Genomic DNA, 72,089 nt, shown 5'->3' with positions numbered 1-72,089 from the left:
CAAGGCTTCTCTTGGCTTTGGCTTTCACTCTTCCTGGGAAGGGTTTCTCATTGGTGGAGGCAGAGCAGACAGTGAGTGGTCCAAAGTGGCTTGATGGCCCCAAATGAACCAACAGAACACCCAGGAGTCCTACCCAGACCAGGACCCCAGAGACAAAAGGCAAGAGCTGTTGCCAGCCACATGGGTCTTCATCAAAGCACAGTGGCACAGTTTTTAAGATGGAGTAGTTGAACCTGGATAACCCACAGGTGGAAAATTGCAAGATATGTATTAAAAACAAAAGTAGAACTATAACTGTAACATATTTAATGGTGAAATATTAAGCTTTTAAAATCAAGAACGAGAACAATAATGTCTGCTTCATATTGGTACAAGTAGAATGTTGGGTCTAAGGATTAGAAAGACTCAAAACTGTCATTATCCACAAATTATGTCATCATAATAGAAAATCGAAATGTCTTTATAGCCAAATCATTAGAACTAAAAAAAACTTAGGAAGTTTTCCAAATTCAAAAATTATTTCACTTTTGTTTAATAGTAGCAAATTAAAAATACTCAGGAATAAATGAAACAAAATATTCAATATTGGTATGGTTTGGATTTGTGTCCCCACCTAAACATCACACCGAATTGTAATTGCCAGTGTTGGAGGTGGGGCAGGATGGGCAGGGATTCGAACATGGGGGTGGATTCTTCATGAATAGTTTAGCACCATTCATGAACATGTAGTGGTGTACTCACGAGATCTGGTTGTTTAGACGTGTGTAGCACTGACTGGGCATGGTGGTTCACGCCTGTAATCCCAGCACTTTGGGAGGCCGAGGCAGGTGGATCGCTTGAGGCCAGGAGTTCGAGACCAGCCTGGCCAACATGGTGAAACACTGTCTCTTCTAAAAATACAAAAATTAGCCAGGTGTGGTGGTGCACACTTGTAATCCCAGCTACTCAGGTGGCTGAGGCAGGAGAATCACTTGAACCCGGGAGGCAGAAGTTGCAGTGAGCCAAGATAGCGCCACCGCACTCCAGCCTGAGTGACAGAGTGCAACTCCGTCTCAAAAAAAAAGTGTGTAGCACCTCCCCTCTCACTCTCTCTTGCTCCTGCTCTGGCCATGTAACATGCCTGCTCCCCCTTTCTACCATGAATGGAAGCTTCCTGAGGCCTCTCTGAAGGAGAAGCCACTATGCTTTCTGTATGGCCTATAGAACCATGAGCCAAATAAATTTCTTTATAAATTACTCAGTCTTGAGAAGGTATTTCTTTATAACACTGCAAGAATGAACTAATACAAATATCTTCATGGAAAAAATTGTAAAACCTGACTAGATGCCTAAATAAATGAAAAGAAACAGAATGTTGATGAATTGGAAGACACAATGTTGTAAAAACAATGACCCTCTTCCAATTGATTTGTAGAGCTAATATTATCCAAATAAAAATGTCAAGAGTATGTTGTGAACTTGCCAAAAATATATGTAAAAGTACAAAGAGTTAGGAATAACTAAGATGTTTTGCAAAAGAAAAACAAGATGTATTAGTATCTGCTATTTCAGATATCAAAATTTTAAATGAAGCTATGTATTTAAGGCAGTGTTATTAAAATAGGAATAAATAAAACAGACTGAAAGAAAAAATAGAGATCTATAATTTGACATGTGAACACACAGATTAGTGCTGTATGCTGGAGGAGGCATTGTAGAATACTGTAAAAATATTCTTTATTCAATAAATTATTTTACAGCAGATGAGTATTCATATAGATAATTTGGAAATTTACATTTCCTTCGCACTATACACAAAAATAAAATTTTGGGTTTCACCAAGTCCTGTGAAAAAATAACTACAAATATTTTAGAAGATAACATAGAAGACTATCCTCAAGACCTCGGGATAGGAAAGAATTTACTGCATAACACACAAAAAGCATTAACTATAAAGGAAAAGACTGACATATTCAATTACATTAATTTTAAGTACATACTTCATTAAAAGACATATTTAAGAAAAAGGTAAGTTGTGAAATGATAAAATATATTTGTAACACATATCTCTTGTTCAAGGATTAACAAGGCCCAACCCTGCTTAGCTTTCTAGGTCAGACAAGGTCAGGTGTGTTCAGGGTGGTATAAATGTAAACTGCAACGCGTATCTGACAAATGACACTGACATAGAATTTCTACAAATCAATTTTAAATATACAGACTACTCAATAGGAAGAAACAGAAAAAATAAACATTTTATACAATAGGAATTTAAACGGCCAAAAATGCATTAAAAGTGCTCATCCTCATTAGTAATCAGAGATTTGAAAGTTAAAACCATAATGAGATATTATTACACATCAATGGATTAAAAAATTATACGTCTGACAATATCAGAGTTGGTAATGTGGAATAACAGGAACTCTTTCACTGCTGACACAGTAGAAATTGGTATAATAACTTTGAAAAATTGTTTGACATTATTTAGTAAAGCTGAACATATGTATATTTTAAACCTGAGCAATTTTATTCCTAGCTGTATATGTAGAGAAACTCATGTACATGTGCAGCAGGATATATGTGTGTAGGAATGCTCACAGTAAAACAACAAAAAATTTTAAACCATCCAATACTACCAATAATTTGCACAATGGAATTTTTTATATAGAAATGAAAACAAATTACAGCTACATGGAACCACAAGGGTGAACCTAACAAAGTAATTTTGAGTTAAACAAGCAAGAGATAATATAGTTGTATGATTCAATTTGTGCGAAGTTTTTCCTCTAACGGCTAAACTAGGGAAAGAGTACCAAGGAGTTTCTATTCTAGCCACATCTTTTTAAAGTTTTATTTTATTTTTAATTGATAATAATTGTACATATTTATGGAATAAAGTGTGATGTTTTGATACATGCATACATTGTGTAACGATAAAATCAGATTAATTGCATATTTCCTCACCTGAAACATTTGCCATTTCTTTGTGGTGAAATATTTAAAAATCATCGGCCAGTCGCAGTGGCTCACACCTGTATTCCCAGCACTTCGGGAGGCCGAGGCGGGCGGATCACCTGAGGTCAGGAGTTTCAGATCAGCCTAATCAACATGGAGAAATCCCGTCTTTACCAAAAACCCAAAATTAGCCGGGTATGGTTGTGCATGCCTGTAATCCCAGCTACTCTGGAGGCTGAGTAGGAAAATCCCTTATTTCCGGGAGGCAAAGGTTGCGGTGAGCCAAGATCGCGCCACTGCACTCCAGCCTGGGCAACAAGAGGGAGACTCCGTCTCCAAAAAAAAAAAAAAAAAAAAAAAATCATCTCTTCTAGCAATTTTTAATATACAGTATGTTGTTGTTAACTATATTCACCCTACCGTTCAATGGGACTCTAGAACTTATTCCGCCTAACTGCAACTTTCTACGCATTTACCAACCCCTTCTTATCCTCCTCTCTCACACCCCCAAGACCGGAGTAGCTACTATTCTACTCTCTACTCGTACAATATCAACTTTTTTCAATTCCACATATGAGTGAGAACATGTGGTATTTGTCCTTCTATGCGTGGCTTATTTCATTTAATATAATGGCTTCAGGTTCATCCATGTTGTTGCAAATAACATTTTATTTTTTTTATGGCCAAATAGTATTTATCTGTGTATAACTACCACATTTTTTGTACCCATTTATTCACTGATGGACACTTAGGTTTATTACATATCTTGGCTATTGAGAATAATGCTACAGTAAACAAGGGATTACAGTTTTGTTTTGTTTGTTTTTTTATTTTTTTGACATACTGATTTCATTTCCGCTGGATGTGATGCAGAAGGGGGATTGCTGGATCATATGGTAGTTTGATTTGTGGTTTTTAGGAACTTCCATACTGTGGTTCATAATGGCTGTACTAATTTATGTTTCCACCAACGGTGCGTCCTTTCTCCACATCCTTGCCAGCATTTGGTGGGTTTTTTTGGTTAGCCATTTTAGTGGGGTGAGGTGACACTCACTGTGATTTTTGATTTTGTTTTGCATTTCTCTGATGATAGTGATGTTGAACACATAAAGAATAAACCTATTAGCAATTTGTGTGCTTCTTTTGAGAAATATTTGTTCATATCTTTTGCCCATATGTAACAAGATTTTTTGTTTTTTAGTTACTAGCTTGCTTTGCAAATATTTTCTCTCATTCTATAGGTTGTCTCTTCACTCTGTTGATTTTTTTCTTTGCTGTGCAGAAGCTTTTTAGTATATGATCCCATTTGTCTATTTTTGCTTTTGCCAGTGATTTTGAGTTCTTATCCAAAAAAAATTATTGCCCAGACCAATGTCATGAAGCAATTCCCTTATGTTTTCTTCTAGTATTTTCATAGTTTTTGGTTTTACATTTGAGTTCTTTTTTCATATGTAGAGATAGGCATCTAGTTTCATTTTTCTGCACATAGATCTTCAGTTTTCTTAGCACCATTTATTAAAGAGGCTGTCCCTCTCCCCATTGTGTGTTATTGGTGCCTTTGTCAAAAATTATTTGACTGTGAATGCATGGATTTATTTCTGGGTTCTCTATTCTGTCCCAGTGGTCATGTGTCTGTTTATATGCTGGTATCATGCTGTTTTAATTACTATAGTTTTGTAGAATATTTTGAGATTTTGCCCCCGACTTTGTATTTTTGGTTTAAGATCATTTTGACAATTTGTGGTCTTTTATAGTTTCATATACATTTTACATTTTTAAAATTTCTGTGAAGAATGTAATTGGTATTTTTATACACATTGCATTAAATCTGTAGATCACTTTGGATAGTATGGATATTTTAAAAATATTTTTTCAACCATGAACATGGTATATCTTTCCATTTATTTGTATCCTTCTTAATGCCTTTCATCAATGTTTTATCTTTTTCATTGTAGATATCTTAACCTCCTTGGTTAAATTTATTACTAGGTATTTTGGGGTAACTATTAAAAGTGGGATTGTTTTCATAATTTCTTTTTCAGATAGTGCACTATTAGCATATAGAAATACTACTAATTTTTGTATGTTGATTGTGTACCCTTCAACTTTACCGAATTTGTTTGTTAGCCTTAATAGAGTTCCCCCCTCCCCACCCCGTGGAATCTTTAACTTAATGCGTTCAGAGTTTTTATCATGAAAGATGTTGAATTTCATCAAGTGCTTTTTCTGAGTCTTTTGAAATAATGATATAGTTTTTGCCCTTGATTTCATTTATGAGATGCATCAAGTTTATTGATTTATGTATGTTGAGCCATCCTTACATGTCTGGGATGAATCCCATTTGATTAAGGTGAATGATCTTTTTAGTATAATGTTGAAATAGGTTTCCTAGTAGTTCTTAAAATTTTTCAACTTTTATTTTAGATATAGGAGATACGTGTGCAGATTTGTTACATAAAAATATTGTGTGATAATGAGGTTCAGAGTGTGGATATTGATCTTGACCTTCTGGCAATGAACATAGTACTTGATACCTAGTTTTTAGCCCACCTCCCACCCTTCACCCTTTGGTAGTCCACAGTGCTCCTATATTTATGTCCATGTGTGCGCAATGCTTAGTTCCCACTTATAAGTGAGAGAATGTAGTATTTGGTTTTCTCGTTCTGCATTACTTTGCTTAGGATAATGGCCTCCAGCTGCATCCATGTTGTTGCAAAAGACACGATTTCATACTATTTATGTCTGCATAGTATTCCATGGTGTATATGTACCACATTTTCTTTGTATGTGTGCTTAACTTTTTAAGTTTACTTTTATTTATAATTTTTGTGGGTACATAGTAGATGTAGACATTTGTATGTTACTTGAAATATTTTTATATAGGCATGAAATGTATACTAATCACATCAGGGTAAATGCAGTACCTTTGTGTTACAAATAATCCAATTCTATATACTCTACATTATTTTTAAATGTAGAATTAAATTATTATTATTATTTATTACTTTTTTGAGATGGAGTCTCACTCTTGTTGCCCAGGCTGGAGTGCAGTGGCATGATCTTAGCTCACTGCAATCTCCGTCTCCCCATTTCAAGTGATTCTCCTGCCTCAGCCTCCCGAGTAGCTGGGATTACAGGTGCCTGCCACCATGCCTGGCTCATTTTTGTATTTTTAGTAGAGACAGGATTTCACCATGTTGGCCAGGCTGGTCTCGAACTCCTGACCTTGTGATCTGCCCGCCTCGGCCTCCCAAAGTGCTGGGATTACAGGCATGAGCCACCGTGCCCAACCTAAATTATTTTTGACAATAATCACACTGTTGTGCTAGCAAATACTAGGTATTATTTATTGTTTCTAACTAATTTTGTGTTCATTAGTCATTACACCTCCACCCTTACCTCCCCTACTCTTCCCAGCCTCTGGTAACTATTCTTCTACTCTCTACCTCTGTGAGCTCAATTGCTTTAATTTTTAGCTTCCACACTTAAGTGAGAACATGAAGTTTGTCTTTCTGTGCCTAGCTTATTTCACCTAACAAAATGACCTTCAGTTTCATTCTTTTGTGATAAATGACAGATCTCATTATTTTTTATGGCTGAATAGCACTCCATTGTGCATATGTACACTTTCTTTCTTTTTTTTTTTTCTTCAACTTTTATTTTAAGTTCAGCGGTATAGGTGCAGGATGTGAAGGTTTGTTACACAGGTAAATGTGTGCCATGGTGGTTTGCTGCACAGATCATCCCATCACCTAGGTATTAAGTCGAGCATCCATTAGCTATTCTTCCTGATGTTCTTCCTTCCCCAACCCTCCCCACCCAGACAGACCCCAGTGTGAGTTGTTCCCCTCTATGTGTCCATGTGTTCTCATCATTCAGTTCCCCCTTATAGGTGAGAACATGCAGTGTTTGGTTTTCTATTCCTGCATTAGTTTGCTGAGGATAATGGTTTTCAACTCCATCCATGTTCCTGCAAAGGACATAAACTCATTCGTTTTTATGACTGCATAGTATTTCATGGTATATATGTACCACATTTTCTTTATTCAGTCTATTATTAATGGACATTTGGGTAGATACCATGTCTTTGCTATTGCAAATAGTGCCACAATGAACATACAAGTGCATGTATTTTTATAATCAAATGATTTATATTCCTTTGGGTATATGCCCAGTAATGGGATTGCTCGGTCATATGGTATTTCTGCCTCTATTTCTCTGAGGAATCACCACACTGTCTTTCACAATGGTTAAACTAATGTACACTCCCACCAACAGCATTAAAGCTTCCTTTTTCTGCATAACCTCACCAGCATCTGTTGCTTTTGACTTTTCAATAATCACCATTCTGACTGGCATGAGATGGTATCTCATTGTGATTTTGGTTTGCAAATAATGATCAATGATGTTGGACTTTCTTTTCATATGATTGTTGGCTGCATGTATATCTTCTTTTGAGAAATGTCTGTTCTAGTCATTTGCCCACTTCTTAATGGGTTTTTTTTTTTTTTCTTGTATATTTGTTTAATTTCCTTTTAGGCTCTGGATATTAGACCTTGGTCAGATGAACAGATTGCAAAAATTTTCTCCCATGCTGTAGGTTGTCTGTTCACTGTGATAGTTTCTTTTGCTGTGCAGGAGCTTTTAAATTTAATTAGATCCCATTTGTCAGTTTTTACTTGTGTTACAATTGCTTTTGGCATTTTTTGTCATGAAATCTTTGCTCATGCCTATGTCCTGAATTGTATTGCCCACATTTTCTCCTAAGGCTTTTATAATTTTGGGTTTTACATTTAAGTCTTTAATCCATCTTGTGTTAATTTTTGTATATGGTGTAAGAAGGGGATCCAGTTTCAATTTTCTGCATATGGCTAGCCAGTTCTCCCAGCACCATTTATTAAATACAGCACCCTTTCCCCGTTGCTTATTTTTGTCAGGTTTGTCCAAGATCAGATGGCTGTAAGTGTTTGGTCTTATTTCTGAATTCTCTATTTTGTTCTATTGGTCAGTGTGTCTGTTCTTGTACCAGTCCCATGCTGTTCTGGCTACCGTAGCCTTGTAGTATAGTTTGAAGTTGAATAGCATGATGCCTCCGGCTTTGTTCTTTTTGGCTTAAGATTGTTTTGGCTATTTGGGCTATTTGTTTGTTCCACGTGCATTTTTAAATACTTTTTCTCTAATTCTGTGAAGAATGCAATCGGTAATTTGATAGGAATAGCATTGAATCTATAAATTACTTTAAGCATTATGGCCATTTTCACAATATTAATTCTTCCTATCCATGAGCCTGGAATGTGTTTCCATTTGTTCATGTCCTCTCTGATTTCTTTGAGCAATGATTTGTAGTTCTCCTTGAAGAGGTCCTTCACTTCCCTTGTTAACTGTATTCCTAGGTATTTTATTCTTTTTGTAGCAATTGTGAATGGAAGTTCATTCATGATTTTGTTCCCTGCTTGCCTGTTGTTGGTATATAGGAATGCTGGCAATTTTTGTACATTGACTTTGTATCCTGAGATTGCTGAAGTTGCTTATCAGCTTAAGAAGCTTTTGGGCTGAGACTATAAGGTTTTCTAGATATAGTGTATTAGTCTGTTTTCATGCTGCTGATAAAGACATACCCAAGACTGGGCAATTTACAAAAGAAAGAGGTTTAATTGGACTTGCAATTCCACACGGCTGGGGAGGCCTCACAATCATGGCAGAAGGCAAGGAAAAGTGAGTCACGTATTACATGGATGGCAGCAGGCAAAGAGAAAGCTTGTGCAGGGCAACTCTCATTTTTTAAAACCACCAGACCTCATGAGACCCATTTACTATCATGAGAACAACACGGGAAAGACCTGCCCCCATAATTCAGTCATCTCCCACTAGGTCCCTCCCACAACATGTGGGAATTATGGGAGCTACAAGATGAGATTTGGGTGGGAACACAGAGCCAAACCATATCATTCCACCCGGCCCCTCCCAAATCTCATATCTTCACATTCCAAAACCAATCATGCCTTCTCAATAGTCCCCTAAAGTCATTAACTCAAAAGCCCACAGTCCAAAGTCTCATCCAAGACAAGGCAAGTCCCTTCCACCTATAAGCCTGTAAAATCAAAAGCAAGTTACTTGCGTTTTAGTTACAGTGGGGGTGCAGGTATTGGGTACATACAGGCATTCCAAATGGGAGAAACTGGTCAAAACAAAGGGACTACAGGCCCCATGCAAGTTTGAAATCCAGCAGGGCAGTCAAATCTTAAAGCTCCAAAATGATCTCCTTTGACTCCATGTCTCACATCCAGGTCATGCTGATGCAAGAAGTAGGCTCCCATAGTCTTGGGCAGCTCCAGCCCTGGTTTTGCAGGGTACAGCCTCCCTCCCTGCTGCCTTCATGGGCTGGTGTTGAGTGTCTGTGTCTTTTCCAGGGACACAGTGCAAGCTGTCAGTGGATCTAACATTCTGGGGTCTGGAGGATGGTGGCCCTCTTCTCACAGCTCCACTAGGTGGTCCCCCAGTAGGGACTCTGTGTGGGATTTCCCACCCCACATTTCCCTTCTGCACTGCCCTAGCAGAGGTTCTCCATGAGGACCCCACTGCTAGAGCAAACTTCTGCCTGGCCATCCAGGCATTCCCATACATCTTCTGAAACCTAGGCAGAGGTTCCCAAACCTCAATTTTTGACTTCTGTGCACAGGCTCAACACCACATGGAAGGTGCCAAGGCTTGAGGCTTGCACCCTGTGAAGCCATGACCCAAGCTCTGCATCAGCCTTATTCAGCCATAGCTGGAGTAGTTGTGATACAGGGCACCAAATCCCCAGGCTGCACACAGCACAGGGACCTTGGGCTCAGTCTATGAAACCACTTTTTTCCTGTTAAACCAATGGACCTGTGATGGAGGGGTCTGCCGGGGCAAAGGTCTCTGACATGGCCTGGAGACATTTTTCCCATTGTCTTAGTGATTAACATTTGGCTCCTTGTTACTTATGCACATTTTTGCAGCAGACTTGAATTTCTCCTCAGAAAATGGGATTTTCTTTTCTATTGCATTGTCAGGCTGCTAATTTTTCAAACTTTAATGCTCTGTTTCCCTTTTAAATCTGAACGGCTTTAACAGCACCCAAGTCATCTCTGAAATGCTTTGCTGCTTAGAAATTTCTTCTGCCAGATAACCTAAATCATCTCTCTCAAATTCAAAGTTCTACAGATCTCTAGGGGAGGGGCAAAATTCTGTCAATCTCTTTGCTAAAATATAACAAGAGTCACCTTTGCTCCAGTTTCCAACAAGTTTCTCATCTCCACCTGAGACCACCTCAGCCTGGACCTTATTGTTCATATCACTGTCAGGATTTTTGTCAAAGCCATTCAACAAGTCTCTAGAAAGTTCCAAACTTTCCCATATTTTTCTATCTTCTTCTGAGCCCTCCAAACTGTTCCAACCTCTGCCTGTTACCCAGTTCCAAAGTCACTTCCACATTTTCGGGTATCTTTTCAGCAACACCCCACTCTACTGGTGCTGGTTTACTTACTAGTCCATTTTCACACTGCTGATAAAGACATACCTCAGACCGGGCCATTTACAAAAGAAAGCTGTGCAATTGTGATATGGCTCTGATGACTGGAGGAACACCCAGGTTCTTGGTCTTGCGCTGATTTAGATAAAATGACACAGACACACGTGGAGTGGTTTTAAGCAGTGGAGAGTGTTTAATAGGCAAGATAGAATAAAGCAGCTCCCTTGTACAGAGACAGAAGGAGGGGAGCTCCAAGCTAAGAGAGGGAACCCTGTGTGTGTTGGAAAATTGTCGGTTCTATTGGAGGCGTGAGGAGGCAGTGCCTGATTTGCATAGGGCCCAGGGGATTGGTTTGACTAGGTGTGTCATTTACATAGCCCGTGAAAAACCCGGCCCTCCCACCTCAGCCTTTTAATATGCAAATGCAGGGAGCCATGATGTTTTGAACACATAGTGTTATCTGGAGGTGGCCATGACACTTGGCACACCTGGTGACAAGAAGAAGAAGGCAGGAATGGCCATATTGGGTGAGTTTTTAATGGTTAGCATTTGCATATCAAAGCTTGCCAGCCTAGCTCTTTAAGCCACCTTTCTGTTAGAAAAGAAATCGTTCGGAGGTCGCTTCTTATTACAGGAGAATTTCCACCCAGAATCTTTGCCTTTTCTACCTGCCTAAAAATTATTTCTTAATTACTCCTGTCTTATTCCCTCCCTCAAGAGAAGCAAACCTAACTGCTTTTAGGGGGTGTTGGGTGATGATTCTTTCTGGCTACGTCCTGCTGAAAAGGGGTGTCATGTGGGGGAACAGCAGTCGGGCCTTCTCCTAGGTTGATTTAAGAGTTTTTGGAAGAATGGCATGTCCATGTATGGCTCTGCTTGCAGCACTGTTTGAACTTTTATTGCTTCTAGGCAAAAAGAGATAAATTTTACAAGAAGGTTTAAAATATAGGGTTAGAATATGAGCATTAAGATGACCACTGCTAGTGGGTGTCCCATAGGCCATAACTGACAGTAGAGTTTGACACCTGTATAGTTGCACCAATGAATTGCAATACCGGTTTGCCTCCACTAGATGTCCCTGTACATTACCAGAAACGTTAACATAAAAGTAACATTTTCCTTGAGAAAAGCATACATTTCTCCTTGGCTTACCATTAGAGAATAACTTTAGTCTTAGCCATTTTTATAACTTGCAATATGCTTGGGAGAGATACATTATTGGGTCGCTAAAATACCTTTAGCGTTAATCTTGACAATTCCTTTCCTTTAATTATTAAAATCTTTTATGACTTTCACAGACCCTCTAACAACGCACTTAAACTTTTTGACTTGTCCTAAACATCCATCCTTTAAACTACCGGTTATTTACTTTTAGGACAAGTGTTTACCATACAAAATCATTTCCTATATAAAATCTTTTTCTTTATAACCTTCTTTCCATAATTTAGAGCGCATTATATTATTAATTTTCAATAAAAAGTCTTATTAAACTTAATGATAGTAAAACTTTTATGCTTGCTTATTATCCATAACGATTACTCCTGCTATAAGCAAAACAATCTTTACTAAATTTTTCTTGCAATTATTAATCCTACTATACCACAAAAGTGGCATAGTAAATAATTTCTGTTGAAAACTTTACTTGCCAAGATATAACATTTCCCTTTGGGGATCTACAAAGTTACAAATGCAATTCCCTGTATAATTAAATCTCCCTGCAAATATGAATTAAAAAGAAGTCTTACTATTTAGTGGCAAATTTTGAGAGGAAAGGGTAGAAATAATAAAAGGTATCTGGTGAGGTAGGAGTGGAACTGAATAAGATGAGTAGACCTCACTCAGTTACTTACCTTTTATAATTTTCAACTTAAGATCTTCTATTTCTTAACATTGATATTCAGGACATTCCTCTGGGCTGTCAGGGGTTGTTGCCTTAGCTCTTCGGGCTTTGACTTGAGTGTGATGTATCCAGTTGATTCCTGTAACTTTTACTGCCTAGGGAGTTGAAAGAAGAACAGTGTAGGGCCCTTCCCAGCTTGGCTTAGGGAAGGAGATGGAGATGAGAATTTTTCTTAATACCAAATTTCCTGGGTTAAATAAAGATTGTTCTACTTCCTGGGGTTGGACTTCTGCCAGTTGTGCTAATTCCTGTTGGAAGTGAGGTAGAGAGGTTACATGCTTAACCAATTTGGAGATTTCCTGCCTGAAAACAACCTTTGAACACATTGATAAGTTTTGTCCTTTCCCAAGTGAAAAGCTTGGGAAAAGATAATTTGACTTCTTCTCTTTCTATTTGAACACTTTTATTTATTCCTCTTGCCTGATTGTCCTGGGCAGAACTTCCAATACTATGTTGAATAGCAGTGGTAAGAAAGGGCATCCCTATCTTGTGACAGTTTTCAAGGGGAATGCTTCCAGCTTTTGCCCATTCAGTATGATATTGGCTGTGGGTTTGGCATACATGACTTTTGTCATTTTGGGGTATGTTTCTTCAATACCTAGTTTATTGAGAGTTTTAACATGAAGGGATGTTGAATGTTACCGAAGGCCTTTTCTGCATCTGTTGAAACAGTCATGTGTTTTTTTTTTTTCTTTAGCTCTGTTAATGTGATGAATCACATTAATTAATTTGCGTATACTGAACCAACCTTACCTCCCAGGGATGAAGCCAATTTGATCATGGTAGATAACCCTTTTGATGTACTGCTGGATTAGGTTTGCCAGTATTTTACTAAGGATTTTTGCATAAATGTTCATCAGGGATATTGGCCTGAAGTTTTCTTCTGTTGTTGTATCTTTACCAGGTTTTGGCATCAGGATGATGCTCACCGCACAGAATGAGTTAGGGAGGAATCACTCCTTTTCAATTTTTTGGAATAGTTTCAGAAGAAATACTACCAGCTCTTCTTTGTACCCCTGGTAGAATTCTGCTGTGAATCTGTCTGGTCTTGGGCTTTTTTGGTTGGCAGGTTATTTATTACTGCCTCAACTTCAGAACTCATTATCGGTCTATACAGGGATTAAATTTCTTCCTGGTTCAGTCTTGGGAGAGTTTATGTGTTCAGGAATTCATCCATTTCTCCTAGATTTTCTAGTTTATGTGCATAGAGGTGTTTATTTCATTCTCTGATGGTTGTTTGTATTTCTGTGGGGTCAGTGGTTCTATCCCCTTTATCATTTCTGATTGTGTTTATTTGATCATTCTCTCTTGTCTTCTTTATTAGTCTAGCTAGCAGTCTATTTTATTAATTTTTAAAATTATTAAACAGCTCCTCGATTTGTTGATTTTTTTGAAGGGCTTTTTGTGTCTCCATCTCGTTCAGTTTAACTCTAATCTTGGTTATTTCTTGACTTCTGCTGGCTTTGGGTTTGTTTGCTCTTTGTTCTCTAGTTCTTTTGGTTGTGATGTTGGGTTGTTAACTTGAGATCTTTTTAGCTTTGTGATGGGCATTTAGTGCTATAAATTTTCTCCTTAACACTGCTTTAGCTGTGTCCCAGTGATTCTGATATGTTGTTTATTTGTTCTCATTAGTATCAAAGAACTTGATTTCTACCTTAATTTCATTGTTTACCCAATAGTCATTCAGGAGCAGATTGCTCAATTTCCATGTAGTTGTGTGGTTTTGAGTGAATTTCTTAATTTTGAGTTCTAATTTGATTGTGCTGTGGTCTGAGGGACTATTTGTTATGATTTCAGTGCTTTTGCATTTGCTGAGGAGTGTTTTACTTCTGATTATGTGATCAGTTTTAGAGTAAGTGCCATGTGGTGATGAGAAGAATGTATATTTTGTCATTTTTGGGTGAAGAGTTCTGTAGATATCTATCAGGTTCACTTGATCCAGAGCTGAGTTCGGGCCTTGATATCTTTGTTAAGTTTCTGTCTCAATTACCTGTCTAATATTGACAGTGGGGTGTTAAAATCCCCCACTATTATTGTGTAGGAGTCTAAGTCTCTTTGTAGGTATCTAAGAATTTGCTCTATGAATCTGAGTGCTCCTGTATTGAGTACATATATATTTAGGATAGTTAGCTTTTCTTGTTGAATTGGACCCTTCTCTTTGGAGCCATGAGCTGTGCTGCCTGGGTTGTGGGGATGAGTAGTGAAAGCACTCCTTTAGCTGTTCTCTCTGGTGTCTCAGTAAATCGTATGCCCCAGAAGTCCACTGGCTTTGAGTTTTTCTCTGCAGTAGGACTTGCCCAGGAATTGCAATTTTTGTGCCATAGACTGCCCTTTAAGTTTATTTACAGCCCCAGAGCACTTCAGCCCATGGTGGTGAGGCCTGCCAGAATTTAAGTTCTGACTCCTGGGATGGGTGATTTCCCCCTGGCTAGAGCTGGTTTAAGTTCTTTCTCCATGGGTAGGTATCAGCTTAGGTCAGCATGGTTTTGCTTTCCCCTGTGACAGGGCAGCACTAAGTTGAATGCAAAGTCTCGATTACTGCACTCTCTATCTCCCCCATGCACAGCTTTCCCCATGACATGTGACCTCTGCAGGAGCAGTGGGGGAGGGGTGGAATGGACAATTCAAGACTACCTTGTTTACCATCTTCAGTGCCTTTAATGACGTGAAGTTAAAATCAAGTACTGTGAGTACTCAACTGATTTTTTGTTCTTATGAAGGGTACTTTTTTTGTGTAGATGGTTGTTTAACTTGGTGTTCCTACAGGGTGATGGTCAGTGGAAGCTTCTATTTCACCATCTCGTCCCACCCTATGTCTTTTACCACATTTTCTTTATCCAATCTACCACTGATGAGCATCTGGGTCAATTCCATGTCTTTGCTATTATGAATGTTGCAGCAATTAACATATAGGGGCATGTATCTTTATGGTAGAACAATTTATGTATACCTTTGGGTATATGCCCAATAATGTGATTGCTGCATTGAATGGCAATTCTGTTTTATGTTCTGTGAAAAATCACCACACTGCTTTCCACAATGGTTGAACCAATATACATTCCTAACAGCAGTGTATAAGTATTCCCTTTTCCCTGCAACCTTAACAAGATCTGTTATTTTTTGTCTTTTTAATAATAGTTATTCTACTGGTGTGAGATGGTATCTCTTGTGGTTTTGATTTGCATTTTTTTTCTGGTGGCTAATGATGCTGAGCATTGTTTCATGTTTCTTGGGCACTTTTGAGGTGTCTGTTATTGTCCTTTGCCCACTTTCTAATGGGGTTAATTTGTTTTTCTCAGTTGTTAAGTTCCTTACAGATTCTACATATTAAATCTTAGTTGGATGCGTAGCTTGCAAGTATTTTCTTTCATTCTGCAGATTGTCTTTTTACTCTGCTTATAGTTTCTTTCTATGTGAAAAGACTCTTTAGTTTAATTAGGTCCCACTTGTCTTTTTTGTTTTATTTTGTTGTAATAGCTTTTGGGGACTTAGCCAGAAATTCTTTCCCAATGCTGATGTTGAAAAGAGTATTTCCTAGATTTGCTTCTAGGATTTTTATGGTTTGAGGTCTTACATTTAAATTCTTAATCTACTTTTAATTAGTTTTTGTATCTGGTGAAAGGGAAAAGATATGGATCCATTTTCAATCTTCTGCTAGCCAGTTATCCAAGAACTATTTATTGACTTGGAGTCCCTTCCTCTTTGCTTGTTTTTGTTGGCCTTATTGAAGGTCAGATAGCTGTAGGTGTGCAGCATTATTTGTCATTTTCTATTTTGTTCCATTATGTCTGTTTTTGTACTAGTACCAAGCAGTTTTGGTAACTGTGGCTTTATAGTATAGTTAAAATCAGGTAATGTTATATCTCTGGCTTTGCTCTTTTTGCTTAGGATTGCTTTATCTATTTAGGCTCTTGTGGATCCATATAAATTTTAGAATAGTTCTTTCTAATTTTGTTAAGAATCATATTGGTAGTTTAATAAGAATATCATTGAACCTGTAAATTGCTTTGGGCAGTATGGCCATTTTAATGATATTGATTCTTCCAATCTATGAGCATGAAATGTTATTCCATTTATTTGCATTATCTCTGATTTCTTTCATGAGTGTTTTATAGTTCTCCTTTTAGAGATCTTTCACCCGCTTTGTTAGCTGTATTTCTAGGTATTTCTTTTTTGTGTGGCTATTGCAAGTGAAATTTTGTTCTTGATTTGGCTGTCAGTCTGGGTGTTGTTGGTATATAGGAATGCTACTAATTTTTGTACATTGATTTTGTACCCTGAAACCTTAGTAAAGTTGTTTATCAATTCTAGAAGCTTTTTGGTAGAGTCTTTAGAATTTTCTAGGTATATAATAATATCAGTGAAGAGAGATAGTTCGACTTTTTCTTTTCCTAATTGGATGCTTTTTCTTTCTTTCTTTTGTCTGATTGCTCTGACTAGGACTTTCAGTAATATGTTAAATAGGAGTGGTGAGATTGGACATCATTGTCTTGTTCCAGTTCTCTAGGAGAATGATTTGAGCTTTTGCTCATTCAGGATAATGTTGGCTGTGGGTTTGTTATAGACTGCTCTTAGTGTTTTGATGTATGTTCTGTCAATGTCTAGTTTATTGAGGGTTTTTATCATAAAGAGATGTTGGATATTATCAAGAGCTTTCTCTGCTTCTATCAAGACGATCATGTAGCTTTTGTTTTTGATTCTGTTTATGTGGTAAATGACATTTATTGATTTGTATATATTAAACTAGCTTGCATCCCAGGAATAAAGCCATTTTATTGTGCTGGGTTAACTTTTTAATGTGCTACTGAATTTGACTGGCTAGTATTTTAATGAGGATTTTTGTGTCTATGTTCCTGAAGGATGTTGGCCTAGAGTTTTATTTTTTCATTGCATCTTTGCCAGATTTTGGTATCAGAATGATGCTGGCTTCATAGAACAAATTAGGGAGGAGGACCTCCTCCTCAATCTTTTGAAATAGTTTTAGTATAACAGGTATCAGTTCTTCTTTGTACATCTGGTGGAATTTGGTTGTGGATCCATCCAGTATGGGGCTTTTTGTTGTTGTTGTCATGTTCTTTGTTACTGATTCAATTTCAAAAGTTGACTTTGGTCTAATGAGGGTTTCAATCTCTTCCAGATTCAATCTTCGGAGATTGTATGCCTCAAGGAATTTATTTATTTTCTCTAGATTTTCTAATTAGTCTGCATAGAGTGGTTCATTGTTTCTCTGAGGATCTTTTGTATTTTTGTGGGATAAATTATAATATCACATTTGTCACTTCTGATTGTGCTTATTTGGATTTTCTTTTTCTTTGTTGGTCTAGTTAGGGGTTTATCGATATTATTTAGTTTTTCAAGACCCAACAGTTGGTTTCATTGATCTTTTGTATGGATTTTTGCATCTTAATTTCATTACATTATTCTCTAATTTTAGTTATTTCTTTTTTTCTGCTAGCTTTGGGATTGGTTTGTTCTTTTTTTTTTTTTTAATATTTCCTTTAGGTGCAAAGTTAGATTGCTAATTTGAGACCTTTCTAACTTCTTGATGAAGGCATTTAGGTCTATAAACTTTCCTGTTACCACAGCTTTGGCTGCATTCCGCAGATTTTTGTATTGTTGTGTCCTTATTTTCATTGATTTAAAATAATTTTTTATTTCTTTCTTAATTTTAATGTTTCCCCAGGAGTTATTCATTAGTAAGTTGTTTAATTTCCATGTATTTGTGTAGTTTTGAGAAATATTCTTGGTATTGATTTCTATTTTTATTGCACTGTGGTCTCAGAGTGTGCTTTGTATGATTTCAATTTTTTTGAATTTATTGAGGCTTGCTTTATGACCAAGCATGTGGTCAATCTTAAGACATCTTCAATGTGCAGATGAGAAGACTGTATATTCTGTGTTTTTTGGGTGGAGTGTTCTGTATATGTCTATTAGATCCAATTGGGCAAGTGTTGAGTTTAAGTCCAAAGTTTCTTATTTATTTATTTAATTTATTTATATATTTATTTTTGAGCTGGGGTATCACTCTTCTGCCCAGGCGGGAGTACAGTGGCCTGATCACAGTTTACTGAAGCCTTGACCTCCCAGGCTCAATTGATCCTCCTGCCTCAGCCTCCTGAACAGCTGGGATTACAGGTGCATGCCACCATGCCCTGCTAATTTTTGTATTTTTTGTAGAGACAGGGTTTGTTATGTTGTCCAGGTTGGTCTCAAACTCCTGGGCTCCAATGATCCACCCACCTCAGCCTTCTGAAGGGCTGAGATTACAGGTGTGAACCACTGTGCCCAACCTCAGAGTTTCTTTTTTAGATTTTTGTTTTGATGTGATCCATCTAATGCTGACAGTGGGGTGTTGAAGTCTCCCACTATTGTTGTGTAGTTGTGTAAGTATTTTTGTAGGTCTAAAAGAACTTGCTTTATGAATCTGGGTGCTCCAATATTGGATGTGTGTATATTTAGGATAGTTAAACTTTTTGTTGGAGTGTATCCTTTGTCATTATGTAAGCCCTTTATTGTCTGTAATTTTTATTAAAGTCTGTTTCATCTGATATAAAAATAGTGACTCCTATTTTTGTTTGTTTGTTTTCTATTTGCATGGTAGATCTTACTCCTTACATCCTTTTACTTTGTGCTGGTGGGTATTGCCACATGTGACATGGATCTTTTGAAAACAACAGATGGTTGGGTCTTGTCTTTTAATCCAGATTGCCAGTCTGTATCTTTTAAGTGAGACATTTAACCCATTCACATTCAAGATTAGTATTGATATGTGTGATTTTGATCCTATCATGGTGTTGTTAGCTGATGGTTATATAGACTTGATTGCATAGTTACCTTATAGTGCTTGTGGGCTATGGGCTTAGGTGTGCTTCTGTGATAGCAGGTGTCATTCTTTTGAATCCATATTTAGTATTCCCTTAAGGGCCTCTTATACAGCTGGTCTGGTTGAAATGTATTCCCTCAGCATGTGTTTGTTACAGAAAGATTTTACTTCTCTTTAACTTATGAAGTTTAGTTTGGCAGGACATGAAATTCTTGGTTGGAATTTCTTTACTTTAAGGACACTAAAAGTAGACCTCTAATCTTATCTGGCTTGTAAGATTTCTGCTGAGAAATCTGCTGCTAGCCTGATGGGATTTTTTTCTGTAGGTGACCTGCCCCATTCTCTCTAGTTGTTTTTAAAGTTTTTTGTTTTGTATTGACCTTGGTGAATCTAATGACTATAAGCCTTGGGAATGGTCATCTTGTATCTGGCTCAGGTTCTCTGTATTTCTTAGATTTGCATATTGACTTCTCTAGTGAGATCGGGGAAATTTTTATGAACTGTGTCCTCAAATATATTTTCCATGTAGCTTATTCTCTCTCCTTCCATCTCAGAAATGATGCCAAGTCATTTGGTCTCTTTACATAATCCCATATTTATCAGATAATTTTTTCATTTTTCTTATTTATTTTTCTTTATTTTTGTCTGACTGTGCTGGTTCGAATAACTCATACTTTAGCACTGAGATTCTTTTCTCAGCTTGGTCTATTATGCTGTCAATACTTCCAATTGTATTATGAAAATCTTGTAGCCAATATTTCAGCTTATGCTCAGTTTGGGTTAGTCTTAAAATGGGAATTTTATCTTTCAGCCTTGAATTGGTTTACTGGATTGCTTGGCTTCCTTAGATTGAGTTTGAATTTTCTCCTCAATCTCAATGAACTTCCTTGCCATCCAGATTCAGAATTCCTTGTCTGTCATTTCAGACAATTCAAACTGGTTAAGAACCATTGCTGGGGTGCCAGTGGGCTTATTTGGAGGTAAGGGAACACTCTGGCTTTTTAAATTGCCAGAGTTCTTGTGCTGATTCTTGCTCATCTGGGAGGGCTGATACTCTTTTAATTGAGGTATAAATTGAGTTTCATCTGTTGACTTCATTTCTGGAAGTTTTCAGGGGACTAAGGCTCTGTACAGGGTCTTTCTTTGTTGTAGAATTCTTGCTCTTGGTTTCATAGAGGGTAAATTTAGTAAAGTGATTTTTGACTTTGTAATTTGGGCTGCATTTTAGTAGATGGCAGTTGACAGCAATGAGCAGTAGATAAGCTCTTACTCAGTCACATGGTTCCTTTGTGTATCTGTGCATTTGCAGTTGTGTGCTGTGGATTAAGGATAAGAGGGGTAACTCCCTCACCACGTCTGCTGATGGGCTTTGGGGGAGCCCTCTCTGATGCTACACCCTTATTGGACCAACCCTGTGGAAGGAGACACAGCTAGGTCTCACACTAGCCTATTTACCTGTGCAGTTAAGCCCTCTCAATATTTTTTGAGTATGGGCTCCTCCATCCCAGACCTGAGAAACAGCCCTGAGGGCCAACTCCAGCAGACACACCCAGGCCTGCCAAAAAGGCATGTGGCCATGTCCCAGGGCTGCAAAATTGCCCCATGGGCCACCTTCAGCAGATATTTCCCTAGGCCACCAAGCAGTTATGTGCCCATGTTCTGGGCCTGAGAAACAGCCCTGAGGGCCATCCCTGGCAGACATGTCCCCAGGCCAGATGAAGAATCACACATGGTGCCCCTGACTAGAGTAATAGCCACATGGTTCCAACCCCAGTGAGCCAGACATCAAGTTGGCCAATCTGCTGTGTACATGCATGCACCCCTAACCTGAGAAACAGACCAATGAGTCCACCCCTAGCAAAGCCACACCACCATTGCCACACTCATTTCAGCATGGGCTGCTGAGACACTTGTAAATGTCACTAACATGGGTTACAGCTAAAGAAACCACACAGAGACCACACTACTACATCCACCTAGAACCAAAGCCAATGCACCTTACAGAATCAACACCCCAAGACCCACCTAAACAAATAAATGTTTCTCTATAAAACCTATTTCATAAAATTGGAAGTGGTGACTGTTTCATCAGATGCATAGTTATCAACATAGGAATAGGTAAAATGTGAAAAAAGGAAACATGACACTTCCAAAGTAACGTAACAATTCTCCAATAACAGACCCCAATCATAAGGAAATATATAAAATGCCAGAAAAAGAATTTGAAATAGCAATCTTCAGGAAACTCAGTGAGGTACAAGGGCCCAATTAAAAAAAGGAAACTGCAGGCCAATGCCCCAATGAACATAGATGCAAAAATCCTTGAGAAAGTACTAACAAACTGAATCCAACAATACATCAAAAAAGATAATGCACTATGATCAAGTGGGATTTATCCCATGGATGCAAAGATGGTTCAACATATGAAAATCAATAAACAGGATACATCATATCAACAAAATGAATGACCAACCCATATGATCCCTTTCAAAATACCAAAGGCATTTGTCACAGAAATAGAAGAATGAAAAAAAGCATTTGATAAAATTCAATACCCCTTCATGATAAAAACTCTCAAAAAATTGTGTATAGAGGGAAAGTAACTCAACACAATAAAGGCCATGTGACAAACCCACAGCTAACATCATAGTAAATGGGGAAAAGTTGAGAGCTTTTGCTGTAAGCACTGGAATAAGACAAAGGTGCCAACTGTCACTACTTTTATTCAACATAGTCCTGGGAGTCCTAGCCAGAGCAATTAGGCAAGAGAGAAATAAAAGGCATCCAAATTGGAAAGGAAGATATCAATATGTCCTTGTTTTCAGAGAGCATGATTTTATATATAGAAAAACCTACAGACTTTATCAAAAAACTCTTATAAGTAATAAATGAATTCAGTAACCTTGCAGAATACACAATAAATATACAAAACTCAGTAATGTTTCAATACATGAACAACAAACTACTTGAAAAAGAAATCAAGAAGGAAATCTCACATATAATAGTTACAAAAGAAAAATACCTAGAAATAAATGTAACCAAGCAGTTACAAGACCTCTACAAGGAAAACTACAAAACACTTATTCCATGCTCATGGATCAAAGTAATTAATCCTATTAAAATGACCATGCTACCCAAAGCAATCTATAGATTCAATGCAATCCATAGCAAAATACTAATGACATTCTTCACATAATTAGAAAATTTTTAAAAAAATTGTATGGAATCACAAAAGACCTCAAATAGCTAAAGGAATACTGAGCAAAAAGAACAAAGCTGTAGATGCCACACTACCAGACTTCAAAATGTACTACAAAGCTGTAGTAACAAGAACAACAAAAAAGAGCATAGTATCAACATATAAACAGATACGTAGGCTAATGGAACAGAATGGAGAATTCAGAAAGTAATCCCTTTATCTCCAGCCAATTGATTTTTGAATTTTGAATTAAAGGCACCAAGAACACTCATTGGAGAAAGGATAGTCTCTTTAATATATGGTGCTGGGAAAACTGGATATCTGTGTGCAGAAGAATGAAACTAAACTCCCACTTCTCACCCTATTCAACAATGAGCTCCAAATGGGACAAATAACTAAATCTAAGACCTCAAACTATAAGAGCACTAAAAAAAACAATAGTAGAAACACTTCAGGACACTGGTCTGGGAAAAGATTTTATGGATAAGACTTCAAACACACAGGCAACAAAAGCAAAAACAAATGGGGCTATATAAAACTGAAAAGCTCTGTATCACAAAGAAAATAATCAACATGAAGAAAAAACAGCCTACAAAATGGGAGAAAATGTTTTCAAACTATTCACCCAATAGGGGATTAACATCCAGAATACACAAGAAACTCAAATATCTCAACAGCAAAAGAACAAACAATTCAATAAAAAGGGGGCAAATAATATGAACAGACATTTCTCAAAGGAAGACATACAGATGGCTAATAAATCTGTATACAAAAATACTCAACATCACTAAGCATCAGAGAAATGCAATTCAAAACCACAGTGAGGGCTGGGTGCGGTGGCTCCCGCCCGCAACCCCAGCACTTTGGGAGGTCAAGGAAGGTGGATCCACTGAGGTCAGGAGTTCATGATCAGCCTGGCCAACATGGTGAAACCTCATCTCTACTAAAAATACAAAAAATTAACTGGGCCTGGTAGTGCATGCCTATAGTCCCAGCTACTTGGAAACTGAGACAGGAGAATCACTTGAACCCAAGAGGCGGAGGCTACAGTGAGCTCAGATCGTGCCAAACTGCATTCCAGCCTGGGTGACAGAGCGAGACTCCATCTCAGGGAAAGAAAAACAAAAATACACTGAGGTATCGGCTCACCCTAGTTAGGATGGCTGTTACCAAAAAGACAAAAAATAGCAAATGCTGGTGAAGATGCAGAAAAAAATAGAACTCTTATACACTATTGGTGGGGATGTGAACTACTACAGCTTCCATAAAGAACAGTATGGAGGTTTCTCAAACAACTACAAATAGAACTACCACATGATCTAGCAATCTCACTACTGGGCATTTATCCAAAGGAAGGGAAATCAGAACATTGAAGAGACATTTGCACCCTCATGTTTATTGTGGCACTATTCACAATAACCAATATATGAAATCAACCTAGATTTCCAACAAAAGATTAATGGATAAAGCAAATGTGGTATATATACACACAATGAAATATTATTCAGTCATAAAAGAATAAAATTCTGTCATTTGCCATGACATGGATGGAACTAGAAGACATTATATTAAGTGAAGTAATCCAGGAATAGAAAGTAAAATACTGCATATTCTTACTCATATAATCGAAGCTAAAAATGCTGATCTCATAGAAGTGAAAAGTACAGCAGAAGATACTAGAAGTTGGCAAAGGTAAGGGAAAGAGGAGAATAGGGAAAATTTCTTAAAAGATATGCAATTGTAGTTAGATAGGAGGAATAAATTCTAGAGTTCTATAGCCCTGTAGAATTACTATAGAGTTAACAATAATATACTATATAGTTTCAAATAACTAGAATGAAAAAAGTGAATGTTCAAGATGTTCAAGAACTGAATGTTCAAGAAATAATAAATGTTCAAGATGATGAATATGCTAATTACCTTTATTTGCTCACTATACATTATATGTGTTGAAATATCACTATGTACCCCATGAATGTGTACAATTATTGTATGCCAATGAAAAGAAAAAGATATAATTTGTGGGGAGTGGGTGGAGGAGGAAGTGTCATGGTGCCAGACGTGGAGCTTCTTCTCATTGGCTCTTACTAGGGAACAGCTAGATGACAGGCCAAGTAGCCAATGTGGAGTGCAGGTCGATAAAGAGCTCTCCTAGTGCCAGCAGATGGCTAACCTCATCCAAGATGTGGGACAGCATCTCAATGTCTCTCAGCTTACAGTAAACACTGCAATTGTTTATATGTACTATTCTTTCACCAAATTCAATAGGAATCCTTGGAGTAAAATGTCTGCAGACTGATGAGGAGGTAATGTGAATGAATTAGTGGATTTCACCAGAAACTTTGGAAGAGTGCTGGGTATCAGTGTTGCACTAAAGGAAGATGAAAATTGAGCTCTCTTTAGAGGAAACAGAAATACTTCTGTGAGGAATGTGGATAATATTGTCAACCTGTAATTTTTTGGCAGTGAAAGGGGAGGAACAGGCTCAAAAACTTGAACATGTTATTAAAGTAGCACATGCTTGTCTTCACTCCCTAGAGTGCTGAATACCAAATGTATTTACTTTCAACAGACTCAAGAATTGGTTTTAATTGAAACCATAACCCTACAAACACCAGATTTTGAGATCATCATTGAACATCCACAATTAGATGTGGTAAAATGTACCATGTTAGTAAAAGCAAGCAAGGATTTGACAGAGACATATTATTTCATGGCTATAAACAGTCTGCATCACATAACCTTCTCTCTTCAGTACAAACCAACAGTGATAGCACATGTATACATTCATTTGACTTGCAAATGATTCAATTGAGAGATTCCTGTGTTCATTGATGGAAAGCGTTGGCGGTAATATGTGGATTCTACAGTTACTCTAGAATTATTAGATGAGCTAAAATATGAGTTTCTAAAAATATTAGAGAAAGCACCTGTTAAGTTGAAAACGATTAGAAACTCAAAGGCGAATCAGTCATTTAATAAACCAAAAATAGATGATATTTATCAGAGACACCACTTCTTTATCTTTGGTCCAGAATTCCATTTTAATAGATAGTATCACAGATGTACACCAAACCGTATAGAAATGATCTTCATTAGCATTCCATTTTACTTCTTTCTTTCTGCTGCCCTTTTTCCGTTATTTATTTCATCTTTAAGTTGTAGGTACATGTACGCCAACGTGCAGGTTTGTTACATAATAACCCGTAGCGGCGCCATTGGTGTGCTGCCCATCAAGCTCGTCATTTACATCAGGTATAACTCCCAGTGATCACTCCCCTCCGCGTGCATTTGGTGTGATGTTCCCCTTCCTGAGTCAAGTGATCTCATTGTTCAGTTCCACTACTGGGTAGAACATCACGGTGTTTAGTTTCTGTTCTTGGCTGTTTCGGGAATGATGGTTTCCAGCTGCATCCAGCCATCCCTGGGGACCTGGCTATGCTTTTGAAACGCCAATTATTCCGGCTGGTGTATGTGCCACATTTTCGCAATCAATCTATCCGCCACAGTGGACGCATTTGGGTTTGTTCCGATCTTTATTGAATAGTGCATAATAAACTTATCCGTGTGCGTGTGCTGCCATTTATAATCGCCAGATTATATGGTAATCACCGCGATGTTTGGATGCATATGGGTACATCAGTTTCTGGTCGCGATTAGCTAATACACTGTTTCCCATAATTGTTGAACTAGTTTTACAGTCCCATAGCGAGTGTAAATTGTTTTGCTCATTTACCTCACATCTCTGTGTTTACCAAGCTTTTTAATGATGTCATTCTAACTGGTGAGATGAGTATCTATTTAATGGTTTTGTTTGCATTTCTCAATTAAATGGTGAGTAGTGGCGTTTTCATGTCTGTGTATGAATGTCTTCTTTTGAAATATCTGACCCTGTCACTACTTTGATGGGGTTGTTTGTTTTTCTTACCAAGATTTGATTGAGTTCTTGTAGGTTCAGATATTTAGCCTTGTCTGATGAGTAGATTACCAAGAAATTTTTCTAGCAAGGTTGCCATATTCCTCTGATGGTAGTTTCTTTTGCTGTACGGAAGCTGGCAATTTCATTAAGATCCCATTTTAATGAATTTGGCTTTTGTTGCGATTGCTTTTTAGTGTTTTGGAGCAGCAAGTCCACCTTTAATACCTTTTGTCTAGTAGTGTGCTGAGTTTTACCTAGGGTTTTTATGGTTTAGGATGCAACATTTAGTCCTCTAATCCATCTTGAATTAATTTCCTTATAAGAAATGAGAGGTTCAGTTTCAGCTTTCTACTTATAGTTGTAATTTTCCCAGCACACCATTTGTGTCGTGGGGGTCTTTCTTATTTCATTGGGTTTGTCAAAGTCAGATGGCTGTAGATGTGGTATTGACGAGGACTCACCTGATTTCCATTGAATTATGTCTGTTTGGTACCAAAGTACCGCTGGATTGCTGGCCTTGGTATAGTTTGAAGTCAGGGTAGCGTAGTGCCTCCAGCTTTATTCTTTGACTTAGGATTTAATGTCTTGGGATGCGGGCTCTTTTTGGTTCTATATGGACTTTAAACAGTTTTCCAATTCTGTGAGAAACTCATTGGGTAGCTTGATGGGAATGACATTGAATCTATAAAATTTTACCTTGGGCGGGTATATGGCCATTTTCACGATAAAATTCTTCCTCGCGGAACATGGTATGTTCTTCCATTTGTTTGTGTCCTCTTGCCTTTACTGGTGGTTGGTTTGCTTAGTTCTCCTTAGAGGTCCTTTGTCCCTTATAAGTTGGATTCCACAAATTATTTTATTCCTACTTTGAAGCAATTTAGCAGATAGCAGTTCGACACCCTGATTTCCATTTTCTGTACTGGTGTATAAGAATGCTTGTGATTTTGCATTAATTTTGTATCCTGAGACTTTGCTGGCTTATCGGCTTAAGAGGAAGTTTGGAGGCTGTATTGGGGTTTTCTGATATACAATCATGTCATATACCAAAGAGGGACAATTTGATTTCTTCTTTCCTAACTGAATACCCTTGATTTCTTTCTCTTGCCCTAATTGCCCTAGCCAGAACTTCCAGCACTATGTTGGAGCGGAGTGGTGAGAGGAAAAATCCCTGTCTTAATGCCAGTTTTCAAGAGATTTTTCAGGTTTTAGAACAGGTATGATATTGGCTGTGGGTTTTGTCATAAATAGCTCTTATTATTTTGGGGGTGTTTAGTCATGCGAATTTGGCGTTTTAGCATGAAAGGGCTATTGAATTTTATTAAAAGCCTTTTCACCATCTATTGAAGAATCATCATGTAGGTTCACATTGTCTTTGGTTCTGACATGCTGGATTATATTTTATTATTGATTTCGAATGTGAACCAGCCTTACATCAGGATGAAACCACTTGATCATGAATTGGATTGAACTTTTGATGTATTTGCTGAATCAGGTTTGCTCTTTTTCATTTTTTCGTGAGAGGTATCAGAATACATGTGGGCTGTACGGTGAGTCTCGTGTGCCATGGTGGTTGGCATGACCCTCCTCTAAGTTCCATTCCGCCACCTCCCCATTAACAGGCCCTGAATTGCATTGTTTCCTGCATGTCCATGTATTTTCATTGTTCAACTCCGCTTGTAAGGTGGGATGGCCGTTGCTTGGTTTTTTCACATTTGGCCGGGTTGCTGAGGATGAGGGCTTCCAAGCTACATCCATATATAAGGACATAAACATTCTTTTCGTAGCTGTTCCATGGTGTTTATGTACCATGTATTATCTTTTAAAATTATTATTATACTTTAAGTCCTAGGTGCATGCACAGTAGGCCAGTTTAATTCATATGCTTATACATGTGGCCATGTTGGTGTGCTGCCACTTGCGTTAACTTATCATTTACATTAGAGTTTGTCCCTAATGTCTATCCCTCCCCTCCACGATAATTTTAATTGTGATGTTCCCCTTCACTGGCCAAGTGATCTCATTGTTTAGATTTCACTATGAGTGAGAACATGTGGTGTTTGTTCTTCTCTTCTTCAATATAGTTTTTGAGAATGATGGTTTCCAGCTGCATTAAAGCCAACCTCACGGGCGCGAACTCATTACTCGCCCAGTGACTGGCGAACATGTGATCTGTGCTGCGGTGAACGGACTGCAGTTTGAATGCTTTGCTAATGTGAATAGTGCTGCGAAAATAGAAGCTATATGGCGCGGCGTCTTTATAGCAGCTTGTGATTTATCAATCCTTGGGTATATATACCGAAGTAATGGGATGACTGCGGTAGAGCCAGTATTTCTAGTTCTAGATCATGGATAGATCACCACTGAAACCACAATGGATTGAACTAGTTTTTGATTCCCTAGCAGGTGTAAAAGTGTTGCTATTTCTCCCTCCCCTCCACCTATTTGTTTACCTACGATTTTCATGTTTGCCGTCTAGCTGAATTGTGAGGGTATTTCTCGGTAATAGTTTTATTTGCATTTCTCTGATGGCCAGGTGTTGTGCGTTTTCACATGTCTGTGTTGGCTGTATGAATGTTATCTTTTTGAAATGTCTATTGATTCATATCCTTGCCTACTTTTGTTCAGGACGTTGTTGTTTTTTCTTGATTTGGTCAGGTTATGGAGTTCTGAATATTAGCCCTTTGTCTGATGTGGTAGATTACAAAATTTTCCTCCCCATTCTGTAGGTTGCCTATTCCTCTGATGGTAGTTTCTTTTTGCTGTGCCAGAAGCTCTTAATTTAATTGGTCTGTTTGTCAGTTTTGGCTTTTATTTGGAATTTGCTTTTTGTGTTGAACCTTGAAGTCCTTACATACCTTGTCCTAGGCGGTATGCCTAGGTTTTGGAGGTTTATGGTTTTAGGTCACAGCATTTAAGTCTCTGAAATCCAAAACCTTGAATTAATTTTCATATAAGAAGTAAGGAAGGATCAGTTTCAGCTTTCTACTTATAGTTAGCCAATTTTCAACACCATTTTATTAAATAGGGAATCCTTTCCCTATTTCTTATTTCCCTGTCAGGTTGTCAAAGATCAAGATTGGCTGCAGATGTGTGGTATTATTTCTATGAGGACTCATTCTGTTCCATTGTTATATCTCTGTTTTTGGTACCAGTACCATGTGTTTTGGTTACTGTAGCCTTATGTAGTATAGTTTGAAGTCAGGTAACGTGTGCCTCCAGCTTTGTTCTTTTGGCTAGGATTGTCTTGATGTGGGCTCTTTTTTGGACCATATAGACTTTAAGCAGTTTTTCAAATTCTGTGGAAGAAATAGTGGTAACTACTGGGGATGGCATTGAATCTATAAATTACCTTGGGCAGTATGGCCACAATATTTAGTTCTTCTTCTATCAGAGCATGGAGTATGTTCTTCATTGTTTGTACTCTTTTATTTGGCTGGGCGTGGACATGTAGTTCTCCTTGAAGGAGGTCCTTTACATCCTTGTAAAGTTCAGATTCCCTAGGTGTTTTTATTTACCAAATATTGTGAATGGGAGTTCATTTCGTTTGGCTCTCTGTTTGTCTATTACTGGTGTATAGAATGCTTTGTGGAGTTTGCACATTGATTTGGTATCCTGAGACTTTGTAAAATTTGCTTATCAACAAGGATTTTGGGCTGAGATTATGGGTTTTCATTACACAATCATGTCATCTACAAACAGGGACAGATTTGACTTTGCTTCTCTTTTTTCACTTTGACTACGCCTATTTCTTTCACCTGTGAATTGCCTAGTCAGAACTTCCAACACTATGTTTGAATAGGGTGAGCAGAGGGGGCATCCTATCTTTTAATACGGTTTCCAAAGGGAATGCTTCGGTTTTATTCCAATTATGATATTGGCTGTGGGTTTTGTCATAAATGATATTACTTTGAAGTTATGTTCCATCAATGCGATTTATTGAGAGTTTTCCACTTGAAGAAGAGACTGTTGAATTTTGTCAAGGCGCGCCGCATCTATTAGGGATAATCATGTGGTTTTTGTCTTTGGTTCTATTTTATATGCTGGATTAAGTTTGCCAATTTGCATATATTGAGCCGGCATGTCAGGGATGAAATTACTTAATTGGTGGATGGCTTTGGTGTGCTGCTGGATTAGGTTTGCCAGTATTTTGTGAGGGGGATTTTGCATCCAGTGTCATCAGGATATTGGTCTAAAAGTCTCTTTTTCATTATTAATCTCTACCAGGCTTTGGTATCAGGATGATGTTGGCCTCATAGAATGAGTTAGGGAGGATTCCCTCTTTTTCTATTGATTGGAATAGTTTCAGAAGGAATGGTACCAGCTCCTCCTTGTACTTCTGGTAGAATTCGGCTGTAAATCTGTCTGGTCCTGGACTTTTTTTGGTTGGTAAGCTATTAATTATTGCCTCAATTTCAGAGCCCACTATTGGTCTATTCAGGGATTCAACTTCTTCCTGGTTTAGTCTTGGGAGAGTGTAAGTGTCCAGGAAATTATTAATTTCTTCTAGGTTTTCTCGTTTATTTGTGTAGAGGTGTTTATAGTATTCTTTGATGGTAGTTTGTATTTCTGTGGGGTCGGTGGTGACATCCCATTTATCATTTTTTATTGCATCTGTTTGATTCTTCTTTATTAATCTTGCTAGAAGTCTATCCATTTTGTTGACCTTTTCAAAAACCCAGCTCCTGGATTCACTGATTTTTTTGGAGGATTTTTTTGTGTCTCTACCTCCTTCAGTTCTGCTCTGATCTTAGTTATTTCTTGCCTTCTGCTAGCTTTTGAATGTGTTTGCTCTTGCCTCTCTAGTTCTTTTCATTGTGATGATAGTGTGTCAATTTTAGATCTTTCCTGCTTTCTCTTGTGGGCATTTAGTGCCATAAATTTCCCTCTACACACTGCTTTAAATGTGTCCTAGAGATTCTGGTATGTTGTATCTTTGTTCTCATTGGTTTCAAAGAACATCTTTATTTCTGCCTTCATTTCGTTATGTACCCAGTAGTCATTCAGGAGCAGGTTGTTCAGTTTCCATGTAGTTGAGCGGTTTTGATTGAGTTTCTTAATCCTGAGTTCTAGTTTGATTGCACTGTGGTCTGAGAGACAGTTTCTTATAATTTCTGTTCTTGTACATTTGCTGAGGAGTGCTTTACTTCCAACTATGTGGTGAATTATGGAATAAGTGCGATGTGGTGCTGAGAAGAATGTATATTCTGTTGATTTGGGGTGAAGAGTTCTGTAGATGTCTATTAGGTCCACTTGGTGCAGAGTTGAGTTCAATTCCTGGATATCCTTGTTAACTTTCTATCTCGTTGATCTGTATAATGTTGCCAGTGGGGTGTTAAAGTCTCCCATTATTATTGTATGGGAGTCTAAGTCTCTTTGTAAGTCTCTAAGGACTTGCTTTATGAATCTGGGTGCTCCTGTATTGGGTGCATATAATTTAGGATAGTTAGCTCTTCCTGATGAGTTGATCCCTTTACCATTATGTAATGGCCCTCTTTGTCTCTTTTGACCTTTGATGGTTTAAAATCTGTTTTATCAGAGACTAGGATTGCAAATCCTCCTTTTTTTGTTTTCCATGTGCTTGGTAGATCTTCCTCCATCCTTTTATTTTGAGTCTATGTGTGTCTCTGCATGTGAGATGGGTGTTCTGAATACAGCAAACTGATGGGTCTTGACTCTTTATCCAATTTGCCAGTCTGTGTCTTTTAATTAGACCATTTAGTCCATTTACATTTAAGGTTAATATTGTTATGTATGAACTTGATCCTGTCATTATGATGTTAGCTGGTTATTTTGTTCGTTAGATGATGCGGTTTCTTCCTAGCATCGATGGAGTTTACATTTTGGCATGTTTTTGCAATGGCTGGTACCAGTTGTTCCTTTCCATGTTTATGCTTCCTTCGAGATCTCTTGTAGGGCAGGCCTGGTGGTGACAAAATCTCTCAGCATTTGCTTATCTGTAAAGGATTTTATTTCTCCTTTACTTATGAAACTTAGTTTGGCTGGATATGAAATTCTGGGTTTAAAATTCTTTTCTTTAAGAATGTTGAATATTGGCCCCCACTCTCTTCTGGCTTGTCAAGTTTCTGCCGAGAGGTCTGCTGTTAGTCTGATGGGCTTCCCTTTGTGGGTAACCTGACCTTTCTCTCTGGCTGCCCTTAACATTTTTTCCTTCATTTCAACTTTGGTGAATCTGGCAATTATGTGTCTTGGAGTTGCTCTTCTTGAGGAGTATCTTTGTGGCGTTCTCTGTATTTCCTGAATTTGAATGTTGGCCTGCCTTACTAGGTTGAGGAAGTTCTCCTGGATGATATCCTGCAGAGTGTTTTCCAACTTGGATCCATTTTCCCCATCACTTTCAGGCACACCAATCAGACGTAGGTTTGGTCTTTTCACATAATCCCATATTTCTTGGAGGCTTTGTTCATTTCTTTTTACTCTTTTTTCTCTACACTTCTCTTCTTGCTTCATTTCATTCATTTGATCTTCAATCTCTGATACTCTTTCTTCCAGTTGATTGAGTCGGTTACTGAAGCTTGTGCATTTGTCACATAGTTCTCGTGTCATGGTTTTCATCTCTATCAGTTCTTTTAAGGTCTTCTCTGCATCGATTATTCTAGTTATCCATTCATCCATTCATTTTTCAAGGTTTTTAGTTTCTTTGTACTGGTTACATAGTTCCTCCTTTAGCTCTGAGAAGTTTGATCAACTGAAGCCTTCTTCTCTCAGCTCATCAAAGTCATTCTCCATCCAGCTTTGATCCGTTGCTGGTGATGAGCTGCGTTCCTTTGGAGGGGGAGATGCACTCTGATTTTTTGAATTTCCAGCTTTTCTGCATTGCCCTTTCCTCATCTTTGTGGTTTTATCTGCCTTTGGTCTTTGATGATGGTGATGTACTGATGGGGTTTTGGTGTGGTTGTCCTTTCTATTTGTTAGTTTTCCTTCTAACAGTGAGGGCCCTCAGCTGCAGGTCTGTTGGAGTTTGCTTGAGGTCCACTCCAGACCCTGTTTGCCTAGGTATCAGCAGCGGAGGCTGCAGAATGCTGAACAGTGAGTGTTGCTGTCTCATTCTTGCTCTGGAAGCTTCGTCTCAGGGGTGTACCTAGCCGTGTGAGGTGTGAGGTGTCGGTCTGCACCTAGTGGGGGATGTCTCCCAGTTTGGCTACTCAGGGGTCAGGGACTCACTTGAGCAGGCAGTCTGTCCATTCTCAAATCTCAACCTCCATGCTGGGAGAACCACTGCTCTCTTCAAAGCTGTCAGACAGGGACATTTGCCTCTGCAGAGGTTTCTGCAGCTTTTTGTTTAGCTATGCCCTGTCCCCAGAGGTGGAGTATACAGAGGCAGGCAGGCCTCCTTGAGCTGCAGTGGGCTCCACTCAATTCGAGCTTCCGGGTGGCTTTGTTTACCTATTTAAGCCTCAGCAATGACGGGCGCCCCTCCCCCAGCCTCACTGCCGCCTTGCAGTTAGATCTCAGACTGCTGTACTAGCAACGAGGGAGGCTCCGTGGGCGTGGGACCCTCTGGGCCAGGTGTGGGGTATAATCTCCTGGTGTGCCATTTGCTAAGACCCTTGGTAATGCACAGTATTAGGGTGGGAGTTACCCGATTTTCCAGGTGCTGTGTATCTCAATTTCCTTTGGCTAGGAAAAGGAATTCCCCTCCCCCTTGCGCTTCCCAGGTGAGGCGATGCATCACCCTGCTTCAGCTCTCGCTGGTCGGGCTGCGCCCGTAGACCAGCACCAACTGTCTGACACGCCCCAGTGAGATGAACCCAGCACCTCAATTGAAAATGCAGAAATCGCCCGTCTTCTTTGTTGCTCATGCTGGGAGCTGGAGGCTGGAGCTGTTCCTATTAGGCCATCTTGGGCATGCCCCCCCCCCCGAGCCAGTATCACACATTTTCTTTTTTAAAAATTTGTAAATTTATTTTATTTTATTTTAAGTTGTGGGATACATGTGCAGAATGTGCAGGTTTTTTACGTAGGTATACATATGCCATGATGATTTGCTGCGTCTATTGATTCATCCTATAAATTCCCTCATCTCACCCCCAATCCCTCAGCAGGCTCTGGGGTGTGTTGTTCCCCTCCCTGTGTCCATGTGCTCTCATTGTTCAACTCCCACTTATGAGTGAGAACATGTGGTGTTTGGTTTTCTCTTCCTGTGTTATTTTGCTGAGGATGATGTCTTCCAGTTTCATCCATGTCACTCCAAAAGACATGATCTCATTCTTCTTTATGACTGCATAGTATTCCACAGTGTGTATGTACCACATTTTCTTTATCCAGTCTATCATTGATGGACATTTGGGTTGGTTCCATGACTTTTCTATTGTAAATAGTGCTGCAATAAACATATGTGTGCATGTATCTTTATGGTAGAATGATTTATGTTCCTTTGGTTATATACCCAGTAATGGGATTGTTGGGTTAAATGGTATTTCTGGTTCTAGATCCTTGAGGAATCACCATACTGTCTTCCACAATGGTTGAACTAATTTACATTCCCTCCACAGCTTCACCAGTATCTATTGTTTCTTGACATTTTAATAATCACCATTCTGATTGGTGTGAGATTGTATCTCATTGTGATTTTGATTTGTATTTCTCTAGTCATCAGTGATATTGAGCTTTTTTTTCTGTTTTTTGGCCACATAAATGTCTTCTTTTGAGAAGTGTCTTTTCATATCCTTTGCCCACTTTTCGATAGGATTGTTTGTTTTTTTTTTCTTGTAAGTTTGTTTAAGTTCCTTGTAAATTCTGGACATTAGACCTTTGTCAGATGGGTAGATTGCAAAATTTTTCTCCCATTCTGCAGGCATGATACTTCCTTTGGCTGTGCAGAAGCTCTTTAGTTTAATTAGATCCTATTTGTTGATTTTTGCTTTTGTTGCAACTGCTTTAGGTGTTTTATTCATGAAGTCTTGCCCATGCCTATGTCCTGAATGGTGTTGCCTAGGTTTTCTTGCAGGGTTTTTATGGTTTTGGGTTTATATTTAAATCTTTAATCCATCTTGAGTTAATTTTTGTATAAGGTGTAAGGAAGGGGTCCAGTTTCTGCATATGGCTAGCCAGTTTTTCCAGCACCATTTACCCCATTTATTGAATAAGAGATTCTTTCCCTGTTGCTTCTTTTTTGTCAGATTTGTCAAAGATCAGATGGTTTTAGATGTGTGGTATTACTTCTGAAGTCTCTGTTTTGTTCCATTGATCTATATGTCAGTTTTGGTACAAGTACCATGCTGTTTTGGTTATTGTAGCCTTGTAGTATAGTTTGAAGTCAGGTAGTGTGATACCTCCAGCCTTGTTCTTTTTGCTTAGGATTGTCTTGGCTATATGGGGTCTTCTTTGATTCCATATGAAATTTAAAGTAGTTTTTTTTTCTAATTCTGTGAAGAATATCAATGGTAGTTTGATGCATTCAATTCAATACCATTGAATCTATAAACTACTTTGGGCAATGTGGCCATTTTAATGATATTGATTCTTCCTATCCATGAGGATGGAATGTTTTTCCATTTGTTTGTGTCCTCTCTTGTTTCCTTGAGCAGTGGTTTGTAGTTCTCTTTGAAGAGGTCCTTCACATCCCTTGTTAGTTGTATTTCTAGGTATTTACTTCTCTTTGTAGCAATTGTGAATGGGAGTTCATTCGTGATTTGTCTCTCTGCTTGTCTACTGTTGGTGTCAAGAAATACTTGTGATTTTTGCACACTGATTTTGTATCCTGAGAATTTGCTGAAGTTGCTTATCAGCTTAAGGAGTTTTGGGCTGATGTAATGGGGTTTTCTAAATATATAATCATGTCATCTGCAAACAGAGACAATTTGACTTCCTCTCTTTCTGTTTGAATACCCTTTATTTATTTCTCTTGCCTGATTGCTCTGGCCAGAACTTCCAATAATATGTTGAATAGGAGTGGTGAGAGAGGGCATCCTTGTCTTGTAGTTGTTTTCCAAGGGAAAGCTCCCAGCTTTTGCCCATTCAATATGTTACTGGCTGTGGGTTTGTCATAAATGGCTGTTATTATTTTGAGACATGTTCCATCAATACCTAGTTTATTGAGAGTTTTTAGCATAAAGGGATGTTGAATTTTATTGAAGGCCTTTTCTGCATCTATTGAGACAATCGTGTGGTTTTGTCTTTGGTTCTGTTTATGTGATGGGTTACATTTATTTATTTGCATGTGATGACCCAGACTTGCATCACAGGGATGAAGCCTACTTGATCATGGTAGATAAGTTCTTTGATATGCTGCTGGATTTGATCTGCAGGTATTTTATTGACAATTTTCACATTGATGCTCATCAGGGATATTGGCCTAAAGTTTTCTTTTGTTGTTGTGTTTCTGGCAGATTTTGATATCAAGATGATTCTGGTTTCATAAAATGAGTTAGGGAGGAGTCCCTCCTTTTCAATTGTTTGGAATAGTTTCAGAAGGAATGGTATCATCACCTCTTTGTACCTCTGGTAGAATTCAGCTGTGAATCCATCTGGTCCTGGGATATTTTTTGGTTGGTAGGCTATTAATTGCTGCCTCAATTTCAGAACTTTTTGTTGATCTATTTAGGGATTTGACTTCTTCCTGGTTTAGTCTTGGGAGGCTGTATGTGTCCAGGAATTTATCAATTTTTCCTAGATTTTCTAGTTTATTTGCATATAGATGTTTATAGTATTCTCTGATGGTAGTTTGTATTTCTCTAGGGTCAGTGGTGATATCTCCTTTATTACTTTTTATTGTGTCATTTAATTCTTCTCTCTTTTCTTCTTTATTAGTCTAGCTAGTAGTCTATCTATTCTGTTATTTTTTTCAAAAAACCAGCTTCTGAATTCAGTGATTTTTTGGAGAGTTTTTTGTGTCTCTATCTCCTTAATTCTGTTCTACACTTAGTTATTTCTTGTCTTTTGCTAGCTTTTGGATTAGTTTGCTTTTGTTTCTCTAACTCTTTTAATAGTGATGTTAGGGTGTCAATTTGAGATATTTCTGGCTTTCTGATGTGGGTATTTAGTGCTATAAATTTTTCTCTACACACTGTTTTAGCTGTATCCCAGAGATTCCAGTACATTGTCTCTTTGTTCTCATTGGTTTCAAAGAACTTCTTGATTTCTGCCTTAATTTCATTATTTACCCAGGAGTCAATTAGGAGCAGGTTTTTCAATTTGCATGTAATCATGTGGTTTTGAGTGAGTTCCTTAATCCTGAGTTCTAATTTGATTGCACTGTGGTCTGAGAGACTCTTTGTTATGATTTAGTTCTTTTGCACTTGCTGAGGAGTGTTTCACTTCCAATTATGTGGTCGATTTTAGAATAAGTGCTATGTGGCACTGATAGGAACGTGTATTCTGTTGATTTGGGATGGAGAGTTCTGTAGATGTCTATTAGGTCCACTTGACCCAGAGCTGAGTTCAAATCCTAAATATTCTTGTTAATCTTCTGTCCTTTGATCTGTCTAACATTGACAGTGGGGTGCTAAAGTGTCTCCCTACGATTGTGTGGAAGTCTATGTGTCTTTGTAGGTCTCTAGGAACTTATTTTATGAATCTGGATCCTCCTGTATCAGATGCCTGTATATTTAGGATAGTTAGCTCTTCTCATTGAATTGATCCCTTTGCCATTATGCAATGCCCTTCTTTGTCTTTTTTGAAATTTGTTGGTTTAAAGTCTGTTTTGTCAGGGACTAGGATTGAACTCCATGATTTTGTTTGTTTGTTTGTTTTTTGCTTTTTATTTGCTTGGTAAATTTTCCTTCATCCCTTTATTTTGAGCCTATGTGTGTCTTTGCACGTGAGATGAATCTCCTGAATACAGCACACTGATGGGTCTTGAATTTTTATCCAATTTGCCAGTCTGTGTCTTTTAACTGGGGTATTTATCACATTTACATTTAACGTATTGTTATGTGTGAGTTTGATCCTGTCATCATGATGCTATCTGTTATTTTGCACACTAGTTGATACAGTTTCTTCATAGTGTCATTGGTCTCTATATTTTGGCGTATTTTTGCAGCATCTGGTACCAGATTTTCCTTTCTATATGTAGTGCTTCCTTCAAGAGCCCTTGCAAGACAGGTCTAGTGGTGACAAAATTGCTCGACATCTGCTTGTCTGAAAGGGGTTTTATTTATCCTTTGCTTATGAAGCTTAGTTTGGCAGGATATGAAATTATGTGTTGAAAATTCTTTCTTTAAGAATGTAAAATATTGACCCTTAATCTCTTCTGGGTTGTAGAGTTTCGCTGAGAGGTCCACTATTAGTCTGATGGGCTTCCCTTCGTAGGTGACCTGGCCTTTCTCTCTGGCTGCCCTTAACACCTTTTCCTTCATTTCGCCCTTGGAGAATCTGATGATTATACGTCTTGGGGTTGTCCTTCTCATAGAGTATCTTAGTGGTGGTGTCCTCTGTATTTCACGAATTTACGTGTTGGCCATCTTGCTAGGTTGGGGAAGTTGTCCCGGGTAATATCCTGAAGTGTGTTTTCCAGCTTGTTCCCATTCTCCCCGTCTTCTTCAGGTACTCTAATCAATCATAGATTTGGTCTTTCTACATAGTCGCATATTTCTTGGAGGCTTTGTTTGTTTGTTTGTTTGTCATTCTTTTTTCTCTAACCTTGTCTGTATATTTTGTTTCAAACTCAAAGTGGTCTTCCAACTCTGATATACTTTCTTCTGCTTGGTCGATTTGGCTATTGATATTTGTGTATGCTTCACGAAGTTCTCATGCTGTGTTTTTCAGCTCTATCAGGTCATTTATGTCCCCCTCTCAGCCGGTTATTCTAGCTAGCAGCTCCTCTAACCTTTTATCAAGGTTCTTAGCTTCTTTGCATTGGATTAGAACATGCTCCTTTAGCTCACCAAAGTTTTTTTTATTACCCGTCTTCTGAAGCCTACCTTTGTCAATTCATCCATCTCATCCTCCATCCAGTCCTGTGCCCTTGCTGGAGAGGTGTGGTGATTGGAGAAGAAGAGGTACTCTGGCTTTGGGTTTTCAGCATTTTTTCATTGATTTTTTCTCACCTACGTAAGTCTGTCTAGTTTTGATCTTTGAGGCTGCTGACCATTGGATGGGGTTTTTGTGGAGACTTCTTGTTTTGCTGATGCTGTTGTTGTTGCTTTCTGTTTGTTTTTCTTTCAATGGTCAGGTCCCTTTTCTGTAGGGCTGCTGCAATTTGCTGGGGGCTCACTTCAGGCTCTATTCATCTGGTTCACTCCCACACCTGGAGTTGTCACTCAAGGAGGCTGGATAACAGCAAAAATGGTGCCTCTCCTTCTTCTGGGATCTCTGACCTCAAGGGGCACCAACCTGATGCCAGTAGGATTGCTTCTGTATAGGGTGTCTGATAACCCCTGTTGGAGGTTCTCACCCAGCTGGGTGGCAGGGGAACAGGACCCATTTAATGAAGCACTTTGACTGTCCCTTGGTGGAGGGGGCATGCTTTGCTGGGGGGAAACCCACTCATCGGGGCTGCCTGGATTCCTCAGAACTACCAGCAGGAAAGGCTAAGTCTGCTAGTCTGCAGAGACTGTGGCCACCTCTCCCCTTAGGGACTCAGGCCCTGGGAGATCAGGGTTTTGTTCCTGAGCCTCTGGCTGGAGTTGGTGGAGTTCCTGCAGGGAGGCCCTGCCCAGTGAGGAAGGATGGGTCAGGGTCAGGCTAGGCCAGTACTGCTAAATTCAGGCAATATTTCTGTAAAAGACAGTCATATACTGATAATTTGTCAATGTTAGCAATAGCAATGTCAAATATCTCATGCATTTGCCATCACACAAGGAACAGCCTCAACATCAAGAATCAACAAGGACAGAACAGATGTATTCACAGAGTAGGAGACATTTTGTCTAGTAGCCAGTACTACATCAATTTACAACAGGGACTTCTATATTACTGCATTCAGGATTACATCACAGACCTGACAAAATTTCTAATCATTCTTCTATTAAGCAAGAATATACTCATAAAGCAGGCAGCAGTAAACACCATGGGCCAATTTCTGCTACACTTGGAATAATTCCTCAGAAAATATCTTCAGATAAATAAAGAAAAAAATGAAAGCTAGAAACTCTTGATCTTAATATGCAGGACTGAAATTATGGATTTTAGTACCACATACTGATAAAAGCACCAATAGAGAAGAGCTGCCCTTGTTGAAAATTAGTTGACCTATAAGGTTGGAATTTATATCTGCACTGTTTATTCTGTTTCATTGGGCTACATGTCCGTTTTTGTGCCAGAACCATACTGTTTTGATTACTATTGCTTTATAATATAATTTGAAATCAAGAAGTATGATTTCTCCAACCATGTTTTTCTTTCTCTTGATTATTTTGACTACTCTAGGTCTCTTATGATTCCATAAAAATTTTAGACTTTTTTTTTTTTCAAAAAAATGCATTTGGAATTTTGATAAAGATTGTGTTGAATTTGTAGACCTTTTTGGGTAGTATAGACATTTTGACAATTTTAATTCTCCTAATCCATAAACACTGGATGTTTATGGATTTTTTCAATGTGCAGGTGTTTCACTTCCTTGGTTAAATGTATTCCTAGGTATTTTATTCTTTTTGATGCTTTCATGAATAGGTTTGTTTCTTGATTTCTTTTTCAGATAGTGTGTTATTGATGCAAGAAATGCAAGTGATATTTTAACATTAATTTTGTATCCTGAAACTTCACTGAATTCATTTATAAGTTTTGTTTACCTAAAAGCAACAGAAAGAGTGGCTCTTCAAAGACATACATTTATTCAGGAATGAGCAGGGAATTATAATCTGGGATACGATTGCTAGAACAGATCATAGGTATATTCAAAGATGTTAGGACAAGAAGAAGCTATTCAGGCAAAAAGAGGAAGTTCATGCAAGCTGTCTTAAAACAAAGTTGATCAGTCACAGAAGCCCATTGCAGGGACTGGTGATTACTCATTGGTAACACTAATTGCCGTTGGGAAGATGTCTTCATAGAAGCAATTTATCTGGAATTTTTTGTGTTTTCAAAGAGTTCTTATAATAGTTCTTACCATGGGCATATGTGCATAAGGCCTTCAGAGAGTCTTGGTAATAGTTCTTAGCTCAGACATACAAGCATGAGGTCCCTCCTTCATGATCTGCCAGCTCTGCAGCCTTGGGTGTGACATAAGTGACTCAATTTTGCCATAAGCAGCTTTTATATTTTCCCCTTTTGATCAAAACCTTTCTCTGAAAGCGTTGCTACTAAATCAGTCTGTAGTTAGGTTTTAATTGTCCTTCAGTGCTGGAATCGACCTGTCCTGGTTGGTCTGGTCCCACATTGGGAGTGAGAGATGATAGCTAACAATTCCGAGTCAATGTCAAGATTCTTCTGGCCACATTTGAGCAACAAGGAGGTCTATAAGGAGTGGCTGTCAGGCTAAGTTTTCCTGGAGTTCACTGGCAAGTTCAATTTTGTCAATTCCATAGTTGTTGGAAGTATTCTTTTGAAGTGCTTGACAACATTATTCTGTTAGGTGTTGTATGTCTGTAGAAATTTGACCAACAACAGGTACAAAGTTTTAAAAGAATAATACAACCACAGCATGATAACTCAAGTTTGTATAATGGTTCTGAGCTATGGATCTAGGTTTACAGGCAACCAACTAAACAAATTGAATGGCCATGGAGACCTATGGTAGTGAGAAATTAGAGAAAACTAGAAGAGTTTGGGATTTAGTCCAGATTGTAAAATAACAAAAACTCAAAGACAATAAACAGGGCTGCAATATGGTAATAGGTATACTATAATTTTTCTTTAGAAAAAAATCACACAAAAAATAGAGACAAGGAAAACAAGGACTATATCTGGGAGGCTGTGGATCAATAAACAATGGGCACCTGAAATCATATTAACAACAGTCAAAATTTAAAAATATTATGCAAATGTATTTCTTTATTCTTACTCCAAATTTAGAAAAATAAAGACAAAATTTTAAACATTTTTTTCTCTCAACCAAGCATTATGGATAAAGATTCAAGGAAGCTGAATTCTTACTTTTTGTTTGCTTTTCTCAGGATCACATCTTTTTTTTTTTTTTTTTTTTTTTTTTTTTTTTGGTATTTTTAGAGATAGGGTTTCACTATGTTGCTCAGGCTGATCTTGAACTCCTGGCCTCAAGTGATCCTTCTGCTTCAGTCTTCTGAGTAGCTTGGAGAAAGTCTAGAAAGAGTGAGCCAAGTATGAGCCTCTGTAACTGGCTCCCGAGTCTCATCTGAAGGCTCTAGAGTGAGTGAAATGTCCCAGCCTTTAGGGTCACAATTAGGTCCAAAAATTAAATTAACATAGGATACATTAACAGGAGAAAAACTCATTACAGGTTTTATGTTGCATGGGAGCCCCCATAAGGAAGTAAAGGCCCCAAAGAAGCAGTTAGAGTCAGTTACCAATATGCTGGATTGGACAAAGAATAGTAAACTCTAAAAATGTGACTAAATACTATGAGGAGGCTTAAAGTTGTGTTATTCTAATAAGGTGTATATGTGTTGTTCTTGAAGACAAGGATGTGCCTTTTCTTCCAGTATAGGGAGGCTGACTTTCACATGGGAAGTTTATCTTCTGCTTTTTTTAAAAAAGAATAAAGGTCAAAGTGATCTTTATGTACCTGCTATTTTTCAAGTCTCTCTCTCTCTCTCTCTCTTTTTCTTTTTTAATAGAGATAGGGTCTCTCCATGTTGCCCTGGCTGGTCTTGAACTCCTGGGTCCAAGTGATCCTCCCACCTTGACTTCCCAAGTACTGGGATTACAGGCATGAGTCACTACACCCAGCCCTCAAGTGTTTTTAACTTAAATAGTGAATATGCCAGAATAGCATATTTTAACATCTTAGAAATTTCACATATAAAAATCTGAGTTGGTGGCTATGAAGAGAATTGTGTTAGTACCTGAGAAGTTTTGAAAAAAATAAACGTTCTGCCAGAGAATAATAAAGAAGAGGAGTTGTAGGAAGAGAAGAGGAAGTCTTTGGAGAAGAAAGAGACTCAGTCAGCTTTGAGATAGTATTTTGCAGTGAAGTAATGCTTGTGTTCTAAACACATTTTGAAGCCTCAGGATGACAATTAAAAATGTACATCTCATTTGGACTGTTTAACTTTATAGACATAATTTTCTAATATAGCGCTAAGAAAAACAATTTTGAAAAGTTTGAATGATTGGATGATATGGACATGGGAATTCTGAGTTATTTTTGGTGAAATTTGTTCATTGCTTTACAAATGTGCACTAAGAAGGGCCATAATGTTTGAACATATAACCAGTTGGAGTTCCTGAAAGCGTTGTATGCTTTAGAATTGAAGAATCTCATTTCATTTCTTATTAATCACTCATGTGCCAACAGAAAATCTGATCAGCTTAATATGCTTATCTTCGCTTTTGAAAGATGTTCAGAAACGTATGAGGAGAGAGAGAAGAAAGGTAAAAGGACAAAATAATTTACAGACATGCATAAGTAACCAAAACTTAAACCAAGTGTACTTACCGGAAAGATAAACCAACTTTATACTAGAAAAGATTTACCAGAAAAGACATAAAAGTCTTTATAATCCCAAGAGGGATTTAAGGTCCTTACTAAAGCAGCCTTATCTCAATCAGATACCAAATAAAGAAAAAAAACTTAATCAAAAGGAGGAAGTTCAACAATCCAAGAGGAGATTCACTAGGGTGAGAAGGCAACTCAACAGATGCAGAGAGCCTAAGATGCTCAGGTGGATACTGTACACAATTCCAGGGGCTGCCGATATCTTGCAAGGTGAGCTTGCTTGGATCTCACTTCTGACACCCCACTATGTTAACCTAAAGTAACAACAGGGAGAGTGGCTCTCCAAAGAAAACATTTATTTGGGAATAAGCAGGAGGTTATAATGTGGGATATGCATGCTATCATTGATCATAGGCATATGTGAGGAGGTTAGTTATGCAAGGGAGAAGTTACTAAAGGTAAAAGTTTATGTAAGCTGTCTTAAAACAAAGTTTAGAAGAGGGTGGAGCAAGATGGCAGAATAGAATCTTACATCATTAATTCCCCTCACAGGAACACCACATTTATTTTAATTATTTTTCTTTAAGTTCTGGGGTACATTGCAGAACATGCACGTTTGTTACAAAGATATACATGTGCCATGGTGATTTGCTGCACTTATCAACCTGTTATCTAGGTTTTAAGCCCCACATGCATTAGGTATTTGTCCTAATGCTCTCCCTCCCCTTGCCCCCCACCTCCCAACAGGTCCCAGGGTGTGATGTTCTTCTCCCTGTGTCCATGTGTTCTCATTGTCCAGCTCCCACTTATGAGTGAGAACATGCAGGGTTTGGTTTTCTGTTCCTGTGTTAGTTTGCTAGAATGATGGCTTCCAGCTTCATCTGTGTCCCTGCAAAGAACATTAACTCATTCTTTTTTATGGCTGCATAGTATTTCATGGTGTATATGTGCCACATTTTTAAAATTCAATAATTGATGGGCATTTGGGTTGGTTCCAAGTCTTTGCTATTGTAAATAGTGCTGCAATAAACATATGTGTGCATACGTCATTATAGTAGAATGATTTATAATTCTTTGGGTATATACCCACTAATGGCCTTACAATCATGTCGAAAGGCAAAAGAGGAGCAAAGTCACATCTTATATGGTGGCAGGCAAGAGAGCATGTACAGGGGACCTCCCATTTATAAAACCATCGGATCTCATGAAACTTATTCACTATCATGAGAACAGCATGGGAAAACCCACCCCCAAGATCCAATTACCTCCTAATGCATCCCTCCCATGACATGTGGGGATTATGGGAGTTACAACTTAAGATTTGATTGGGGACACACCTAAACCATATCAAGGTCTGACCCAGTATAGCCCCAGTGATGGGTGGCCACAGAGGGCTTGCATTACCACCACCTTAGTTTCAGGCAGCTCAGTACACAACAGAGATTCTGTTTATTTGGGAGAAAGGAAGGGAAAAGAACAAGAGTCTCTGCCTGGTAATATAGATAATTATTCTGGATATTATCCAAGACTGCTAAGGCAGTACCTCTGCAAGTCTTCATAAACAAGAGTATTACTGGACTTAGGGCCCAAGTCCCTTTGAATACCTGGAAAACTTTCTCAAACAGGATGGGCATGAACATGCCCAGACTGCAAAGACTACAATAAATACTTAAGTCTTCAATGCCCAGACACTGATGAATATTTACAAATATAAAGATATCCAGGAAAACATGATCTCACCAAACTAACTTAATAACTCAATCCTGAAGAAATAGAGATATGTGACCCTTCAGATAGAATTCAAAATAGCTGTTTTCAGGAAACTCAAAGAAATTCAATATAACACAGAGAAGGAATTCAGAATTTTATTAGATAAATTTAACGAAGAGATTGAAATAATTTTTTTAAATCACATTTTTTAGCAGAAATTCTGGAGCTAAAAAATGCAAATGGCTGCCAGACACAGTGACTCATGCCTGTAAACCCAGCACTGTGGGAGGCTAAGATGGGCAGATCACCTGAGGTCAGGAGATCGACACCATGCTGGCCAACATGGTGAAACCCCATCTCTACTAAAAATACAAAAATTAGCTGGGCGTAATGGCACGTGCCTGTAAACCCAGCTACTCAGGAGGCTAAGGCAGGAGAAAATCACTTGAATCAGAAGTCGGAGGTTGCAGTGAGCCAAGATCATGCCACTGCACTCCAGCCTGGCAACAGAGCAAGGCTCCGTCAAAAAAAAAAAAAAAAATTGCAAATGGCAGGCTGGCCACGGTGGCTCATACGTGTAATCCCAGCACTTTGGGAGGCCAAGGCAGGTGGATCACCTGAGGTCAGGAGTTTGAGACCAGTCTGTCCAACATGGCAAAACCCCATCTCTACTAAAAATTACAAAAAATTAGCCAGGCATGATAGCAAGCACCTGTAATCCCAGCTACTTGGGAGGCTGAGGCAGGAGAATTGCTTCAACCCAGGAGGTGGAGGTTGCAGTGAGCCGAGATCATGCCATTGCGCTCCAGCTTGGGTGAGAGAGTGAGACTCTGTCTGAAAAAAAAAAAATGCAAATGGCATACTGAAGAATCCATCAGAGTCTTTTAATAGCAGAATTGATCAGGCAAAAGAAAGAATTAGTGAGCCCGAAAACAGGCTATTTGAAAATACTGTCAGAGGAGACAGATAAAATGAAAAAGAATAACAAACAATAAAGCGTGCCTACAGGATCTACAAAATAGCCTCAAAAGGGCAAATTTAAGTTATTGGCCTTAAAGAGGAGGTAGAGAGAGAGAAAGGAATAGAAAGCCTATTCAAAGGGATAATAATAGAGAAATCCTAGAGAAAGATATCAATATCCATATACGAGAAGGTTATAGAACATTGTATTAGTCTGTTTTCATGCTGCTGATAAAGACATATCCAAGACTGGGAAGAAAAAGAAGTTTTATGGACCTACGGTTCCAAGTGGCTGGGGAGGCCTCACGATCATGGTGGGAGGTAAGGAGGAGAAAGTCATGTCTTACATGGATGGTGGCAGGCAAAAAAGAGAGCTTGTGCAGGGAAACTCCCATTTTTAAAACCATCAGATCTCATGAGACTCATTCACTATCAAGAGAACAGCACAGGAAAGATCCACCCCCATAATTCAGTCACCTCCCACTGGGTTTCTCCAGTGACATGTGGGAATTGTGGGAGTTTCAATTCAAGATGAGATTTTGGTGGGGACACAGCCAAACCATATCAAACACCAAGTATATTCACCCCAAAGAAGACTGCCTCAAGGCATCTAATTATCAGACTTCTAAAGGTCAAAGATAAAGAAAAAAGCAGCAAGAGAAAAGAACAAATAACATACAACGGAGTGTCAATATGTCTGGCAGCAGACATTTCCGTGGAAACCTTACAGGCCAAAAGAGAATCACATGACATATTCAAAGTGCTTAAGAGGGGAAAAAAAAAACTTACCCTAGAATAGTATATTCACCAAAAATATTTTTCAAACATGAAGAAGATATAAAGACTTTTCCAGACAAACAAAGCTGAGGGATTTCATCAACACTAGACCTGTCCTACAAGAAATGCTACGGGGAGTACTTCAGTCAGAAAGCAAAGGACATTAGAAATCCTCTTAAGGTAGGCAGGGGGCCGTGTCTCATTCCTGCAATCCCAGCACTTTGGGAGACCGAAGTGGGTGGATCATGAGGTCAGGAGATCGAGACCATCCTGGCTAACCCGGTGAAACCCCATCTCTACTAAAAATACAAAAAAACAAAAACAAACAAACAAACAAAAACAGTTGGGCGTTGTGGCGGTTGCCTGTAGTCCCAGCTACTCAGGAGGCTGAGGCAGAAGAATGGCGTGAACCCAGGAGGTGGGGCTTGCAGTGAACTGGGGATGGCGCCACTGCACTCCAGCCTGGGCGACACAGCAAAACTCCGTCAAAAGAAAAAAAAAAAAGAAAGAAAGAAAGAAAAAGAAAAAGAAAAAAAGAAATCCTCTTAAGGTACAAAACTCACTAGTAATAGTAAGCACATAGAAAAATGCAGAACAGTATAACACTGTAACTGTGGTTGCAAACTACTTTTAAGTAGAAAAACTAAATCATTAACCAATGAAAAATAACTACAACTTTTCAAGTCATAGACAATATAATAAGACATAAAGAGAAACAACAAAAAGTTAAAAAGTGGGAGTATGAAATTAAAGTGTAGAGTTTGTATTAGTTTTCTTTTTGCATGTTTGTTTGTTTATTCAATAAGTGTTAAGCTGTCATCAGTTTAAAATAATGGGTTACCAGATAGTATTTGCAAGCCTCATGGTAACCTCAAATAAAAAAACATACAACATATACACAAAAATAAAAAGCAAGATAAAATTATACCACCAGGGAAAATTACCTTCACTTAAAAGAAGACAGGAAAGAAGAGAATAACACAAAAAAAGCAGAAAACAAATAACAAAATGGCATGAGTAAATCCCTGCTTATCAACAGTAACATTGAATGTAAATGGACTAAGCTCTCCAATCAAAAGACATACACTGGCTGAATGAATGAAAAAACAAGACTCAGTAATCTGTTACCTACAAGAAATACACTTCACCTATAAAGAGACACATAGACTGAAAATAAAGGGATAGAAAATTCCATGCCAATGGAAACCAAAAAGAGTAGGAGTAGCTACATTTATATCAGACAAAATAGATTTTCAGATGAAAACTGTAAGAAGAGACAAAGAAGATAATTATACAATGATAAAAGCATCAGCCTGCAGCAGGATATAATGACTATAATATATGCACCCAACACTGGAGTACCCAGATATATAAAGCAAATTTTATTAGAACTAAAGAGAGAGAGAGACCTCAATACTTTAATAGCTGGAGACTTCAATACGCAATTTCAACAATGGACAAATCTCCCATTCAGAAACTCAATAAAGAAACATTGAATGTAAGTTACACTGTAGAACAAATTGACCTAATAGATATTTACAGAATATTTCACCCAGAGACTGCAGAATACACATGATTCTCCTCAGCATACGAATTATTCTCAAGGTTGGGTGATATGTTAGGTCACAAATCATGTCTGAAAATATGCAAAAATTGAAATAATATCAAGCATATTCCCTGAAAACAATGGATTAAAACTACAAATCAGCAATAGGAGTTTTGGAAACCATACAAACACATGGAAATTAAACAATATGATCCTAAATGACAGGTGGGTCAATGAAGAAATTAAGAAGGAAATTTTAAAATTTCTTGAAACAAATGATAATGGCAACACAACATACCAAAACCTGTAGGATACAGCAAAAGCAGTACTAAGAGGGAAATTTATAGCTCTAAGTGCCTACATCAAAAAAGAAGAAAAATCAGAAAGAATAGCTAATGGATGCTAGGCTTAATACATAGATGATGGGTTGATCTGTGCAGCAAACCACCATGGCAGAGGTTTACCCATGTAACAAACCTGCACGTCCTGTACATGTAACCCAGAACTTAAAATAAAAGTTGATGAAAGGAAAAAGCTATATGTCTTAAAGAACTAGAAAAGTAAGAGCAAACTGAACCCAAAATTAGTAGGAAAGAATAAAAGATCAGAGTGGAAATAAATGAATTCGAAATGAAGAAAACAAGAAGTTGATTTTTTGAAAAGATAAACAAAATTGACAAACCTTTAGCCAGACTAATAAAGAACAAAAGGGAGAATACCCAAATAAATAAAATCACAGATGAAAAAGGAGACATTACAACTAATAATGCAGAAATTCAAAGGAGTATCAGTGGTTATTATGAGCAACTATATGTCAATAAATTGGAAAATCTAGAGGAAATTGATAAATTCCCATATACATAAAGTCTGTCAAGATTAAACCATGAAGAAATCCAAAACCTGAACAAACCAATAACAAGTAATAATACTGAAGCTGTAATAATGTCTCCCAGCTTCAATCTTGTTACTTGTTATTGGTCTGCTCAGGTTTTGGATTTCTTCATGGCATGGTGGCACACGACTGTAATTCCAGCTACTTGGGACGCTGAGGTAGGAGAATCGCTTGAACCTGGGAAGGGGAGATGGCAGTGAGCCGAGATTGCACCGCTGCACTCCAGCCTGGGAAACAGAGCAAGACTTTATCTCAAAAACAAAAACAAAAACAAAAAAACAACCAACCAAACAAGCAAACAAACAAACGTCTGTCAGTAAAGAAAAGCCCTGGACCTGATGGCTTCATTGCTAATTCTACCAAGCATAGAGAAGTACTAATACCAATTATACTCAAACTATTCCAAAAAATAGGAGGAGGAAATACCTCCAAACTCATTCTACAAGGCCAGTATTACCCTAATTCCAAAACCCGACAAAGAAACATTAAAAAATAAAACTACAAGCCAATATCTCTGATGAATGTTGATGCAAAAATCTTCAACAATATACCAGGAAAACCAAATTCAACATTACGTTAAAAAGATTATTTATCATGACCAAGCAGGATTTATCCCAGGAATGTACAAATGGTTCAGCATACACAAATCAATCAATGTGATACATCATATCAACATAATGAAGGACAACAACTATATAATCATTTCAATTGATGCTGAAAAAGGATTTGGTAAAATTCAAGATCTCTTTATGATGAAACACTCTCAGAATGCTAGGTATAAAAGAAACATACCTCAACATAATAAAAGCCATATATGACAGACCCGCACTAATATCAAACTGAATGAGGAATAACTGAAAGTCTTTCCTCTAAGATTTGGAACATGACAAGAATGTCCACACTAACCACTGTTATTCAATATAGTAATGAAAGTCATAACTATAGCAATTAGACAAGAGAAAGAAATAAAGGGCACCCAAATCGGAAAAAAAAAAAGAAGTCAAATTATTTTTGTTTCCAGATGATATAATCTTATATTTGGAAAAACTTAAAAACTCCATCAAAAAACTACTAGAACTGGTAAATGCAGTAAAGTTTCAGCATACAAAATCAACATATAAAAATCAGTAGCATTTCTATACACCAACAATGAATAATGTGGAAAAAAGTAATCCCATTTACAATAGCCACAAATAAAGTTAAATGTCTAGGAATTAACCAAAGAAGTGAAAGATCTCTGCAATGAACCATAAAACACTGATGAGAGAAATTGGAGAGGACACCAGAAAATGGGAAGATATTCCATATTCATGGATTGTAAGAATCAATATTGTTAAAATGTCCATACTATGCAAGGCAATCTACAGATTCAATGCAATTCCTATCAAAACACAAATAACATTTTTCACCGAAATAGAAAAAACAATCCAAAAATGCAACTGCAAAAGACCCAGAATAGCATCCTGAGCAAAAATAACAAAACTGGAAGAATCACATTACCTGACTTCAAATCACACTACAGAACTATGGTAACCAAAACAGTGTGATACTGGTATAAAATAGACACATAGATCAATGAAACAAAATAAAAAACCCAGAAACAAATCCACACACCTACGGTGAATCCACAATCTACAGTGAATTTATTTTCAACAAAGGTGTCAAGAACATACACTGGGGAAATGACTGTGTCTTCAGACACTCGTACAATACTGGGAAACTGTATATGCATATGCAAAAGAATGAAACTAGACCCTTATCTCTCATCATATTCAAATATCAAATCAAAATGTATTAAAGACTTAAATCTAAGACCTCAAACTATGAAACTACTAAAAGAAAACATTGGGGAAACTCTTCAAGGCTTCAGTCTGGACAAAGATTTCTTGAGTAATACCCCATAATCACAAGCAATCAAAGCAAAAATAGACAAATGGGATCACATCACGTTAAAAATCTTCTGCACAGCAAAGGAAATTACAAAATGAAGAGATAACCCCCAGAATAAGAGAAAATATTTGCAAACTACCCCTCTGACAAGGGATTAATAACCGGAATATATAGGGAGTTCAAACAGCTCCATAGTAAAAACTCTAATAATCTAATTTTAAAAATGTGCAAAAGATTTGAATAGACATTTCTCAAAAGAAGAGATACAAATGGCAAACAGATATATGAAAAGGTGTTCAACATCATTGATCGTCAGAGAAATGTAAATCAAAACTTCAATGAAATATCATCTGGCACCTGCTTTTATACAAAAGACATGCAAGAACAATTGTTGGTGAGGATATGAAGAAAGGGAACCCTCATACACTGTTAGTGGGAATGTAAGTTAGTACAATCACTATGGAGAACAGTTTGGAGGTTCCCCCAAAAAACAAAAATAGAGCTATGATACGATCCAGCAATCTCACATCTGAATGTATGCCCAAAAGAAATAAATCAGTATATCAAAGACTCATCTGCATTCCCATGTTTGGTGTAGCAACTGTTCACAATAGGCAAGATTTGGAAGCAACCTAAGTGTCAACAGGTGAGTGGATAAACAAAATGCCATACTTAGACACAATGGAGTACTATCCAGCCATAAGTAAGAATGAGATCCTGTCATTTGCAACAATATGGATAGAACCGGAGGTCATTATGTTAAGTGAAATAAGCCAGGCAGAGAAAGACAAACACACATGTTCTCGCTTATTGGTAGGATCTGAAAATCAAAATAATTGAACTTATGGAGACAGAGAGTAGAAGGATGGCTAACATCCTTCTACTGGGAGGCTGGGAAAGGTAGTGGAGTGTGGCAGGGAGGTGGGAGTGGTTAATGGGGACAAAGAAAATAGAAAAAAAGAACAATACCTAATATTTGATAGCATAAAGGGTGGCTATAGTCAAAATAATTTAATTGTACACTTTAAAATAACTAAAAAAGTGTAATTGAATTGTTTGTAACACAAAAGTTAAATGCCTGAGGGAATGGATACCCCATTTTCCTTGATGTGATTATTATGCATTGCATGCGTGTATCAAAATATCTCATGTACGTCATTAATATATACACCTACCATGTAACCACAAACATTAAAAACTAAAAAAGAGTTACATTAAAGGGAAATAAAAGAAGAAGAAGGCAGAACCAGATGGTTGAGGGCCTTGAATGCTGGGTTAAAGATTTTGTTATATTCTAAGTAATCAGAGACATGGAAGATTTTTGAGTAGAGGAGGTAAACCATCAAAATCAAGTTTTACAAATCTTCCAGCAGTGTTGTGATAAGCAAGATGTTTCAACAATATGACCATTGCTACCAAGAGAAACAGAGAAAAAGGAAAGGATCTGGGAGATATATCCTTGCAGCTTACTATCCTTTGAAAGACATTATGTTGTCGAAATGTATGAATTTTGGTCCTGGACAGATTTTATCACCTACAAGTTCTGCAGTTCTGGGTCTTAATTTATACTCTCTCTCTCTCTCTCTCTCTCTCTCTCTCTCTCTCTCTCTCTCCGTGTGTGTGTGTGTGCAGGCTAAGGGAAAAGGTTGAACCAGGTAACCTCCAAGGCACCATTCAGTTCTTCAAGTCTTATTGCTTTTCTTCTCAACTAATTCAATTTTCCTGATTGGTGATTTGGCCAGTCACTCAGCCAGCTAGTTAAGTACCTTGATTTTAAAGTTGCAATCGTAATTGACAATTCAACTTAAGAAAGAGTTAAAGGACAGGCTAAATTTTCACGTGTATAAATATGTAATTGTTGGTTTAGGCTGTTGACTGTAGATTGGTGGTTCTCTCTTTATGCAGAAAATTTTAATGGCTTCAACTTGTGATGAATAAAGCCTCACCAGCTTAACTTGGTCAATTATTTGATTCTGGCTTCCATGGGCTATGGCAGTGCTCCCTTTAAGAACATCCATGAGTAAAATATAATTCTTACAAAGCTGATAAAATAAAAGGCGATGGTGAAAAAAATCAAAGTTTACTAGTTACAGAGGCTCACTGCAGGAGCGAGCAGTTACTTGTTGATGACACTGTTGCTGGGGAGATGTCTTCATACAAACATATAGAATTTTTGTGCTGTCAGATAGTTCTTGTAATATTTGTTATCATAGTCATATGTGCAGAAGGACCATCAAGGTGTCTTTGTTATAGTTGTTATCTCAGATTTACAAGCATGAGATCCTCTCCCTTATGATCTGCTGGCTCTACTTTGATTTGGGTTTGATTTAAGTGATTTCGTCTTGGCATCAGCAGCTTTCACAGTTCTAAAGATTTTTTTTTTGAGTCCTCTTTTTGGAATTTGTTTTCTACATATAGGATTATGTCACCTGCAAACAGCAGTAATTTTACTTCTGTCTTTACTATTTGGATGCCATTCATTTCCTTTTCTTATCTGATTGCTTATTGTTAAACAGAAAAGGTGAGAGTTGCACACCTTCAATAGATACAATAAAAAGAACCAGAAAAAGCATGAGAGATCATCAGGAACTAAAAGCTGAAACCCCTAAATTCACAAGTCTAGGAATTCAAATTATTCTCATTTTTTTCCCAAAAGATTAAAAAGAAAGGAGCCAATTAGTTACTGAGAGTGTTTAACACAGGCGTGAAGCTTTTGTCATCACCTCAGAGATGAGGCTGCTCATCAACATAAGATCCTGAGACACATAATTCACTTAAAGATCCTTTTGCTTTCAAGCTTAGTTTTTATATAATATTTTGGAGCCAGAGTTACCCAAAGAGGGTAAAGGGCATCCAAAACACAAGGGCAGGCTTGATAAAGAGACCAACACTTTTGAGGAGGTTATGGAAATCTCAAATAAGGAACCCAAAACTTCTACCACCACTAAGAACTCCAGAGCCCTTTCCTTACAGACTGATTTTCAAGGCTTAGAGTCTGACTCACTCTTCCATGTGGTCACTGCTGCTAAGGAAGTCCAATGGAAAACTATTGAGGAGACCTGCATTCTCCTCCATGAAATTGGTATGGTTTAATGGGTCTATTATTTCTTCGAATATTCAGAGAAGGAAGACTAAACACATTGCTAATTTTAAGAAAGACCCTGTTGACATAGACTCCTGAGAGCTCTTCTTGAAGGTGCCCCCATCCAACTACAGGATCATGTTGCTTAACCTTGTTCACATGTCCTATACCATCCTAAGGGCCATGAATGATTGGTCTGCTGGCACAATGTGAGGGTTCGGTCCATCCTGACTCACAATTCTGACCTAACAAAGCTTGCCTCCTAGTGCATGGGAACCCCTCGAGTGGACTATTCAGCCCTCCCTTTCTTTTCTGACTCTCAGATTACCCCATTACCTCTGGGTGATGTAGTTCATCCTGTTTACTGGCAATTTAGAGGTCTGTGTGTGCCTCGTGAAGAATTACTAGACAGGCCACACCCAAATTGCAACAACTAAAAAAGAATATGTTAAAAAGTCCCCATCACTTGCCCACAGATCTGGGATCACTTGAGACCACTCCTCCAAATCCAACTAATTATGCCTCTGGCTAATTCCCAGACCCCTGAAACTGGTAATCACCATGGCCTCTCAAATAGGGATTCAGGCAATCCCTGTGCCTTATCCCACCACCACCCGGTGACAATTGCCTCTGTATGACTCTGGTGGTTCATTGGAACTCTGCAAATAGATAACATTTTCTAGCTTTATTAGATACAGCAGCCCACATTACTGTCATTCTGGGCAAACCATCCAAGTTTAAAGGAACTACCTCTTTTATACTAGAGGGTATTGCCAGTAAAATCATTTCATGACAAACAGATGCCACTAGCTGTCACTATTACAAAAATCTTTATTGAACAGCCGTTCTTACATAGATGACACAAACAAATGAAAACACATCCCATGCTCATGGATGGATAAAATCAATATAGTGAAAATGACCATACTGGCAAAAGCAATTTACAAATTCAATGCAATCCCCATCAAAATAGCACCATCATTCTTCACAGAGTTAGAAAAAACAATTCTAAAATTCATATTGAACCAAAAAGGAACCCGCATAGCCAAAGCAAGACTAAGCAAAATGAACAACTCTGGAGGCATCACACTACCTGATTTCAACCTATACTATAAAGCCATACTTACCAAAACAGCATGATACTGGTATGAAAATATGCACATAGGCCAATGGAACAGAATACAGAACCCAGAAATAAACCCGAATATTTACAGTCAACTGATCTTCAACAAAGCCACATGTAGGAGAATGAAACTGCATCCTCGTCTCTCACGTTATACAAAAATCAACTCAAGATGGATTAAGGACTTAAACCTAAGACCTGAAACTATAAAAATTCTAGACTATAACACTGAAAAAAACTCTTCTAGACACTGGCTTAGGCAAAGATTTCATGACCAAGAACCCAAAGCAAATGCAATAAAAACAGATAAATAGCTAGGACCTAATTAAACTAAAGCGCATTTGCATGGCAAAAGGAACAGTCAGCAGAGTAAACAGACAACCCACAGAGTGGAAGAAAAATCTTCACAACCTATACATCTGAACAAGGACTAATATCCAGAATCTACAACGAACTCGAACAAATCAGTAAGAAAAAACAAACAATCCCATCAAAAAGTGGGCTAAGGACATGAATAGACAATTCTCAAAGGAAGATATACAAATGGCCAAAAAACATGTGAAAAAATGCTCAACATCACTAATGATCAGGGAAATGCAAATCAAAACCACAGTGTGATACCACCTTATTCCTGCAAGAATGGCCATAATCAAAATATCAAAAAACAGTAGATGTTGGTGTGGATGCAGTGATCAGGGAACACCTCTACACTGCTGGTGGGAATGTAAACTAGTATAATCACTATGGGAAACAATGTGGAGAATCACAAATCACCACTAAAAAACTTATTCATGTAACCAAATACCACCTGTACCCCGATAACATAGAAAACAACAACAACAACAACAAAACAAGATTCAGTCATTTGCAAGAAGATGGATGGAAATGGAGATCATAATTTTAAGTGAAATAAGCCAGGCACAAAAAGACAAACTTCACATGTTCTTACTTACTTGTGGGAGCTAAAAATTAAAACAATGGAACTCATGGAGATAGAAGGAGGATAATCACCTGGGAAGAGTAGTAGGGGTTAGGTGAGGGGAGTGGGGATGATTAATGGGTACAGACAATAGAAATAATGAATAAGACATAGTATTTGATAGCAAAGCAGAGTGAATATAGTCAATAATAATTGTACCTTTAAAAATAACTACAATATTTCTGAGGGCTCTGTTCTGTTCCATTGGTCTATATCTCTGTTTTGGTACCAGTACCATGCTGTTTTGGTTACTGTAGCCTTGTAGTATAGTTTGAAGTCAGGTAGCGTGATGCCTCCACCTTTGTTCTTCTGGTTTAGGATTGTCTTGGTAATGCGGGCTCTGTTTTTGGTTCCATATGAACTTTAAAGTAGTTTTTTCCAATTCTGTGAAGAAAGTCACTGGTAGCTTAATGGGGATGGCATTGAATCTATAAATTACCTTGGGCAATATGGCCATTTTCATGATATTGATTCTTCATATCTATGAGCATGGAATGTTCTTCCATTGCTTGTGTCCTCTTTTATTTCATTGAGCAGTTCTCCTTGAAGAGATCCTTCACATCCCTCATAAGTTGGATTCCTAGGTATTTTATTCTCTTTGAAGCAATTGTGAATGGGAGTTCACTCATGATTTGGCTCTCTGTTTATCTGTTATTGGTATATAAGAATGCTTGTGAGTTTTGCACATTGATTTGGTATCCTGAGACTTTGCTGAAGTTGCTTATCAGCTTAAGGAGATTTTGGGCTGAGACGATGGGGTTTTCTAAATATACAATCATGTCATCTGCAAACAGGGATAATTTGACTTCCTCTTTTCCTAAATGAATACCCTTTATTTCTCCTGCCTGATTTCCCTGGCCAGCACTTCCAACACTATGTTGAATAGGAGTGGTGAGAGAGGGCATCTCTGTCTTGTGCCAGTTTTCAAAGGGAATGCTTCCAGTTTTTGCCCATTCAGTATGATATTGGCTGTGGGTTTGTCATAAATAGGTCTTATTATTTTGAGATACATTCCATCAATACCGAATTTATTGAGAGTTTTTAGCATGAAGGGCTGTTGAATTTTGTCAAAGGCGTTTTCTGCATCTATTGAGATAATCATGTGGTGTTTGTCTTTGGTTCTGTTCATATGTTGGATTATGTTTTTTGATTTGCATATATTGAACCAGCCTTGCATCCCAGGGAGTAAGCCCACTTGATCATGGGGGATAAGCTTTTTGATGTGCTGCTGGATTCGGTTTGCCAGTATTTTATTGAGGATTTTTGCATCGATGTTCATCAGGGATATTGTTCTAAAATTCTCCTTTTTTGTTGTGTCTCTGCCAGGCTTTGGTATCAGGATGATGTTGGCCTCATAAAATGAGTTAGGGAGAACTCCCTCCTTTTCTATTGATTGGAATAGTTTCAGGAGGAATGGTACCAGCTCCTCCTTGTAGCTCTGATAGAATTCGACTGTGAATCTGTCTGATCCTGGACTTTTTTTGGTTGGTAGGCTATTAATTATTGCCTCAATTTCAGAGCCTGTTATTGGTCTATTTAGGGATTCAAATTCTTCCTAGTTTAGTCTTGGGAGGGTGTATGTGTCCAGGAATTTATCCATTTCTTCTAGGTTTTCTAGTTTATTTGCGTAGAGGTGTTTATAGTATTCTCTGATGGTAGTTTGTATTTCTGTGGGGTCGGTGGTGATATCCCCTTTATCATTTTTTATTGCATCTATTTGATTCTTCTCTCTTTTCTTCTTTATTAGTCTTGCTAGCGATCTATCAATTTTGTTGCTCTTTTCAAAAAACCAGCTCCTGGATTCATTGATTTTTTTGAAGGGTTTTTTGTGTCTCTACCTCCTTCAGTTCTGCTCTGATCTTAGTTATTTCTTGCCTTCTGCTAGCTTTTGAATGTGTTTGCTCTTGCTTCTCTAGTTCTTTTAATTGTGATGTTAGGGTATCAATTTTAGATCTTTCCTGCTTTCTCTTGTGAGCATTTAGTACTATAAATTTCCCTCTACACACTGCTTTAAATGTGTCCCAGAGATTCTGGTATGTTGTATCTTTGTTCTCATTGGTTTCAAAGAACATCTTTATTTCTGCCTTCATTTCGTGATGTACCCAGTAGTCATTCAGGAGCAGGTTGTTCAGTTTCCATGTAGTTGAGCAGTTTAGCGTGAGTTTCTTAATCCTGAGTTCTAGTTTGATTGCACTGTGATCTGAGAGACAGTTTATTATAATTTCTGTTCTTTTACATTTGCTGAGGAGTGCTTTACTTCCAACTATGTGGTGAATTTTGGAATAAGTGTGATCTGGTGCTGAGAAGAATGTATATTCTGTTGATTTGGAGTGGAGAGTTCTGTAGATGTCTATTAGGTCTGCTTGGTGCAGAGCTGAGTTCAATTCCTGGATATCTTGTTAACATTCTGTCTCATTGATCTGTCTAATGTTGACAGTGGAGTGTTAAAGTCCCCATTATTATTGTGTGGGAGTCTAAGTCTCTTTGTAAGTCTCTAAGGACTTCCTTTATGAATCTGGGTGCTCCTGTATTGTGGGTAAAAATATTTAGGATAGTTAGCTCTTCTTGTTGAATTGATCTCTTTACCATTATGTAATGGCCTTCTTTGTCTTTTTTCATCTTTGTTGGTTTAAAGTCTGTTTTATCAGAGACTAGTATTGCAATCCCTGGCTTTTTTTGTTTTCTATTTGCTTGGTGGATCTTCCTCCATCCCTTTATTTTGAGCCTATGTGTGTCTCTGCATGTGAGATGGGTCTTCTGAATACAGCACACTTATGGGTCTTGACTCTTTATTCAATTTGCCAGTCTGTGTCTTTTAATTGGAGCATTTAGCCCATTTACATTTATGGTTCATATTGTTATGTGTGAATTTGATCCTGTCATTATGATGTTAGCTGGTTATTTTTAATTGATGCGGTTTCTTCCTAGCATCGATGGTCTTTACATTTTGGCATGTTTTTGCAGTGGCTGGTACCGGTTGTTCCTTTCCATGTTTAGTGCTTCCTTCAGGGTCTCTTGTAAGGCAGGCCTGGTGGTGACAAAATCTCTAAGCATTTGCTTATCTGTAAAGGATTTTATTTCTCCTTCACTTATGAAACTTAGTTTGGCTGGATATGAAATTCTGGGTTGAAAATTCCTTCCTTTAAAAATGTTGAATATTAGCCCCCACTTTCTTCTGTCTTGTCAAGTTTCTACTGAGAATCTGCTGTTAGTCTGATAAGCTTCCCTTTGTGGGTAACCTGACCTTTCTCTCTGGCTGCCCTTAAGATTTTTTCCTTCATTTCAACTTTGGTGAATCTGGCAATTATGTGTCTTGGAGTTGCTCTTCTTGAGGAGTATCTTTGTGGCGTTCTCTGTATTTCCTGAATTTGAATGTTGGCCTGCCTTGCTAGGTTGGGGAAGTTCTCCTAGATGATATCCTGCAGAGTGTTTTCGAACCTGGTTCCATTCTTCCTGTCACTTTCAGGTACACCAATCAGATGTAGATTTGCTCTTTTCACATAGTTCCATACTTCTTGGAGGCTTTGTTCATTTCTTTTTACTCTTTTTTCTCTAAACTTCTAGCTTCATTTCATTCATTTGATCTTCAATCACTGATACTCTTTCTTCCAGTTGATCAAATCGGTTACCAAAGCTTGTGCATTCGTCACGTAGTTCTTGTGCCATGGTTTTCAGCTCCATCAGGTCATTTAAGGACTTCTCTACATTGGTTATTCTAGTTAGCCATTTGTCTAATCTTTTTTCAAGGTTTTTAGCTTCTTTGCGATGGGTTCAAATTTCCTCCTTTAGCTTGGAGAAGTTTGATCGTCTGAAGCCTTCTTCTCTCAACTCATCAAAGTCATTCTCCGTCCAGCTTTGTTCCATTGCTGGCGAGGAGCTGTGTTCCTTTGCAGGGTGGAAGGTGCTCTGATTTTTAGAATTTTCAGCTTTTCTGCTCTGTTATTTTCCCCATCCTTGTGGTTTTATCTACTTTTGGTCTTTGATGATGGTAATGTACAGATAGGGTTTTGGTGTGGATGTCCTTTCTGTTTGTTAGTTTTCCTTCTAACAGTCAGGACCCTCAGCTGCAGGTCTGTTGGAGTTTGCTGGAGGTCCACTCAAGATCCTGTTTACCTGGGTATCAGCAGCGGAGGCTGCAGAAGAGTGAATATTGCTGAACAGCAAATGTTGCTGCCTGATCGTTCCTCTGGAAGCTTTGTCTCAGAGGGGTACCCGACCGTGTGAGGTGTCAGTCTGCACCTACTGGGGGGTGCCTCCCAGTTAGACTACTCGGGGTCAGGGACCCACTTGAGGAGGCAATCTGTCCATTCTCAGATCTCAAACTCCATGCTGGGAGAACCACTACTCTCTTCAAAGCTGTCAGACAGGGACATTTAAATCTACAGAGGTTTCTGCTGCGTTTTGTTTGGCTATGCCCTGTACCCAGAGGTGGAGTGTACAGAGGCAGGCAGACCTCCTTGAGCTGTGGTGGGCTCCACCCAGCTCAAGCTTCCTACTGTTTTGTTTACCTACTCAAGCCTCAGCAATGGCAGGCACCCCTCCCCCAGCCTTGCTGCCACCTTGCAGTTAGATATTAGACTGCTGTGCTAGCAATGAGGGAGGCTCTGTGGGCGTGGGACCCTCCAAGCCAGGCATGGGATATAATCTCCTGGTGTGCTGTTTGCTGAGACCCTTGGAAAAGTGCAGTATTAGGGTGGGAGTGACCCAAATTTCCAGGTGCTGTGTGTCATGGTTTCCCTTGGCTAGGAAAGGGAATTCCCTTACCCCTTGCACTTCCCGGGTGAGGCGATGCCTTGCCCTGCTTCGGCTCTCACTCAGTGGGCTGCACCCACTGTCTGACATGCCCCAGTGAGATGAACCTGATACCTCCGTTGGAAATACAGAAATCACCCATCTTCTGTGTTGCTCACACTGGGAGCTGTAGCCTGGAGCTGTAGCCTGGAGCTGTAGAGCCCTCAGAAATAATACCACATATCTACAACCATCTGACTTTTGACAAACCTGACAAAAACAAGAAATGGGGAAAGGATTCGCTATTTAATAAATGGTGCTGGGAAAACTGGCTAGCCATATGTAGAAAGCTGAAACTGGATCCCTTCCTTATACCTTACACAAAAATTAATTCAAGATGGATTAGAGACCTAAATGTTAGACCTAAAACCATAAAAACCCTAGAAGAAAACCTAGGCAGTACCATTCAGGACACAGGCATGGACAAAGACTTCATGTCTAAAACACCAAAAGCAATGGCAATGAAAGCCAAAATTGACAAATGGGATCTAATTAAACTAAAGAGCTTCTGCACAACAAAAGAAACTACCATCAGAGTGAACAGGCAATCTACAGAATGGGAGAAAATTTTTGCAATCTACTCATCTGACAAAGGGCTAATATCCAGAATCTACAAAAAACTTAAACAAATTTACAAGAAAAAAAACAAGCAACCCCATCAAAAAATGGCAAAGGATATGAACAGACACTTCTCAAAGGAAGACATTTATGCAGCCAACAGACACATGAAAAAACACTCGCCATCACTGGCCATCAGAGAAATGCAAATCAAAACCACAATGAGATACCATCTTATACCAGTTAGAAGGCGATCATTAAAAAGTCAGGAAACAGCAGGTGCTGGAGAGGATGTGGAGAAATAGGAACACTTTTACACTGTTGGGGGAACTGTAAACTAGTTCAACCATTGTGGAAGACAGTGTGGTGATTCCTCAAGGATCTAGAACTAGAAATACCATTTGACCCAGCCATCCCATTACTGGGTATATACCCAAAGGATTATAAATCATGCTGCTATAAATACACATGCACACGTATGTTTATTGAGGCACTATTCACAATAGCAAAGACTTGGAACCAACTCAAATGTCCATCAATGATAGACTGGATTAAGAAAATGTGGCACATATACACCATGGAATACTATGCAGCCATAAAAAAGGATGAGTTCATGTCCTTTGTAGGGACATGGATGCAGCTGGAAACCATCATTCTCAGCAAACTATCACAAGAACAGAAAACCAAACACCACATGTTCTCACTCATAGATGAGAATTGAACGAGAACACTTGGACACAGGAAGGGGAACATCACACACTGGGGCCTGTTGTGGGGTGGAGGGAGTGGGGAGAGATAGCATTAGGAGATACACCTAATGTAAATAATGAGTTAATGGGTACAACACACCAACATGGCACATGTATACATATGTAACAAACCTGCATGTTGTGCACATGTACCCTAGAACTTAAAGTATAATAATAAACAAACAAACAAATAAATAAAAGAAAGCTAAAAAAATAAATAACTACAATAGTATAATTGGATTGTAACATGAAGGATTAAGTGCTTGAGACGATGGATATTGCATTTACCTTGAAGTGATTATTACGCATTGCATGTGTGTATCAAAATATGTTATGTGTCCCATAAATATATATACCTAGTATGTACCCCCAAAAATTAAAAATTAGAATAAATATTTCAATCAACAATAAATAAATAAATAACAGCTGTTCATTGTGATGACTCCTCTTGCTTTGAGTTTTCCTATTATAGGCATAGAAAAGATGCCATTTCCTACTGCCTGTGACACTGGAATAAGCCCAAGTCCCTGACTCAGTTACAGGCACAAAGTGAAAACCTGTAGAGCTGTCCCTGTGAGTAAAGGTAGTGAGCATACCACAATATCTCTTGAAACAAGGTACTGCTGGCCTTTGACCTGGTATTCAAGATTTACTCAAAGAAAAGGTGATTATTATCACAACCTCTCCTTCCAGTAGTTTTATTTGGCCAGTCTTAAAAGGATTTCACCAATGAATGGCACTTAACTATTAATTATCGAAATCTCAGTGCTCAAGTTTCCACCATCAAGGCTTCAATACTTAACATAATGAAATTAGTTGAAGATCTCCAATGATCATCTTGTGTGTTGACTGTGTGGATTTGGGCACCATGCTCTATTCAGTACCTATCAATAATCAGTCACAGCCTCCTTTACCATTCAAAGAACCCAACATGTATTTACCCAGTTGCCTATGGCTTATTAATTTTTAATTGTCTATATTTCAAGTATACAACATGATGTTTTAATACACCAATCAAATCACCATATCCATCATCTCATATAGTTACCTTTTTTCATTGTAAAAATATCTAAAATCTACTAGCTAACAATGAAATATAATACAATACTCACCAATACCAATATACTATTGTTAACTATGCTCATGTTGTACATTAGGTCTCTAGATTTATTCATCCTACATACTGCAACTATGTATGCTTTGACCTACATGTTTCCATTTCCTCTGCCTTGCCTTCTTCACCACTCCCATAATCACTATTCTACTATATGTATCCAGTGTGTGTGTGTGTGTGTGTGTGTGTGTGTGTGTATATATATATATAATTTCACATATAAGTGAGATCATGTAGTATTTCTATTTCTGTGTCTGGCTTATTTCACTTAACATAATGTCCTCTGGGTTCATCCATGTTGTCACAAATGGCAGGATCCACTTTTTAAAGGCTGAATAATATACTATTATATACACATATATATGCATATGTGTGTGTGGGTGTGTGTGTATACATGTAGCAATTTCTTTATTCTTCCATCAATGGACACTTTGGATGTTTACATATCTTGACTATTGTGAATAATGCTGCTATAAACATGTATATGCATATATATTTACAAGGGGCGGTGGTTTCATTTCCATGGAGTATTTCTTAGGAACGTGTGTACTGTTTTCTACAGTGGTTACATGAATCTACATTCCTGCCAATGGTGTCCACGAGTTCCCTTTTTTCCACTCCCTTGCTAACAATTGTTATCTCTTGTCCTTTTGACAAAAGCCATCCTAAGGGATGAGAGGTGTGATATAGTTAGAATATTTGTTCTCTTAAAATATCATGCAGAAATGTGATGCCCAGTGTTGGAGGTGGGGCCTAATGGAAGGTGTTTGGATCATGGGGGCAGATCCCTGATGAATGGTTTGGGGTCCTCTCTCACAGTAGTGAGTGAGCTCTTGTTTTATTAGTTCACATAAGATCTGGTTGTTAAAAAGAATCTGAGAATCTGGCACCTTGTCCTCTCTCTCTTGCTTTCTCTTTCACCATGTGACACGCTGGCTCCCCTTGCTTTCTGCCTTCAAACTAAAAGGCTTCTGCACAGCAAAAGATACAATCAAGAAAGTGAAAAAACAACCTATAGACTGATAAATGTTTGCAAACCATTTAACTCTGAAAGGATTAATATCTAAATTATATGAGAAACTGACCTAACACAATAGCAAAACAATGAATAGCCCAATTGAAAAATGAGCAAAGAACAATGAGTAAAAGCTTCCTGAGATACCTACCAGAAGCCAAGCAGATGTTGGTGCTATGCTTCTTGCACAACCTGCAGAATTATAAGCCAAATAAACCTCTTTTGTTTACAAATTATCTAGTCTCAGATATTCTGTTACAGCAATGCAAAATGGATCAATATGAAGTGATATATCACTGTGGTTTTGATTAGCATTTCCCTGATTACTGATATTGAGCATCCTTTTATATATCTGTTGTTATATGTCTTTTTTGAAGAAATGTTTATTCAGATCCTTTGCTCATTTTTTCAGAGTCCAGAGTGCTCACCATTACTTGATGGAACCTCTCTTTGCTCATTTTTAAATTGGGTTATTCATTGTTTCGCTATTGGATTATGTCAGTTTCTTACATACTTTAGATATTAATTCCTTAAGAATTAACTGGTTTACAAACATTTATCAGTCCATAGGTTGCTTTTCGCTTTCTTGATTGTATCCTTTGCTGTGCAGGAGCTTTTTAGTTTTATGCAGTCCCACTTATTTATTTCTGCTTTTGTTGCTTGTGCTTTTGGTATATTATCCAAAAATCACTGATAAGACCAATGTCAAGAAACTTTCCCTTCATGTTTTATTCTAGGAGTTTTGTGGTTTTAGGTCTTACACTCAGATCTTTGGTGTATTTTTTAGTTGATTTTTGCATGTGGTGTGATAGGGATTCAATTTTATTCTTTTGCATGTAGATATCCCCAACACCAGTTTTTCCAACACTGTTTATGGAAGAGACTGTCTTTTCTCCATGATGTCTTCTTGGTGTTCTTGTTGAAAATAGTTGGCCACATAAGCTTGCGTTTATTTCTAGTCTGTATTCTGTTCCATTTGTCTGTCTGTCTGCTTTCATGTCAGTGCCATACTGCTATGATTACTACAGCTTTCTAGTAGATTTTGAGGTAAGGTAGTGTGATACATCCAACTTTGTTATTTTTGCTCAGGAATGCTTCGGCTATTTATGGTCTTATGTTGCTCCATATGAATTTTAGAATGTTTTTTCCATTTCTGTCAGAAATATTATTGGAATTTTGATAGAGATTGCACTGAATTTGTAGATCACTTTGGGTAATGTGGACATTTTTACAATACTCATTCTTCCAACACAAAGTTGATAACAACCTAACTTTCATTGCATTAAAAAATTCTAGTTTTACTCTCATACATTTTCTGTTTTTGATGTTACAACTTATATATTTTATGTTATATCTCCCTTAAAAATTATTGCAGCTATAGTTATTTTTAAGAGTTTTGTCTTTTAACATGGGCATATAGATATAAGTGATTTATACACAACCAATACAGTATTAAAGTATTATGAATTTGACTGCATATTTGACTGTATTTTTGAGTCTTTCACTTACATATGTTTTTATGTTGCTGCTTAGCATCCTTTATTTCAATTCAAATAACTCCCTTCAGCATTTTTTCAAGCCTAGTGTAATGAACTCTCTCTGCTTTTGTTTGTCTGTGAATGTCTTTATCTCTCCTTTATTTCTAAAGGACATCTTTTCTGGTTTTAGTACTATTAGTTGGCAAGTTTTGTTTTCCCTTCAGCACTTTGAATACATCATCCCACTGCTTCCTGGTTTGCAAAGTTTCTGGTGGGAAATCTTTGTTATCCTTATGGATTTCCCTTCTATATAATGGTTATCTTTTCTCTTACTGCTTTCAGAATTCTCATTGTCTTTAACTTTTGAAAATTTAATTATAATATGCTTCAGAGAATTCTTTAGGTTGATCTTGCTTGGAGTCTTTCAAGATTCATAAATTTGGATGTCGATATACCTCACCAAATTTCAAAAGTATTTATACAGTATTTCATTAAATATGCTTTCTTCCCCTTTACTTCCTCTTCTCCTTCTGGGACTTCCATAATTCAACTATCTGCATGTTTGATGGTGTCCTGTAGGTCCTTTGATATTTCTTCACTCTTTCTCATTCTTTTTTTTCTTTTTGTTCCTCTAATTGTCTGATTTCAAATGACTTGTGTTTGGTGGGCCTGTTAACAGGGGCTGAAGTGGGTTTAGATCCTGTCTGGCCCCTGGATAGTGTGGGCTGCTTCCAGAGCCTTGGTCCATAGGGCTGGTGCTGAGATGAGGATCCACTTCAGGAGCCACAAACAGTGAACCTGTTAGTAAGTGTGAGGATGGATGTGGCTTTCTCTGGGTCCCTACGAGTTCTCCTGCTGGGTCACTGGGTGGATCCCTAGGCAGGCAGTATTGCCTTAATCTGTATCTGAGAGGATCTGGAACTGAGTTTCAGGGCTATTTTAGGGTCTGTAGCTGGGACTAATGTCAGCAGGCCTGCCCAGAGGACTCAGGCTGCATGTAGTCCTCTGTGTCCCTGTGCTGCTGGCAGCACTGATCACAGACCACTACTGAGAGGGGCTGAGGCTGAGACTCAGAACCATTTCAGGATCTGCTATAGGCCTGGGGTCACAAGCATGTCCTGGCAAATGTTTCTTCCTTTGGGTCCCTGTGCTGCTGGCAGGACTCTTCTCTGACCACTGCTGAGAGGGGCTGGAGCCAAGTCTCAGAGCTATTTCAGCATCCACAACCATGGTTGAGGCCAGAAAACCTGCCCTAATGACTCAGGTGGACATGTCTCTTCCTGTGTCCCTATTTTTCTGGCAGGATTGAGCCCATAGGCTATCTAAATAGCTCAGCCGTTGCTTACAATTTGTACTTCAGGACCCTGACAGAGTTCCCCATAAGGCTTCTAATAGCACTACATAGATGGTGTCCTGATATGAGGGCCCTCTGAGGAGGCAGTCAAAGAGGATTTGCATGCAGCATCTCCAAGAACAGGGGCAGGCAATGACTCTACACAAAATCCTAGGTCTGCCAACCTCAGTGAAATTCTTGGGCATAGTCTGGTCTTCCAATGGCCAACGAATTTCTAACACTGTTAGACATTAGCTTTTATAGCTCAGCCCAACCCAGACATTTTGCCAGGCTCAACATCTGTTAAGTCTCTACAAGTTCTGGCAACAACACATTCCACCCCTTTCCGTTTTACTTCAGCCTTTCTACAAAATCACTTGCAAGTCTACCACCTTCCACTGGGGGAAGCCCCAGCAATGAGCATTAGAAGAAACTCAGCAGGCTATATAAGGCAGTTGGTTCCCGCAGAAGCCAGTTTTAGATTTGAGGTATTGGCCAACCCTGACAATGCTTTCTGGAGCATATGGAATAAGCATGGTCAAAAATGGCTCCTGATGGGATTTTGGATCCAGAGGCTGCCATCAGCTGCTGCCTGATACATGCCAAATATCAAATGTTTACTGATGACTGCTACAGACCAAGGCTCATTTTGGCCACCAGCAGGTAAAACTCTACACCCAGATCCTAACCTTGTCTTGGATGGATAGATTCCTCTCGGCAACAGCTCAGCACAGCTGTGGAAGTTTCCTTGCTTAAATGGAAATGGTACTTCCAGGAGTGGGTTAAACTGGACAAACAGGTCTTTTACAAGTTCTAGGAGGTTGCAGCTTGCCCCATGCTCAGCCTCTTGCCCATGGACTTAGGGACACTGGTACTGGCATTACCACTGCCTCCTCCTCTGGAAAATGAGGCGCCCCTTGGGACCAACTGTCTGACATGAAAAAGGAGTCAACGTACTTTACTGATGATATTGTCACCATTGTATGCAATGCAGCTTGCTGGAGAACCATGGCCTATCACTTAGCTTTGAATACCTCTCTAACCAGGTTCAGAGTCATCAGGTCTGCCCAACTTAGAAGCTGTACACTTGGCTGTACAGAATGCCCTTACTAGGTAGCTTCTTCATAGATCTTCTTCTAGATCTTTACTGATTGCTAACAGCTTTACATCTGGCAAGGCCAATGGCAGAGAGATGATTTCTTAATACAAGGCTGTCCCTTCTGGGGATCCTAAATTTGTAAGGTATTGTCAACTTGGCCTATTTCTATTTTTGTTACACGTTTTTGCACAAACTTAACATGACATTCCAGAGGCACATTTCAACAACGCAGCAGGCTGATTCTAGGATGAATACACTTTCTCTAGCCACTTCTGTTGCCTCCCTGGATCCCTCCTCACTTCCATACCTGCTGGTAACTTGGCCACATAATCCCTCTGGGCATTGGGGAATGCATGTGTTTGTTGAATGGACCCATAGACAAGGCATTCCCCTGCAAGTCTCTCTGGCCAAGACAGAGACTGACAACTGAGACACATGCTTCAAGACCAAATATTGGTGTGAAACTCAATGGGGATCTTTTCCACAGAATTTCTATCCCTTTTCCTGGTGTTGTATTGATTACATTGATCCCTTGCCCCCTACTGCAGGTGCTGTCTAGTGTACCCTTACTATGATTGACTTCTTTATGGGGTATGCTGGCCTTTCACTGCCTCTGGCCTAACGAGGACCATTTTAGTTTCCTTTGTTGTTCCAGATATCATAAATTCTGACCAAGGGACTCATTTTCCCTACCATGCTACCCAGAACCAGACACTAGAACAGGGCATCTTATGGAACTTTCATTTGCCATACCAACCACAACCTCAGGCCTCACTTAATGTAACAATGGCCTGTTGAAAGACATGCTACTAAAATTACTCTTTGGTAAATGGATCTTTAAGTAGGTCTCCTTTCTCCTACAATCCATAATTTATCTCAACTCTTTATCCACAGTATTCTATATCCCTTACACTAATTTTATATAGCCTTCCGCTCTGCTCCTGTTTGCTTGCAAGGGCAATCTGGCTCATTTTGCTGTCCAGGAGGATTGTACCTGTTACTCTGGCAATGATTTCTCTCCATATGAATTTGACTTTTCAATTATTCCTCCAGCCTTTTTGACTTGGATGCTTAATCAAGGAACAGATTGCTAAATATGACCCCTTAATGACTGAAAGCCCATTGAAACGCCCTAGACATTTAATTTGAGCACAAGAGTACCTGGACAAGCTGATGCCAGAGCCTGAGATCCTGCCTTTGTACTCAGGACATAACGGGTGCCTGCTTAATCCCCATTCCACGCTGAGGCAGGAATCGGAAATTATAGATACAGGGTTGAGTAGTGGAAATGTGTGGGTTGCTATTTGTGGAGACAGCAAGTTATATCTGGAGAATGCGAGCCACTTCTGGAAATGACAGATTCCAAATGTGACCCACAGCCACCACCATACTAGTTCCCAACTCTCACTACTGGGAGGTTTGTACTTAGCTAGGAGCTACAGATGTATTTAAGACTCCAAGATTCCCCACTGGTGTTACTACGACTGCCCCATGTCCAGGGTACAGTCTCTGCCAAATTAATAAAATATTGTTACTTCCCTTGGCTGTGTTTGTTAGTTTGCTTGTGCTTAACTTGGGCACTGGGGATATGGGTCAACCCATAATGTTTCAACCTGACCCCTAGAATGCGCAACAGCCCCACAGAGCCCCTTCAGTAGTGTACCACAAATTGGAGAAATAGGACCTGCCTGGAGGTTATCCTGAGCTCCATGAGAGCGGCCTATCTTTGAGCCTGGCTCATGACTGCATCTCTCCCCAGCTGGCAGCCTTCCATTATGAATAGCTCAAATGATATTGGTGTTTAAACAATTTTGAGCAGTAGTATATGCTAGTGGACATTCTCTTGAGCATGGCCTCTGTAGATTGACTGAATTCATGTCTGTGGATTAAACCCTGGCTGTTAATTCTTTGCTCCATGGTACCTGAGATCTCTACGGGAAGCTGTGCCCCAGAATGTAGAATCATGCATAGAGTCTTTCTGAACACAGCCTATCAGTGCTCCAAGAAAATACATCCTTTATAGATAGACTACGAAGGGCAGTCCCAGATCAGAGTGGCTTGAGCATTTGCCTGTTATGTCACTGATGACCCAGCAGACTTGAAAGAAATCTGTGTCTCCCATGCACATATATGTTTATTGTGGCACTATTCACAACAGCAAAGACTTGGAACCAACCCAAATGTGCATCAGTGATAAACTGGATTAAGAGAATGTGGCACATATACACCATGAAATACTATGCAGCCATGAAAAAGGATGAGTTCATGTCCTTTGTAGGGACATGGATGCAGCTGGAAACCATCATTCTCAGCAAACTATCATTCTCAACAAACTTGCTATTTCAGCAAGAACAGAAAACCAAACACCACATGTTCTCACTCATAGGTGAGAATTGAACAATGAGAACACTTGGACACAGGAAGGGGATCATCACACACTGGGGCCTGTCATGGGGAGGAGGGTGGGGGGAGGGATAGCATTAGGAGATATACCTAATGTAAATGACGAGTTAACAGGTGCAGCACACCAACATGGCACATTTATACATATGTAACAAACGTGCACATTGTGCACTTGTACCCTAGAACTTAAAGCATAATAATAATAATAATAAGAAGAAGAAGAAGAAGAAGAAGAAGAAATCTGTGTCTCCAGCAGCTGCAGAGTCACCTGTGAATCTATTTTGGGCAAGACCTTCACATGTTACCATAATTCTTAGTCCTTAGACGCTCCCTTTTATCCCCTATGGATTGCTACATGGTAGGGACACCCTTTTCCTGGATTGCTCCTGACATCAACCCAATCCAAGAGGTCATTGATAGATATGACATCATCTCAGACAATGTCATCCCAACCCAAGTGCTTGCCAGTGGAATTGATTTCACCTCAGACAACTGCTTCTGCTCCAGACTTGGACTGTTTTAGACATCCCCTTTAAACAACTCCCACACTCAGTGCTCAGTCTTGATTCCCCTGCTATCCATGGCTGATCCAAATATACTGCAACCTTATATTGCCCAATGTGAATATGAACGCTGGGAAGACTATTTCCTTGAGATTGTTACTTGTTTGACCCTGGATCCTGCCCTGCTGACACCTGCCTGTGAAACTATGAGTTCAAAGTCCTACTATTGCAAAGCAGCCCTAGAGTGCATTAAGCCTCTGTGGGATGCAAAGCATTTCATCTTGAATGCCACTCAGGGTAGAGTTTCTCCTAATACGTCTTCTGTGCCATGCCTAGCCACG

At 38.5% G+C, this 72,089-nt stretch overlaps 1 pseudogene; it reads left to right on the top strand.

The window, feature by feature from the left end:
• The first annotated feature begins 23,839 nt into the window (after nucleotides 1-23,839).
• LOC101007142 lies at nucleotides 23,840-25,437 on the top strand (annotated as a pseudogene).
• The last annotated feature ends 46,652 nt before the right edge of the window (nucleotides 25,438-72,089 follow it).

This window comes from Papio anubis, chromosome 1 (genome assembly GCF_008728515.1).
Source record: "Papio anubis isolate 15944 chromosome 1, Panubis1.0, whole genome shotgun sequence".
Lineage (NCBI taxonomy): Eukaryota > Metazoa > Chordata > Mammalia > Primates > Cercopithecidae > Papio > Papio anubis.
The sequence above is the reverse complement of the archived record's forward strand: the minus strand, read 5'-3'. Positions and strand labels throughout refer to the sequence as shown.